Source organism: Miscanthus floridulus, chromosome 4, assembly GCF_019320115.1.
Source record: "Miscanthus floridulus cultivar M001 chromosome 4, ASM1932011v1, whole genome shotgun sequence".
Taxonomy (NCBI): Eukaryota; Viridiplantae; Streptophyta; class Magnoliopsida; order Poales; family Poaceae; genus Miscanthus; species Miscanthus floridulus.
This window is the reverse complement of record NC_089583.1, coordinates 73,843,181-73,904,128: the sequence shown is the minus strand read 5'-3', so window position 1 is coordinate 73,904,128 and position 60,948 is coordinate 73,843,181. Positions and strand designations below refer to the sequence as shown.

General features: G+C 43.1%; 2 protein-coding genes and 2 long non-coding RNA genes across 7 annotated transcripts; all 4 read right to left on the bottom strand.

Moving 5' to 3' along the window:
• Positions 1–23,377: 23,377 nt before the first annotated feature.
• On the bottom strand, positions 23,378–28,786 carry LOC136549810 (uncharacterized). Its single transcript, XM_066541215.1, has 7 exons — positions 28,358–28,786; positions 27,251–27,391; positions 26,791–27,156; positions 25,324–25,566; positions 25,140–25,232; positions 24,062–24,262; positions 23,378–23,949 (listed from the first exon to the last, which is right to left on the bottom strand). Exons 1-7 carry the CDS (start codon positions 28,712–28,714, stop codon positions 23,737–23,739), a joined length of 1,614 nt encoding a protein of 537 aa, XP_066397312.1. The 5' UTR covers positions 28,715–28,786; the 3' UTR covers positions 23,378–23,736.
• A 695-nt stretch (positions 28,787–29,481) lies between these two features.
• Positions 29,482–31,986, bottom strand: LOC136551737 (uncharacterized). 4 transcript variants are annotated; one of them, XR_010782663.1, is made up of 4 exons: positions 31,583–31,986; positions 31,390–31,479; positions 30,089–30,320; positions 29,482–29,826 (listed from the first exon to the last, which is right to left on the bottom strand). It is a non-coding gene; the product is annotated as an uncharacterized lncRNA (long non-coding RNA). The 4 variants fall into 4 exon arrangements; XR_010782664.1 differs by having other exon boundaries at positions 29,482–29,780; XR_010782662.1 differs by lacking the exon at positions 29,482–29,826 and having other exon boundaries at positions 29,883–30,572.
• Positions 31,987–32,108: 122 nt separating this feature from the next.
• Positions 32,109–33,301, bottom strand: LOC136551793 (uncharacterized). The gene is made up of 3 exons (XR_010782672.1): positions 33,185–33,301; positions 32,959–33,115; positions 32,109–32,186 (listed from the first exon to the last, which is right to left on the bottom strand). It is a non-coding gene; the product is annotated as an uncharacterized lncRNA (long non-coding RNA).
• Positions 33,302–42,518: 9,217 nt separating this feature from the next.
• Positions 42,519–44,008, bottom strand: LOC136551736 (protein ELF4-LIKE 3-like). The gene is made up of 2 exons (XM_066543279.1): positions 43,629–44,008; positions 42,519–43,449 (listed from the first exon to the last, which is right to left on the bottom strand). Exon 2 carries the CDS (start codon positions 43,400–43,402, stop codon positions 42,953–42,955), a length of 450 nt encoding a protein of 149 aa, XP_066399376.1. The 5' UTR covers positions 43,403–43,449; positions 43,629–44,008; the 3' UTR covers positions 42,519–42,952.
• Between the last annotated feature and the right edge of the window lie 16,940 nt (positions 44,009–60,948).

Sequence of the window (60,948 nt, the reverse complement as noted above, 5' to 3'; positions counted from 1 at the left end):
AATGCTCCAAGTACCAGGTGTGTAACAAACAAGCAAGTAGGGTGGATAGCAAGGTGACAGGTGTGTGAAAAACAAGTATGGTGGATGGAAACAGCAACACAAACAAGGAATCAGATAGCACACACTAACATAACTCACTTTGGTCTTCTCTATGTGCTCCTCTAGATATTGTTCCTCTTTTGCCCCTCTTTTTTCTATTTTTTTGGGCTATCGTTGTTTTTTGGGAAATTTTGAATTTTTTATTTTTTTCATATTTTTTCTTCACTTAGGAGCACAAAAGAAGTAACCACAAAAAATATGAGCTTAAACAAGTGAAAGACGTGGCCTGTGGAATTTTCAGAAAACTTGCTCAAAATCGACAAAAACCTTGTGACCATGAAAAGAGGATCTTGTGACCACTTTTTGACCAATTTAAAATTTTCCAACCCCGACAACATGGGGATGGATGGATCAAAAAAAATTCTAATTGATTTTGATATATGGAACGTCAAAATCAGAGTTCGTATGCGAAAACTAGACCAGTTTTAAGAATTGGCTCCGAATTAGAGGACAAAATGGGAACACTGTGTGCAAAACTAGTCACAACAGCAAAGATTTGATGGAAATGATGGGGGAAACACAGGAACTAGACTCTAACATAACCTAACCAGCAACAAGACCTTGACTAGGACACAAACTCAACACAACAGACTCTAAAACTGAAATATGCAAAGGCTATGGCGCGGAAGGTTCTAGGACAGGAAAAACGAGTATGGCACTGGACTATGGGATGAATGCAAAACACTTAAACTAGGGAATAAATATGAACCTAATGGTATACCTTAGCTCTGATTACCACTTAATGGAAATGGGGATCCCAGTCTTCCGTCAGGTGGTGGTAACTATCGTTGTGGCAGAGAATGACACACCGATCCGGCTTCAAATTGAAAGATCGAACCCTACAATCTTAGCACCATAGCTCCTCTGGTTATCAATCGAGTCTCGGACCAGGTTGACCTCACCAAGAAGGCTAATCCTTGCCTGCACAATGAAGAACATAAGCAAGAACAAGAAAGAACACAACCAAATTATAGATGAATGATTAATCTCTTAAAGTTGAGGTCTCACAAACCGATGAACGATGAAACTGTTCTTGATAGAATAATCTAAGCAAAACCCAAACCCTAATGGAGGGGCAGCGACTGTTTATGAAGACTCTAGGGTCGTGCAAGACCCCTGGATGCGCCCCTAATGGGCCCAAACATGATACATGGTCCAACGGACCAAAAGACGGTGTCACAGCACCCTGGCAGATTCTGGATGCTAACTTGTGACCACGATTCCCATTGATTCCGAACAGCTTTTGACATGAAACTACTTGAATTAGCTTCCTTATCAAATTAGCTTTCCATCCATATGTGGATAATCAAAAACAGAGTGTGAATGCGTCCTAGGTGACCAATTTATACAGACTGGTCTTAGAGGCCGAGGCAGACTTGAAATCAGGTTGGACCGGGCCTCGAGTTCCTGTTGGACGTCCTTGCTGGTCATCTTTGCCTCCACCATGTAACACCTCTGGTGTTTTGACCTAGCATTAAAACTTGACATGTCATCATATGCATTGCAAAGCATTCATAAAGTAGAAAATTTTGAATGCATTCACTAAATAAGCTTTATTTCATAAGTTATTATTTTATGTGATGTATTGTGATCCAAAACTCCAAATGAAAATCATGACCACGGGGGTCAAATTTCAAGTGATCATGTGAGGCCATGTGTCATTTGACTCAAATAACCCTAATGGGCCATGTAATTGGTCAAAAACCATAATTAAGTAAAAAGGGAAACAAATTAAATGTGAATTCAAATTCAAAATATAAAAGTCCTTTTTGCCCCTTTTGCCTATTTCAAAATCCATTTGGAATTTGGGGTTGTGACAAAAAGCAAAGTTGAAGCTTATTTTATAAGGATCAACTTTGGTATTCAAAGTTTTTAAAGTTTACATATAAAATTTGGAGTAATTTTGAAATGATTCAAATGCTCAAATGCACCCCAAATTCAAATTTTAAAATGGAGGTAGAATTTGAAAATGTTCATTAAAGAAAAGTTGTAGAGTTTGAAAAGTTAAGCAACTTTCATTTTTGTAGATTTTCAACTTCTTTAGAAAATTTGTGAGTAATTCGCAAAATAAACGCAGTGGCATTTTTGTAAATAATTCAAAATTCCAAATGAAGCCGAGCGCCACCTCCCTGCTTGCCACCGGCGCCACGCAGCCGCTTGCCGCCGATCATTTTTCACCGCTTTCTCGCGCGGTGACACGCTGCCGTCTCCGTGGCGACCTCGTACGGGAGCTGTCGAAGCCGGACGCGTCCTTCTCCTCTATAAATAGGAGCACCGCCACCGTCGTTCTTCTTTCCTCCCGTCTGCTCGCCGCCGGTGTCCTTGCTGCACTCGCAAAATTTGTCCTCGCCATAGCACCTCATGCCGATTACGTTTGCCAGCAGCTCCGCCTCGCCCTACCGCTCCTTCCTAGGCCTGCTCGCCTCGCCTCTAGCAGTCCAGCACCAAACCACGGCATCTTCTTCTTCGGAGACGGCCGAAGCACCGCCACCACCGACCTCACCATGGCCACGTCGTTCAAGCCCGTCTCCGCCTTCACCAAGCACACCGTCGTGTTCGTGGTGAGCTCCTAAGCGTGATGCTCGCTCCGCTTTAGCCTCTACTGCATCATAGCCGTAGTTACATCGTGCACCGTCGTGCCCGCGCCGCCATGGCCTGCATAGAGCTCCATTCAGTGCGCCTGCTGCTGTTATGAGGGATGGGATAGGTTCATGAGGTGGTGTAGATTGTGCTGGTGCAGTCCGCCTCGTCAGAACCTCGCCGCCGGCATGTTTTGGCCGACCAAAGCTGGCAGCGCCGCCGTGTGCCTTGTTCTGTGTCGCTGACAGTGGGGTCTGGCTGTCAGTGAGAGAAGGGAGAGAACAGTGAGATTTTGTATTTTCTGGATTTTGAATAGTATGGTAACTTTGGAAATTTATAGGAAAATAATTATAGCTCCAAAAATTCTAAAAATTTGTGTGTAGCTTCTGTACATGTTCTATTATGGTTTAAAAATATGAAACTTGAAATTTGAATAAATTTTTAATGTTCAAAAATTCAGTCAATTAATTGATAAATGTGATTTCCATGATTTTTGTAGGCCACTGTATAACATCAAAAAATTATGAAATTTGTTTGGGTACACTAATTTGTCATGAGGAAGCTTACATAAAATTTTGAGGTCATTTGGAACAAGTTTATTTTTGGGCTTATTTCCAAATTAATTCAAAAATGTATTAAAGCAAACCCTAAGTGTTAGGTTAGAGTTTGATCTTGTTTTGGTCATGTTTTGTGACTAGTAGGGTTTCAAGATCAATTTAGTCAAGTCACTTGTGTGGTCCTTAATGGTAGAATTGCAAGTTGGTTTTGTTGGCTTACAACTGTACCGTGAAGGAAAGTTGTATTCAAGGTGTTATTATATTTCATGCACCATGAAAACATCATGTTTACATTATCATCATGTTGAAGCATATGTTATTATTTTGTGTAGAATCTGAGAGTGAAACGATTCTAGTTGAGCAAGTTGTGGAAGAATCCCCGGTTGTCACGGGATTCGATAATTGTGGTACTGATCCGGAACCCGAGGTCGTCAACGAAGGCAAGCCTCAGTTTATGCATTAAACCATTACCTTGTTTACTTTGAAAAGTTTATCACCTATGTTACCTATTGCATTAAGTTGATTATTTCAAATGTTACCTACTTGATGCATTGCCTACCTTGTTAATTGTTTACCATCCTTGAAGATGATTTCATTTACAAAGGCGTAGAATGCTTAGTATGCTTTATCGTAGGCTTTCAAAGTAAAAGTTTCGATACAATCAAAGATGGCATACTGGCCAAAGAAAGAAAGAAGGTAGAATGAACTAGAGACTAGTTGGGTGACTTATCTTGAATGTTGGGTAATGTTGCCGACTAGGTCGCTTAAAGGACACTCATTGTGGATCTTCTGAACGAGACACTTTGTAGTACTGGTCACATACTCCGGTAAGCCTACTTTGGCTAATCCAATACTAAGATAAATGCCCACGCACTGGGAGTGGAGAGATGGCGGGAGTAGCGTGTACCCACATGGCTAGAATGTGGCCGGATTTGAGGTGTGCTATGCTCTCGGGTGGCGTGGAGACGACTTAGTATAGGAGGATCCAGTAGTGAGGTTGATATATGCAAGATTAAGTTCTATGTATGTCGTGTGATAAGGAATCCCCAGCTAGGACTTGAATCAATTGGAATTGCCGGTGCTCCGCGGATATGGAGACTCGATTCATTACAGAAGCAATGTAGGACTGGTGAATTACTAAAACTTGAGAAAAGCAATGGAATGAGAAGGAATGGAACATGGGATATGAACACTTAGCTTGAGATAATGAACTAAGAAGACTTAGGGGTAAAACCTGAAAATAGGATCAAGAATAGTAAGCTTTTGGCAAAGAACTTTTGAATCTTGCTACATCCTTACCTTGCCCCAACACCTACATCTCTAAAGTATTTCACCCCTGTTACGTCAGGTCAGTCTTGTTGAGTACTTTTGTACTCTGGGTTTGTTAACCCTTGTTGTAGGTGAGTCGCATGCGCAGGCTTATTTTAGTCCCTGCTGCATATCTATGTTTGAAGTCAATGACGATGAGGAATGATGAATGGCCTTTGGACAAGGCACTAGTTTGTATGATAAATAATGTTAATGTAATATTATGCCGCTACTATGGTTGTATGACACTTATGTTTTTGTAAGTTTGAAACAACTGGTTTGTAAACTATGTTATCTTAAGACTTCCGCTATATTTTACTCTGATGTATATATTTGAATAAACTGTTGTAATCTGCAATGTCTATGATTAGGATCCTGTTCGAAAAAGATTCGTGGATGATTCAGGTTTCCCGAGGACACCCGACAGACCTGTTAAGTTGTTGGGAACTCATGTACGCTATTAGAGGTCTGTTGAGACAATGATAAGTGCACGTGGGCCCGATTTCTTAGGAGGTTCTGCCACAGCTGGTATCAGAGCAGGTCCTATCTAAGCTCATTGTAGGTTACTTTGGAAAACCTTCAAATTGATTTGGATCAAGGAAAGTAAACTTTATATTTTAAAGTTCAAATTTCTTTCTTCTTACTTTTGATCTAGTCTCAATCCTATCTTATTTGAAAGTTCGTGGCGGATAATATGATTAGGTTTGTCCTATGTATTAAAAATCTAGTACTTTTGATTATATAAATCTTTTGTACCTAGATTCGTAAGATCGATTCATGCATCATGCTTGAACACCTTGCATAATAATTCCCCTTAAAAGTGGTTGGGTAAGTAATGTCAATCCCATTCTTGCTAACCTCCTTTATCCTCAAGCTATCCTTATAGTCCTACCCTAACTTCTACAGGCTATGGCAAAGACAAAGATAACCGCACACAAGTCCACTAGACCTCACGGAGTCCCTCGTCACTAGTTGGCACTGCGTAACCATGAGCTTGGTGAAGGAAGTTCCAAGACCCTAGGAGATGAAGGATCTTCAAACAATCCCACCAACATCGAGAACCTTACCAAGGAGCTCAACACTCTTTGTCAAGCTCATGCCAAAGATCAAGAGGAGCTGGCAGAAATGCAAAGGGGCATCACCATGACCATGGAGCTAAGGAATGAAGCCTAGACACGAGAGGATGCGGCCAATGAACGCATCCATGAGTTGGAGTTCTATGTAGAAGACCTGGAAATGGACAATGCCATTCTTCATGAGAATGTCCACATGTTGTACACTCAACTTCATCCTCCTCATGGGGATGGTGAAGTTACAGATGAAGAAATGATTGTAGATCTAGGAAAAGTCGAGAATGAAGAAGAGGAGGAGGATCCTGAGGAGTTAGTGTACTTCTCAGATGAAGATGAGGTTTCATCTAGTATGGACACGGACATCGATGACTGAGAGCTTGGAGTAGTAATAGTTCATTTACTACTTTTCTAGTAAACCAGGGTTGTCTTGTGGGATACAAGTCATGTAATATAAATAAGTAACCCTTTGTAGCATGAAACCTTTTAACTGCTTTCAATAAATAAGAATGTAAATAAATGTGTCTCTCTAACAGATGCCTCGTACTATCACCTGAGCTGGTGCAAGTGGCTCGCATGACAATGATGATATCCCAAATCCTCCACCAAGGCCTCCGACTATGGTAGATGCCATAGCCGCACTCGTCAACGCAACGGCAGAGAATGCTAGGTTGTTAAGGGAATTGGCTCAGAACCAACAGGCACCACACCCTAATCGTGGCCGCCGTAATAATGGAAATGATGAGTCAACCTATGTTGACTTTACTGACACACGTCCACCTATGTTTTCTAAGGTAGAAGAGCCTTTAGAAGCTGACAATTGGCTTAGGACAATAGAGCAAAAGTTTGAGCTAATTCACTGTACCAAGATTCAAAAACCAAGGTTTGTGGCACAACAACTCGAGGAGCTGTTGGTGCCTAGTGGGTAAATTTGGTAGCTGTACAGCCCACTGGTCACCAAATCACCTAGATGGAGTTTAAGGATGCCTTTAGGGCACACTATATTCCAGATGGTGTGATGACCATGAAGTTAGAAGAGTTTTTGGCTCTTAAGCAAGGGGAGCACCCGATGATGCACTATGTTGGGCGCTTCAATCACCTATCACAGTATGCTATAGAATATGTGAATACTGACAGGAAGAAGAAGAATCATTTCCTTAGAGGCCTGAACACAAAACTTTAGACCATGATGGCAACTTGTGGTAACACAACTTATCATGAGACAGTCAACATTGCTATCGCTTCAGAGGAGAATTACCGCCGACACAAGGAGGCGAAGAAAAAGAGAGTATCTGCTTTCGGATCATCGAGTGGAAAGCGTCAAAAGATAGTCTACCATCCTCAGAATCATGGCCGTACGCCATTCTGCCCCCAACAAAGCCAAAGTAGGTAGCAAATCTTTATTCGCCCTGCAATTAAAACGCCTTATCCTCATCAAGCATCGCAACAGCAAAATAATACAAATAATGCAAACCGCACTGCTACTCCCCAGAATCACAATTATCCATGTTATAATTGTGGTAAACCTAGACATTTTTCCCGAGAATGTCTGTATCCCAGGAAGAATAATCCTGATGCACCTAAAGCCCCTATTACTCAAGCTCAGAATCAGTACAAGGGCAATGCTCAGAACAGTCAGAAGGGTCAGGCTGAGAAGAAAACTGGAAGGGTCTTCTATACTTAGGTGGAATCTATTCCAGAAGGAGAACCAGTAATGATGGGTATGTTTCCCATTGCTAAGCATCCTGCAATTACCTTATTTGATTCTGGTGCATCCCATACATTCATCAATCATACATTTATTGTGAAGCATGGGATAACTATTGGGGAAACAAAAGAACCATATCATATACAGTCACCCGGGGGATGAATCTATACAAGGGAGGTAGTTCAGCATGTACCTATTGATTTGGGAGGTTATGAGTTCCCTACCAATATGTTGATATTAAAGGATCAAGATATAGATGTGATCCTTGGTATGAACTGGTTAACTCAACATGGGGCTGTCATAGATGTCATGCGTAGAACCATAAGGATAAATGTACCTAATAGCAAAACCCAACTTCTCATCCAACTTCCCTTTCCTAAGAGTACGGTTGGAACAGTCTATGCAACTACTGTTGAAGAAGCCGAGAAAATTCCTGTGGTATGTGAATTTATGGATGTCTTTCTTGATGATCTGCATGATCTGCCACTAGACCGAGATGTAGAGTTTAGAATTGATCTGAAACCAGGAACGGTACCTGTGTCCAGAAGAGCATATAGGATGCCACCCAAAGAACTAGCAGAATTAAAGATCCAACTACAAGAGTTGTTAGACAAGGGTTTCATTCAACCTAGTTCATCACCTTGGGGATGCCCTGCTATCTTCGTGAAGAAAAAGGACCAAACCTTAAGGTTATGTATTGACTATCGGCCGTTAAATGAAGTCACCATAAAGAACAAATACCCCTTACCCTGAATTGATTTGCTTTTTGATCAACTTGCGGGAGCTAAGGTGTTCTCAAAGATAGACTTGAGATCAGGCTATCACCAGATTAAGATTAGACAAGAAGATGTGCCGAAGACAGCGTTTACTACCCGATATGGTCTATATGAGTATCTAGTCATGTCTTTTGCGCTGACCAATGCCCCGGCTCATTTCATGTACCTGATGAACTCAGTTTTCATGCCCGAGTTGGATAAGTTTGTAGTGGTGTTCATTGATGACATTCTTATCTATTCTAAGAGCAAAGAGGAACATGTGGAACATCTCCGCATTGTACTACAACGATTAAGAGACCACCAATTATATGCCAAATTCAGTAAATGTGCATTTTGGTTGGAGGAAGTACAATTTCTAGGTCATGTGTTATCTGCTGAAGGTATAGCTATTGATCTGAGCAAGGTAGAAGAAGTCCTTAACTGGAGAGCACCTAACACTGTTCATCATGTTCGTAGTTTTCTGGGGTTGGCAGGGTATTATCGTCGGTTCATCCCTAACTTCTCTAGAATTGCGAAGCCAATTACTAGACTGCTGAAAAATTAAACTAAGTTTGTATGGTCAACAGAATGTGAGAAGACCTTTTAGTCATTGAAGAAGTTGCTGACAACTGCACCAGTATTAGCACAACCTGATATCGAGAGGCCGTTTGATATCTATTGTGATGCATCTAGAATTGGTATTGGCTGTGTTCTTATGCAAGAAGGCAGAGTCATAGCGTATGCTTCCAGACAACTCAAGAAGCATGAAGAACATTATCCCACCCATGATCTTGAATTAGTCGCTGTTGTTCATGCACTCAATGTTTGGTGACATTATTTATTGGGCAATATCTGTCATATCTATATGGATCACAAAAGTTTGAAATACATCTTCACTCAGTCAGAGTTGAATATGAAGCAAAGAAGATGGTTAGAACTTATCAAAGATTATGACTTAGAAGTGCATTATCATCCGGGCAAGGCTAATGTGGTTGTCGATGCCCTGAGTCGCAAGAGTCATTGTCATTGTCTGACTGTGAAACCTATGCAACGAACATTGTGTCAAGAGATGGAGCATCTGAATTTACAAATTTTAGAACAAGGATCCCTATCCAATATTGCAGTTGAGTCCACTATCAAAGATCAGATCATTGTTGCTCAATGGAAAAGTAAGGGTATAGCCCATATCAAAGATAAAGTCAGATCTAGAAAACCAACATGTTTCAAGATTGATGAATCTGATGTTGTATGGTTCAAGGATAGATTGGTAGTACCCAAAAATCCAGAGCTGCGAAAGCAGATTCTTGATGAAGCTCATTCTACAAGATACTCCATTCATCCAGGTAGCAACAAAATGTATCATGATCTGAGAAAGAGATATTGGTGGACCAAAATGAAAATAGAAATAGCTCAATATGTGGCCAAATGTGATACTTGTCAGAGAGTCAAAGCGGTTCACATGAAGACTGCAGGTCCATTACATTCATTGCCAGTTCCATCTTGGAAGTGGGAAGATATCTGTATGGACTTCATCATGGGATTGCCTAAGACATCTGCATGCTACAATTCAATATGGGTTATTGTTGATCGCCTAACCAAGATAGCTCATTTCTTACTAGTCAGAGATAAATATCGAGCAGAACAGTATGCAAAGCTTTATCTTGATAGAATCTTTAGTCTGTATGGGGCACCCAAGACCATTGTCTTTGACAGAGGGTCATTGTTTGTATCCAAGTTTTGGAAAAGTCTACATAAGTCTTTGGGAACTAAACTTATCCACAGTTCTGCTTATCATCCACAAATAGATGGACAATCTGAAAGGGTAAATCAAATTCTTGAAGATATGTTGAGAGCATGTGTCCTTTCCTATAGTGCTAAATGGGATGAATGCCTTCCCTTAGCTGAATTCTCATATAATAATAGCTATCAAGAGAGCATTAAAATGGCACCATTCGAAGCATTGTATGGCTGTAGATGTCAGACACCTTTAAATTGGTCAGAAGCTAGAGAACGTTGGTTCTTTGGACCGGATGTGGTCAACGAAGCCGAAGAGAAAGTTAAACTCATACAAGCTAATATGAAGGTAGCTCAATCCTGATAGAAAAGCTATGCTGATAAGAGGAGACGACCGCTAGAATTCAAAGTGGGGGATCATGTCTACCTCAAGGTATCGCCGATGAAAGGAGTTCATCGTTTTGGGATTCGGGGAAAGTTGGTGCCCTATTATGTCGGTCCTTTTCAAATCCAACAACGATGTGGACCAGTCGCCTATCGCGTTAAGCTACCAGATCACATGTCAGTTGTGCATGATATCTTCCATGTATCTCAGTTAAAGAAGTGTCTTCAAGTACCTGACCAAGTGATCAACTTTGGTGATGTAGAACTAGAACCTGATTTGACTTATGCTAAGTACCCCATTAGAGTCTTAGATCAGAAAGATCGAGTCACTCGAAGACGTGCAATCAAGTTCTACAAAGTACAATGGAATCAACACACCGAAGAGGAAGCTACTTGGGAGTCTGAGGATTACTTAGAAGAAAACTTTCCTGACTTCTTTACTTCTATTTAGTTGTAATACCTTGTCTATATTGTAACATGTCTCATTTGTCAACAGAATGGAAAACCCCCTCACTAGCTTTTTGAATAAAGTTATGATGTGTTAGCTTGACACATTTCCTTTTCCATTACTTAATCCTAAGTTTTAAATCTCAGGACTGAGATTTCTTTAAGGGGGAAGGGTTGTAACACCGCTGGTGTTCTGACCTAGCATTAAAACTTGACATGTCATCATATGCATTGCAAAGCATTCATAAAATAGAAAATTTTGAATGCGTTCACTAAATAAGCTTTATTTCATAAGTTGTTATTTTATGTGATGTATTGTGATCCAAAACTCCAAATGAAAATCATGACCACATGGGTCAAATTTCATGTGATCATGTGAGGCCATGTGTCATTTGACTCAAATAACCCTAATGGGCCATGTAATTGGTCAAAAACCATAATTAAGTAAAAAGGGAAACAAATTAAATGTGAATTCAAATTCAAAATATAAAAGTCCTTTTTGCCCCTTTTGTCTATTTCAAAATCCATTTGGAATTTGGGGTTGTGACAAAAAGCAAAGTTGAAGCTTATTTTATAAGGATCAACTTTGGTATTCAAAGTTTTTAAAGTTTACATATAAAATTTGGAGTAATTTTGAAATGATTCAAATGCTCAAATGCACCCTAAATTCAAATTTTAAAATGGAGGCAGAATTTGAAAATGTTCATTAAAGAAAAGTTGTAGAGTTTGAAAAGTTAAGCAACTTTCATTTTTGGAGATTTTCAACTTCTTTAGAAAATTTGTGAGTAATTTGAAAAATAAACGCAGTGGCATTTCTGTAAATAATTCAAAATTCCAAATGAAGCCGAGCGCCACCTCCCTGCTTGCCGCCAGCGCCACGCAGCCGCTTGCCGCCGATCATTTTTCACCACTTTCTCGCGCGGTGACACGCTGTCGTCTCCATGGCGACCTCGTACGGGAGCTGTCGAAGCCGGACGTGTCCTTCTCCTCTATAAATAGGAGCACCACCGCCGTCGTTCTTCTTTCCTCCCGTCTGCTTGCCGCCGATGTCCTTGCTGCGCTCGCAAAATTTGTCCTCGCCGTAGCACCTCGTGCCAATTGTGTTTGCCAGCAGCTCCGCCTCGCCCTGCCGCTCCTTCTAGGTCTGCTCGCCTCGCCTCTAGCAGTCCAGTGCCAAACCATGGCGTCTTCTTCTTCGGAGCCGTCCGAAGCACCGCCACCACCGACCTCACCGTGGCCACGTCGTTCAAGCCCGTCTCCGCCTTCACCAAGCACACCATCGTGTTCGTGGTGAGCTCCTAAGCGTGATGCTCGCTCCGCATTAGCCTCTACTGCATCGTAGCCGTAGTTACGCCGTGCGCCATCATGCCCGCGCCGCCATGGCCGGCGTACAGCTCCATCCGGTGCACCTGCTGCTGTTCTGAGGGCTGGGATAGGTTCGCGGGGTGGTGTAGATTGTGTTGGTGCAGTCCGCCTCGCTGGAACCTCACCGCCGGCGCGTTTTGGATGACCAAAGCTGGCAGCGCCGCCGTGTGCCTTGTTCTGTGTCGCTGACAGTGGGGTCTGGCTGCCAGTGAGAGAAGGGAGAGAATAGTGAGATTTTGTATTTTCTGGATTTTGAATAGTACAGTAACTTTGGAAATTTATAGGAAAATAATTATAGCTCCAAAAATTCTGAACATTTGTGTGTAGCTTCTGTACATGTTCTATTATGGTTTAAAAATATGAAACTTGAAATTTGAATAAATTTTTAATGTTCAAAAATTAAGTCAATTAATTGATAAATGTGATTTCCATGATTTTTGTAGGCCACTGTATAACTTCAAAAAATTATGAAATTTGTTTTGGTACACTAATTTGTCATGAGGAAGCTTATATAAAATTTTGAGGTCATTTGGAACAAGTTCATTTTTGGGCTTATTTCCAAATTAATTCAAAAATGTATTAAAGCAAACCCTAAGTGTTAGGTTAGAGTTTGATCTTGTTTTGGTCATGTTTTGTGACCAGTAGGATTTCAAGATCAATTTAGTCAAGTCACTTGTGTGGTACTTAATGGTAGAATTGCAAGTTGGTTTTGTTGGCTTACAACTGTACCGTGAAGGAAAGTTGTATTCAAGGTGTTATTATATTTCATGCACCATGAAAGCATCATGTTTACATTATCATCATGTTGAAGCATATGTTATTATTTTGTGTAGAATCTGAGAGTGAAATGATTCTAGTTGAGCAAGTTGTGGAAGAATCCCCGGTTGTCACGGGATTCGATAATTGTGGTACTGATCCGGAACCCGAGGTCGTCAACGAAGGCAAGCCCCGGTTTATGCATTAAACCATTACCTTGTTTACTTTGAAAAGTTTATCACCTATGTTACCTATTGCATTAAGTTGATTATTTCAAATGTTACCTACTTGATGCATTGCCTACCTTGTTAATTGTTTACCATCCTTGAAGATGATTTCATTTACAAAGGCGTAGAATGCTTAGTATGCTTTATGGTAGGCTTTCAAAGTAAAAGTTTCGATACAATCAAAGATGGCATACTGGCCAAAGAAAGAAAGAAGGTAGAATGAACTAGAGACTAGTCGGGTGACTTATCTTGAATGTTGGGTAATGTTGCCGACTAGGTCGCTTAAAGGCCACTCATTGTGGATCTTCTGAACGAGACACTTTGTAGTACTGGTCACATACTCCGATAAGCCTACTTTGGCTAATCCGATACTAAGACGAATGCCCATGCACTGGGAGTGGAGAGATGGCGGGAGTAGCGTGTACCCTCGTGGCTAGAATGTGGCCGGATTTGAGGTGTGATGTGCTCTTGGGTGGCGTGGAGATGGCTTAGTATCGGAGGATCCAGTAGCAAGGTTGATATATGCAAGATTAAGTTCTATGTATGTCGTGTGATAAGGAATCCCCAGCTAGGACTTGAATCAATTGGAATTGCCGGTGCTCCGCGGATATGGAGACTCGATTCATTATAGAAGCAATATAGGACTGGTGAATTACTAAAACTTAAGAAAAGGAATGGAATGAGAAGGAATAGAACATGGGATATGAACACTTAGCTTGAGATAATGAACTAAGAAGACTTAGAGGTAAAACTTGAAAATAGGATCAAGAATATTAAGCTTTTGGCAAAGAACTTTTGAATCTTGCTACATCCTTACCTTGCCCCAACACCTACATCTCTAAAGTATTTCACCCCTGTTACGTCGGGTCAGTCTTGTTGAGTACTTTTGTACTCAGGGTTTGTTAACCCTTGTTGTAGGTGAGTCACATGCGCAGGCTTGTTTTGGTCCCTGCTGCATGTCTATGTTTGAAGTCAATGACGATGAGGAATGATGAATGGCCTTTGGACAAGGCACTAGTTTGTATGATAAATAATGTTAATGTAATATTATCCCGCTACTATGGTTGTATGACACTTATGTTTTTATAAGTTTGAAACAACTGGTTTGTAAACTATGTTATCTTAAGACTTCCGCTATATTTTACTCTGATGTATATATTTGAATAAACTGTTGTAATCTGTAATGTCTGTGATTGGGATCCTGTTCGAAAAAGATTTGTGGATGATTCGGGTTTCCCGAGGACACCCGACGGACCTGTTAAGTTGTTGGGAACTCATGTACGATATCAGAGGTCTGTTGAGACAACGATAAGTGCACGTGGGCCCAATTTCTTAGGAGGTTCTGCCACACACCATGTTGTCTAAGTCCTTCATGACCCTCTCCAATGTTCCTAAGCAAGATAATATCATTATGTAGTAGTCTATTCTCAAAAGTATAAAAAGGATCGCTTAAGAACGAGCTCACCTCTAAATTAAGTTGACGCATTCGAGCCCGGGTCATTGTACCTTGCATGACAGTTGGAGGATCAGCGGGTACATTCGAAGGAGTGATGTCCTCATCAATATACATGGGTGTTCTTCCTTCATGACAAGACTGAGGTTGCTTCATGCTTTAAGAAGTTTGCCAAGAGAGCACAAAATGAGTTTGAAGTGAAGCTCAAGAAGATTAGAAGTGATAATGGTAAAAAATTTGATAACACAAACATTGAAGCTTATTGTGATGAAGTTGGAATCAAGCATGAGGTCTCCACAACATACACCTCTCAACAAAATGGTGTAGTAGAGAGAAAAAACCGGGCACTCATTACACTTGCAAGAACATGCTTGATGAATACAACAGACCTGAAGCTCTATGGGCGGAAGCTATCAACACCACATGCTATGCATCCAACCGCCTATTCCTTTAAAAGTTTCTTGGCAAGACACCTTATGAGTTTCTCAATGGGATAAAGCCGGACATCTCATTGTTCCGGGTGTTCGGTTGCAAATGCTACATCTACAAGAAGCGGCAACACCTATGGAAGTTTCAAAGACATTGTGATATTGGCTTTCTTGTTGGTTACTCATCAAAGTCCAAAGCATATAGAGTATTTAATCATGCCACCAGCTTGGTTGAAGAAACATATGATGTAGAATTTGATGAATCTAATGGCTCCCAAGGAGCACATGAGAATCTTAATGATGTAGATGATGAACCATTGAGGGAGGCCATGAAGAATATTCTAGTTGGAGACATCAAGCCCAAAGTTGATGTACAAGTGATTGATCCACCTTCTTCATCAAATGTGCCACAAGATGATGATAAATATGGGAGAGTAGAAAATGAAGATACTCATGTCTCTCATGATCAAATGGTGGCACAAGCAAAAGATGTTGATGCTCCACAACCTCCCCCTCAAGTGGTTGATAGAAGAAATTCACCTCTACTACAAACTCATCCATAAGATCTCATCATAGGGAGTCCATCAAAGGATGTAATGACTCAATCTCAAAAACTTGCCTCTTTTATTGAACATCACTCTTTTGTCTCTTGTGTTGAACCTAAGAATGTAGAAGAAACTCTTCAAGATTCGGATTGGATCAATGCCATGCATGAAGAGTTGAACAACTTTGTCCGTAATGAAGTTTGGACTCTTGAATAGCAACCACAAGGTGCAAGAGTCATTGGAACAAGCAAGATGATCAAGGTGTTGTTTTGAGGAACAAGGCAAGACTAGTTGCAAAGGGGTTCTCTCAAGTTGAAGGGTTGGATTTTGGAGAGACCTTTCAACCGGTTGCAAGACTTAAAGCCATTCGTATCCTCCTTACATATACATCACATCATGAAATGAAATTATATCAAATGGATGTTAAAAGTGCATTTTTAAATAGCTTCATAAATGAACTAGTCTATGTTGATCAACCTTCTAGGTTTAAAGACCCTAGATATCCTAATCATGTTCAAAGGTTGTCCAAGGCGCTATATGGGCTAAAGCAAGCCCCAAGAGCTTGGTGTGAGCATCTTCGGGATTTTCTCATTGAGAAGGGCTTCACCATTGGGAAGGTCGACACCACACTATTCACCAAGAAGCTTGATGGAGAGATCTTCATTTGTCAAGTATATGTTGATGATATCATCTTTGGATCATCAAATGAAGATTCTTGCAAAGAGTTTGGTGAAATTGATATCAAAGGACTTCGAGATGTCTATGATTGGAGAGCTTACATTCTTTCTTGGTTTTCAAGTCAAACAAATGAGAGAAGGGATTTACATCTCTTAAGAGAAGTATACCAAGGATCTTCTCAAGAGGTTCAATATGGATGAATGTAAGCCAATCAAGACACCAATGTCATCTAATGGACATCTCGACCTAGATGAGGGAGGTAAAACGGCTGATCAAACTCTCTACCGCTCTATGATTGGTAGCTTATTATACTTAACCGCATCTAGGCCTGACATCATGTTTAGTATGTGTATGTGTGCTAGATTTCAAGCTAATCCTAAGAAAGCTCATTTGATTACCGTTAAAAGAATCCTTAGGTATCTTAAGCACACACTAAGCATTGGCCTTTGGTATCCAAAAGGAGCTAGATTTGAATTAGTTGGCTATTCTGATTCGGATTATGCCAGTTGTAAAGTTGATAGGAAAAAGCACATCCGGAGGGTGCCATTTGCTTGGTAGATCACTTGTGTCTTGGTCCTCCAAGAAGCAAAATAGTGTGGCTTTGTCCACCGTCGAAGCGGAATACATTGCCACGGGCGCTTGTTGTGCACAAATACTTTACATGAAGCAAACTTTGCTAGACTATAGTGTAGTTCTAGAAAAGGTACCTCTTTTGTGTGACAATGAGAGTGCAGTAAAGCTTGCTAATAATCTAGTTCAATACTCTCGCCTCAAGCACATAGATATCCGCCATCACTTTCTTAGAGATCATGTTGTTAAGAATGATATTTCACTAGAAGGTGTAAGGACCGAGGATCAATTAGCGGATATCTACACTAAACCGCTAGATGAAGCTACATTTTGTCGGTTAAGGAATGAGCTCAATGTGCTTGATTTTAGTAACTTCACTAGAAAATGAGCTTATATTGTCCCTTGCATTACATTGTAATATACAACATGTTTACTTCTTGGTAATGCATTTAGGGCTTGTCTAACATGGTTAAGATAACTGCCGAAAAGCATGTGAAGAAGCTTAACCTTAGATCAAACTTGACAAGCAAATAGAATTACTTTCAAGTCTTGCATTGCATATGCATGTATGTTATTTTGTTATTTCTCTTCAATCACCCTTTTATTGCCTATTTTCTTAAAAAGAATTATAGCCTAAGGCAAAATACTTTGAAAATTTTGAGGGTTTGAGAGAGGTCACTCATATTAGTCCCAATTGATGTTTATTTGGGTCTTATTGAAGTTGGGACTTGATTGGAAATAGGCAGTGCGAAGGAACATTGAAGATTTGATGAAAAAGGACGACCGAATGCTGGACCGGACTCTGCTCCCTATGTTTGGTTAGTTCACAGGAGGTGAACCATTGCTGCGAAGGAGTGATCGAATGCTGAAATAGTATCTTTCCTGCGTCTAATCAGTTGGCATTCTTGCATCCGGTCAAGCAAAGAAGATTTTCACTAGGAGGACCAGACTCTGGATGCGTCTGGTTGGGGTTAACCGGACACATCCGGTCATGATTTGGGAGGTTTTGGACCTCTCTGTTGTCGACCGGACTCTAGGTTGCAGCGTCTAGTCGTTGCCACTGGAGCGTCCGATCAGTAGAAGTCGTGTGGGTTCTGATCTCTGTTCTGTTTCCTTTTCTCATACGTCACGAGGGCCACCATATAACGTCGATGTGCCTTGACCTAATCCTGTACCCCGCGCTAACATTGCCATCACCCATGCCCTAGCCGCCACATCTGTGCCACGCCACCACCATAGCCGTTGTGCCCTCTTCGCGCCGCTCCCAAGCTACCGCACTATGTCACCGCGCCCGCATCGCCTGCAGCTCACCCGTGCCTCCCCTGTCACAACAGCACTGCTGCACCCTTGGCCTAGCTTGCGCCTATGTCTCCCCTGCCGCATCAGCACCACCGCTAGTGCCATTGCCTAACCATGCCCACTACATTGCACGGCTATCATCGGTACCCTAACCCTAATTGCCGACTCTGGTGGTGCCCGTGATCCGTTCCTCTTCTCTTCGATCACCGATTCATTAGGTAGCAAGCGATCGATTCTAATTTTGTATCTAATGCTTGCTTCTTAGGGTTTTGTATCTGTAGATGTATCTTGAAATTATTCATATATCCAATCTATTCTATCATGTAGCGAGTCGGTGTGTTTGAGGTTACTTTAGCAATTAGCAGTCAACTCGGGGCTAAACCCATGAGTACGGATCGAGGCCAAGCCTCAGAAGTGACAGTTGGCAGTTGATTCTTATCAGTGGCAACTGTTCTTTTCAGCTCTAGCAATGGCACATGTCAAGAATGTCAGAGGTGGTCCCGGTGATGAGGATCCGATGCCTCCGCCTCGCCTATCAACTAAGGTGAAAGGCAAGGGGACAAAGAAGACTATATCAAAGAAGTGGAAGTTTGTAGATGCTGATACAGTGAGAGCAGCAGTAGTAGCAGCCGTCATAGAGCGTGTAGAGAGAGGAGGTGCTCGGAGTGGTGTTGTCATTGCAGACCATCTCTCACCAGCATAGAGGGCCGCCGTCGAGGCGGTAGAGCATCGTCATGGTAGTCTAGCTAGGACTATAATGCTTGAGGGACGGTGTTTCATTTAGGAGAGTCAGCCTTAGGGGGAGCCATAGCAGTAGACTCAGCCAATAGAGTAGACAGAGTAGACTTAGGAGGTAGAGCAGACCGAGGAGACAGAGCAGGCACCTTAGCCATAGTTATGTCGCTCTGGACGTACTTGTACCTAGGTGACACTAAGGCCAGAGACACAGAGGAGGGGTTCTCATCCGCCTCTTAGACCACAGGGTCCACCTCTAGTGACTCACCTAGATTTGAGGGCCACCACAGTCAAGCAGGTGCAGCAGCTAAGGTTCGTATAGTTTGAGAACTGGTTCCCACCGAGGAGGGATGAATGTGCTTTAGAGGGATTCTATACACCACTATAGGAGGACTTCTACAATGCTTATCTAAACAGTGATGTGGCTTTTAGATCACAGAGGGTTTCTTCCATTAAGGCCATTGTAGCAGTAGCTGGAGAACAGATCCGCCCTCATCTCTCTTACTTGCTAGGGTTGATAGACTTACTTGGATGAACAGACAGATATGTTCCATCTTGGGTCCAAGAGTTTTACGCTACACTTTGGATTGACCCAGGTCATAGGTTCATACACTTTGTATTCAGAGGCCATGACTATAGGCTGATGAGCTTCAAGGTCAGAGAGATCCTCAGGTTACAGGAGTCACCCATCCGCCTTCACGAGGATTGCTATGGACACACAGAGCCTCCTAGACGCCCTCACAATGGTCTTGTGCCTCCCATAGATCTCATCTGACCTTGCTTCACAGAGCCATTCGGTGAGGGGTTGAGCAGGACACCTAGAGATCTTACTCCTACAGCTAGACTGCTTGATGCTATCATGAGGAGGACCCTGCTATCAAGGATGGGATATCGCGAGGGATTGACTCGCATTCAGTTATGGCTACTGAACTCTCTGATGCAGCAGACAATGTTTGATATATGGGATGCCATTCTTTCTGAGATGGAGGATACACTTGCAGAGGGATTCAGAGGTCACAGGCAGCTATCGTATGCTCATTGGATCACTTTCTGATTCATAGGGCAGTCACAGTGAGGCCTGCTGAGATGTTGGTAGAGTATTCTGTTGCTACTATAGAGTTTCTAGCTTATAACACGACTCAGATGCTCCGTCACAGTAGAGTGAGGACACCTAGCCAGTCGAGCCATCACCCAGAGGTGCCAGAGTCTGTAGCCTAGCAGGATGAGATTATTAGAGGCATTGCAGCGACAAAGGAGGAGGAGCTAGATGCTTAGTAGGAGGGTATGGTCGAGAGCGACCCCAGTGACAGCTCAGATGATGATTATCAGGCTATTTCTCAAATGCCTCCTCGATGACATGACGATGAGACCAGTGGCTCCAGCTCAACTCCACAGGCACCGTAGACAGATCTCGCTCTTCTTGCTATACTTGAGCGGATGAGGCAGGATCAGGCTTGCCAGACCTAGGAGACCGCAGCTGCACTTGCATAGGTTTAGGCCAGACAGGACAAGTTCCAGTGACAGCAGCAGGCTATCCAGCAGCAGCAGCAGTCCATGCAACAGCAGCACTCCTCATTCATCAGTAGTTACTTGGTTTCATGTAGCATGTAGTTACTGCCATTAGGGCTCCACCGCCATAGCTTACACCTCAGCTCGGCCAGTCTGCCACCACTACAGTGACTCCAGGTTTTAAGCCCAGTGGGCTTCAGAGTCAGGGACAACCAGCTACCTTGTTCGCTTCACCTATAGAGCAGGTGTCCTAGTGGTTTGCTTCGCCAGTGTTAGTCTAGGGTCTTTCCTTCACACCTCTACATATGGGCTTCACACCGGCTTAGAGTTCATCTATGCTTGTGATAGACACCCTAGTCTCTAGGAGCCTCGGTACTACATTCAGTGAGTTGATAGGGTAGCCTACACCACCAGAGCTACGTGTCTCTGGACCTTCCACTATTGCTCTAGTTACTGGGACTATAGAGACGCTCCCATCATCAGTTGCATCATCAGAGCCACCTACTACAGTCATACCTGCAGAGTCACAGGTCGCACTAGTTCTAGAGCAGACCTAGACCACTTTAGCGTCACTTCCAGCGATAGAGGGTCAGACAGCTTAGAGCTCTGGATCAGAGGATGATGCTACCCAGTTCCAGATCGCTCATCGCACCTCAGCACCCGACTCATCCGCTGCTGCCCCGCCAACAAACCCTTAGGTTTTGGTGCTTGACGCCAAAGGAGGAGAGGGATCGAGTATGATAGACATAGGAGGAGTGATATATCTAGGGGAGCTTATGTATTATATTTGGCTTTTTATGTGTGATACATTATTATGCATTCATTCATGTTTACTTTCATGCATTGAACTACATACGTGTGATCGTAATATTTATGTGATAGTGATATTTATGTAATATTAATGAGATATGTGACATGTGTGCTCTCTACTTTGATCTTTATATATGTCATATCACTTGATTATGCTCATTTGTTTTGCTTCCATGTTTTACTCTGATGCAAATGAGCTTTATTTCTTGTACTCATGCTTATTTTATATCTATTGAGTACATCATGTTGGCTTGGGTCATATAAGCTTGTCTATCTCTTTTGTTCTTATTGTCAAAAGCTTATATGAACCAAGCATGTTGAAAACCTCATCTCTTTTACATACTCGAGGTTGTATTGTCATCAATCACTAAAAAGGGAGAGATTGAAAGCATCTAGGCCTCTAGTTGGGTTTCGGTGATTAATGACAATACGTGATTACTATGACTAACGTGTGTTTTACAGAGGCAATTAAGTTAGGTCATGGTAATGGTAATTGATTGGGCAATCATGGTTGTCATGCCCCTACGATGGAAATCGTTTTGGTTTTCAAAGGATGGACGACAAGGTTAAGGATGAACTAGTTCTAAGTGTCGTTTGGTGTTGAAGAGACACTTAGAGTAGTTTAGGACTTTATTTTTTCTTTGGCTGTACTATTAAGGGGGGTATGGACTAGTAGCTTGACCTAGGTGAGTCTAGTGGTTTAGGTGTGGTGCATACTTGTCAAATCTAGCACTAGGTAGCTCCTAAGTAGCCCTAAGATCAATTGGAGCAAACTTCATTCACATATGATTTTGAGTTGGAAGTGAATAGAGGGTCAAATGTTGACTGGACGCTAGTTTCGGTGTGATCGAACGCTGGCAGTAGAGTCCGATCAGTTTATTTGATCAAGTGAAGTCGTCTGGTTGTGACTGAATGCTGAGAGAAATATGACCGGACGCTAGTTGCCAGAGTCCGGTCAACTCTAGTAAGGTTCCAGAGAGAGAGAATGCTGATCAGACGCGTCCGGTCAGTGCTGATCGGACGCTGGTCAGGTTTCGGTTACTGACCGAACGCTGAACGGCGAAGCGACCAGACTCTGGGCTCTAGCATCCGATCAACATCAGTAAGGTTCCAGAGGAGTTTTCTCGACAGGACGCGTCTGGTCAGTGCTGACCGGACGCAGGTCAGAGTCTGGTCACAACTTAACGGCTCTGTGGCAGGGAAAACTGACCGGAGCATGCGGTCACCTTGACTGGAGCGTTCGGTCACCCCGCAGAGTACTGACTCAAGCACATAACGGTTCGTTTTGAATGAGGGGTATAAATAGTTCCTCTATTCATTCAAGGGAGTACTATTGCCCATTTCAACAGCTTAGAAACATCCTTGAGAGTGCCAAGGAGAGCAAGAGCCTAGTGAGGTGATTAAGATTTGAGAATCTAAGATTAAGACCTCACTAGTGAAAAGAGAGTAGCAAGTGTGCATCCATCCTTCTCATTAGGCTTATTGTGGTCAAGTGAGAGTTTTTGCTTATTACTCTTGGTGATTGCCATCACCTAGACGGCTTGATGGTGATTGGGAGTTTAGTGATCATCCGGCGGAGCTTGTGGATGACCCAACTCAAGTTGTGAGCGATTATGGGTGATTCATCGCGACGAAGTGTCGAAGAATCAACCTGTAGAGAGCACTTGACCCTTGCACGGATCAAGGGGAGCTACACCCCTGTGCGGGTGCTCTAACAAGGACTAGTGAGGAGTGACGACTCTTTGATACCTCGGTAAAATATCGTCACGTTCCTTCTCCTCTCTTTACTTTAAGCATTTACATTTAAGCAATTCAATTCTTGTCTTTACATTCTTAGAATTGTCATGCTAGAGTAGGATTGAAACTTAGGGTGCTAAACTTTTGTACGGTAGATCAATAGAATCACTTTCTAGGCACAAGAGGTGAAGTGAGTTAAGTGTAGGGTTTATTTATTAAAAGAATTTTAGAATTAGCCTAATTCACTCCCCTCTTGAGCATCTTGATCCTTTCAGTCTTATAATTTAGAATAGGGGGAGTATAATTTTTCGTAGTACTTAGCTTACAACAGTTTTTTCGTACCTCACACAGGTAAGCCAAATATACCCTAAATCTCCGAGGGCAGAGATAGACGAACAATTTGAAACGAAAGCACTAACCTCCGAGAAAAGTATCGACTAGAGCAAAGTCTCGTATAAAATTTATTACTAAAAAAGCAGTTACATGTGATACATTTGATACCACTATTGGTAGAAATATTCGAAGATCAAACATGGAATAATAAAGTCAATATTCGAATTATTGTGGAGCAGAGCTGATCAGTAGTAATCTTTGCTAACCAATTCAACCACAGTAAGGTCATATAGCAGAATCAAATGACGTTGCATTGTAGATTTATTCCTTAACGGAGTTTCACACTTTATAACCAAGAACATTGTCCACAGACAAAGTAACAATGTTGCCTATATATACATATAAGCAACTTTCCGGAGCGGCCAAATCCTAACCTTCATATTGGTCGCCGGCCCCGTGGCTTCAGAACTGATCGACTGAAAACCGTGAACCTGAATACATCGTAGCTACGTTACCGGTAACAACTACCATCTACCAAACACCTATATATACAGTGTCTTTTATTTACAGAACAACTTAGCAACAACACTCAACTGCTACTGTGTAAACGCAGCTGCTGCAGAACCATACATAGAAGACAATCTCATAGTCAGCAGCGTGCGGGTCGTTTGTATGTTGGGGGTAAGGACGGACAGTTCTCGTTCATTTTCGCATAAGGTTCAATCGAGTTGTACTCTGGCAGCTCCATTCTGTACTCTCCGAGAATCTGGCAAAAGGGAAGCTTGTCGGTGCCTGTGTTGCACCAGCTTGGAAGCCTTGCCGGGTTGTCTTCAAAAATCTTGAGCATGTATGCGTCACGAATCTGAGGCAGAAGAAGCAGAGTCCAATGATGCAGGTTAGACTAGACTTAGTAATGCACGTCAATCAACCAGAAGAATGATGAAGAGAGAGGCTAAGCATGAAATGTCACTTACAGTGAACTCGGTGACCTGGATCGACTCTGAAAAAGGGGCGAATATTCCAGCATCCTTGTACATTGCAAGAATGAAGGAAACACAAGTAGTTGATTTACCATCACTGTATACCCATTCGTCTTGCTCGGGTATGGTGAGCAACTGATCAAAAGACATTCCACGTCTTTCAGTCTCCATAATGATCCCCTGAAGGTCCAAACCCTACACAAAAAAGAACACATGCTTATAAATTTGATTACTAAGCATAACTGTAACAACTAAAGCATGAGTGAACAAGATACAAAATATAGTTCTCCATTTTGACAAAACCCATATCAGTTTGAGCAATAATGCTACCAACTTCTCCTGGGTTACACTGGTTAGACCGTTGAAGTCCGGGGGTCAATGAAACCCCTGTCACCAGTCCAAGGTTGGAAGGCTAGTACAAACTTCTTAAGGACAAAATCAGGGGGGCGTCTCTCCCCCTGGTTGAGTCTTTTTTTGAGCATGACACTCAATCTATTGCACACCCAACAAAAGTCAAGTCAATATCTGTTTGCCCATAATAAAAAGGTGTCTCCAACAGTTATAGCTACTTGCTATTGCTAGCTATAATGCCAACGTGTCACTAACATGTCAACTAGAGATAGTTATAGCATAAAATATTACCCTGTAAATAATCTAATTTCAGCACATTTTCATGTTTGCTGTAGGCCCCACATGGTAGCGAGAGGGAATGGGTGTGGGTGGCCAATGAGTCCCTTGGTTTCTGCTCTAGACTAGCGCTTGACGAAGAGCTAGCTTTTCTCACTCCCTGCAAGAACCTGCGATCGATACACTAAAGCTAGCTGATACATCATCATTGAGCTGCCCTAACCATACCATAGGCCAAGCCATTATCAAACCCGGAAGTTGGTTGCAGTAAAGGCATGTAAATTATTCTAACTAAATAGGTACAAAAATATCTGAAAAGAATCCCACTAAAAAAACACAGGTTTAACAGAAATTCAGCATTGTTTTAACCTTAAACTAGCTTGAATCAAAATAATCTTGTGAATATCCAGTACCCAATGAGGGAGATTAACAGTAATCTACAAACCTCAGTGCCAAGTCGTTTGTTTAGGGCTTCATTCCACATGTTTGCAGCATAAACTGGCTGCAATCTAGTCCACATTGACATGACTGCCATTACCTGTAAACATTGTTTGACAAAATTAGGGTGACATAAGATAAATCATGCATAAAGCCTCAATTTAAGTTTCCCAAAGATCGATAAGAATTACCAGGTTAGCATCAAGGGGAGGTGGATAATTATCTCCTATTGTATCAATCCAGCTAAATATCATGTTATGATAGCCATAAGGCTTTCCAACCATGCTCCGGGCATATTCCCATGCAGCACTTTCGTTGAATCTGGCACGTACATCAGAGTGCAAAGGAAGCAGGGCTATCTGAGGATTTGATTCATCCTTGAGGGCCATGGCCCACCACTCATCCCAAGGAACTATAGCAATGATTTCTTCTCCCTATTATTTTGCAATTGATTATTGTCAAGAAATCTCACAACCAAGTGATTTCACCAGAATAAAATGCATAAAATTCTCAGCACAAAATATAACTATTTCAGCTAATGGTGCCTTGCACCCAATGCCTGAGACAATAACTCTAATATTTACAACGGACTGAAAAAAGATACCAAAAAGACAAGAAAATCCCTTAAATAAGAGCAAAGTAGTACGTGTAGTGAAATCAACCCAACAAACACAAGAAGCTACAAAAAGGCATCCTCGACAATAATTTTGAATGTTCAAGTCGGCTCAGGCGGGAGTAAATAGGAAACTAGAGTTATGGCGGCAGACCCGAGTCTAAAGATTTTAGATTGAGTAGAACTAAAACCGAATACATGAGATGCGACTTTGGCGGAGCTGCACAGGAGGAGGGAGATGTGAGTTTGGAAGGTCAAGTAGTGCCTATGAAGGATACCTTTTGGTGACAAGAGGGTACCACAAAAGCTAAAAGGCAAGTTTTATAGAACGGCGATTAGACCGGCTATGTTGTATGGAGCAGAATGTTGGCCTACAAAGATTCGACATGTTCAACAACTGAGTGTTGCAGAAATACGTATGTTGCGATGGATTTGTGGTCACACAAGAATGGACCAAGTTCGGAACGATGATATACGTGATCGCCTAGGCGTAGCACCAATTGAAGAAAAGCTTATCCAACATCGGTTGAGGTGGTTTGGCCATGTCCAAAGGAGACCTCCAAAGGCACCAGTGCATTATGGAATGCTAAGCCAAGCTAATAGTATGAGGAGAGATAGAGGAAGACCGAAATTGATATGAGGAGAGGCAATAAAAAGATATTTGAAAGCTTGGGATATACCTAGAGATCTATGTTTGAATAGGAGTGCTTGGAAAGCAGCTATTGAAGTGCCTGAACCATGACTTGGGGCTCTTGGTGGGTTTCAACTCTAGCCTACCCCAACTTGCTTGGGACTGAAAGGCTATGTTGTTGTTATTGTTGTTCAAGTCGGCTCAGCTCAACTCAAAGGGATGAGTAAAAGGTTCAATTGGGTTACAGCTTAGACCGTGTAATTTAGCAGAATACCAGTGGAACTGATTATATGATTGTTGATCATGATTAAAACAAAGAATAATAATTAAACACATGAAAAAAGTTATATGGTGACATGAATCATGCTGACAAGAGCAAATTTAATTAACCAAGAGATTCAATCTATGAATTACCTTCTCGTTTTCATAGCCTGACTCTGCAACCCAAAGATCACCCTTCTCGTCTTTTAAGCAAACCGAGGTATGCCCAGCAAATGCACCAGTCACCCATTTCTCTAATGTCTCGAACCCACCCCATCGTCCTCGAATCTTTGATAGAGCCAAAAAGTCGCCAGATTGTATATCCTCCTTTCTAATATTAGCAACCCAAGGCTGGGAACGTTTCTCAAATGAGGCTCCCATATGCTTCTCTAAAAAGGCCAAGTTGGAATGTTGGCCCCAGGCAGTGTTTGAAAACAAAGGCAGGACATCAATCAAAGATAGCAAAGTTCCAAGCATTCCAGATGGCATGAGAAAAACAGAAATGCCATGCTCCTTCACCTGATCACAAACTTGAAGTATTAGACTGCTGAGATAAATATGAGGGGATAGCAAACCGTTAAAACAAAAGGGAAATGACAGAAGGAAAACACACATATTCCAATTCCGCTTCTTCCTCCCATGATTTAATCTCCAAAGTGTGATCCCGAGCAGCAAAATAATAGTCCCATGTTATCCTATATGGTGTTGCAAAAACATAGAGATCCATGCATGTCCAACTATGAGCTGAAGCAGTCTGCAAAAACAAAGGAAAAACAACTTCACTTATGTAAATGACCTTGATCATATATAGAACGACCAATCTAAATAAATGGTCCTGTCCATGAGTGCAGATTAAGCAAGGGATTCGGGCTTGATAATGTCACGAGGTGCACCATTAACTATGTTGGCCATTGTTTATCTAACAAGCACGTGCCAGTTTAAACTTCCGAGATGGCAGGAAATGTAGATTGTTGCAGCATTTATGGTATGATAAATGGTTAAATGGTTTCATATGACTGTAACGAAACAACAAAGTCAATCTGATTCCTCAATGTTTGAGGACTGGTCATCAAATGAACTAAATTGGAAGCTCATTAGAAAGCTAAGAATATTTGGGCCTAACAAGAGAAATCTGTCTAAAAAGGAGACAAGAAAGAAAAATGCAGGGTCCATTATCAATATAGCCTTAAGATGAACAAATGAAGCAAGAATTTGCCACAAAAATCATAAATATTCTCTAGCCCAACCAAAAGAGAACTAACGCTTACATTACATGGTACAAGAGCTCAGCAGCTTTACTACCCCAGTACCACTCAATCACATCCACACAACAAAAACTATATCGAGTCTTCAGTTATGATTTATAAAACATCCCCCCCCCCCCCCCCACCCCCCCATAGCTTGACAATTGAGTATCGCCCAACACTCCCGATCTTAACATTATAATGAAGCCATGTTTACGAAGGAACTTGAGCTATTTATCACGGTCCCAACTCCCAACTAAATTGTTCTCAACACAATCAACACGTATGAAGTGATTGCCCGTGTCACCACCTCAAGTCAACAGTTGCCAACAGCCCAACACTACGTACGCTTATACTTCACTAGATCGCAAACAGAATACCCAAAGCAATTAAGCCCAATTCAAACAAATCATGGAAGCCAACGCGGCCCTATTTCCAGAACAAGAAAACAAGGGTCAAGAGGCAGGGAGGGGGACCTTGAGGCGCAGGACGGCGCCGCCGACGTCGGTCCCGTTGCGGTCCCCGGGCGTTAGCTCGATAGCGGCCTCGTTCTCCGCGAAGCACGCGCCGCTCCAGGCCACCGGCGCCGGCGCCCCGGGCGCCACGGCGGCGACGAAGGACGGCAGCAGGTCGACGGCGCTGTGGAGCGTGTTCATGACGGGCCACGCCACCTGCCGCGGCAGGACGGGGAGCACGTCCCCCGGGCTGAAGGGCAGCTTCAGCCCAAGTTCCACCGCCCCGGCGCCCCGCGGCAGCACGGCGGACATCGCGAGAAAGAGGGCGAAGAGGAGGTGCGCAGCAGGGAGGCGCCTCCGCGGCGGGGACGAAGCCATCGCCCTCGCCGTGCGGTGGTAGGTTGCCACCCGGCCGTTCGCGTTGATCTTTCCCCCCCCCCCCCCCCCCCCCCCCCCCCCCCCCGCCCTCTAATAACTCGACGAGGCGGCGAGACGGCAAGGCGACTTGCGCGGTGGTGGTGGTGTGCGGCCGTGCGGGGAGGGGGACGGGTAGGTGCCGTGCGCGGACGGAGTCGCTGCTTGCTTGCGTGGCTTATGGGTTTGGGGGATCTGGTTGGGTTCGAGTTTGGGTCCCACTCTGAAGTTGTCATCTTTTTTTAGGGGTTGCTTTGCAAAATCTGGTCGGACACGGAGGGGAAATTTGAGCAACTCCGAGAGTCTTTTTTTAATATAAGAGTTTTTATGAAAAAGTTCCTGCAACAGATTCTTCAACTAGATCTTAAATATTTTTATTCTTTATTCTTGGCTTCTTAATTTCTCGCTTGGTTTGACCCGGTCCTAGTCTTGAACCTGGTCCAGTCAGCTGTCGATGCTAATTTTAGAAAGTTTGGCCTTTTTCACCTCGGTGATGCTGTGCAGAGCGTCTGGATAGACCTTTCTAGGCTTGAGCACGGCATGCCTTTTTTTTTCGTTTGTAGTTAGCCTGTCCGTGCGTTGCTACAGAATAACTTAATTTTTTACTAAAAATATACGGAATCGCACGATAAGATACCAATACTGTAAAATTAAATACCGGCGTTAAAGTGACATTTAATCATAAAGCAAAGTTCGTGAAATACCCGTGTGTTGCAACGGGGACAAAATAATGGTAGATTTTAATTTGGACATGTGTTGTTTTGTTACCAAAGAAAAAAAAAACTTGCTGCCAGGCTATCTTCTATAAAGGAGTCGGTCTAACAACCATGCCACACAAGAAGCTGCGGCGCAGACATTCTGTCCACGATGATGGACTGGGCACGCGCAGAGGACGCTCGATTGCCCTTGAGCGTTTGATCTCAAGGCCCGGTTCATCCAGCATCGAACTCGCCATGTGGACAAGCGCCTTAATTGACTTTCTTTTCTTCCATCCTTTTAGCTCTTTCTTGCTTTTTTGCATCAACTCAGGCTATCAAACAGAGGTTTCGAAGTTCAAACCACTGCAAGCAGTGTAACTAAAGAAAAAAAAAGCAAGTGTAAAATTATTTCTGTGTTGTATGAAAGTTCGAACACCGAGACCAGGTATGCACAATTATTGCAAATTAGTAGATACAAAGCAATAACATATCAAAGATGTACAATTATTGCAAATTATTAGATACAAAGCAATAACACATTGAAGATGTAAGCATTGGTTATGTCTCCTGAAAGTTTGAATGACTAAGAATTGGCAAGGCAGGGTAGGAAATGATCAAATAATCAATAAAGAGAACTCACTATGAAGCTTTGACAAAAGACTCGAGTTACATATTTGGATTGACCCGTCTCATTACTTTCCACCCATCTCTTAGAGAGGTGCTCTTGAAATCTCCAATGTTCATCCGGGTACAGACGAGCGAAAGCTGGGACGCGTCACACAATCTGGCAAAAGGTGCTCTTGAAATCTCCAATGATCATCCGAGTACAGATGAATGAGAGCCAGGACAGTTATCTGCAAATGGCGATGGCCCTTTTCAGAGCATGGACAACTGTGTGTGAGTTTCAGCACAGACTTAATAATAGACTTGCCAGAGTCAATATCGCCTAGTTTTTTTTATCACATGGGTGTACGGAGTACGGTTGATATTAACAAGGCTAACCATGCTCCCAGGTTTCACCTGAACCAGAGGCTGTTGGATTGTATCACAACCAATAATTGCAGATAACCTTCAGCATACCATTTGGCTAAAACTGGTATAAAAAACTTGAAGCCTTCTGTGCTCTAGCAAAAATACAAGATTGACAAAATTAAAGGAGTGTCCCTCTCCATTTCCGTATTAGAGAAGCACAGACTATCAAAGTGCTTAGTACCTAATCATAAGGATAGTTCAATTGCTTTCTTAATTTACTTAAGTGACATCCTGAGTATTCAGACTGTTTTTGAAATGATTCAATCTATATATATGGTTTATTTATTCAAAAATTACTGCAATATCTGACTTTATGATTTCTGAGTAACTGAAAAATTAATAAATCATCTATCCTCACACGCAGGAGAATTATTAGCCTGCAGCAGTAGGTCAATTTACAAATTTGTGACGAGCGAATGGAATTTATGTATCAGATAGTGGACCAAAGCTCTTTTTAACGGTAGGTAAACCCAAATTGTACCACTAAATCTTCTAGTGTGAAAATAGAAAAATGATGCAAACCAAGATATTTTCATCTCCAAAGAAAAGCAAGTTGCAGGTCTGAGCAGGTATTCATCTTCACAAATAAAAATCATCAATTTGTAATTTGTATATAAAAAAGACTACTTCAATCTCGGGGCGTGGACATGAAAAACTACATAAGTGCTTCTTTTTTTTATCTCTATCTATCATTTGTTTACTGAACCAAACCCTGCAGCTATTAGATGATTTTTCAATGTGTTAGTCCTAGCTGAATCCAAAGCACACGGGATAATACAATCTTAATTCCAAAGCATGTCGCACACATGAATCTCTGCTTATGCTTAGCACGCATCTACAAACCATCCATACAATAATACCATGTAAATGTGCAGGATTTGGAATATAAGTTCTACAAACGAGACTTACAGGTGCCGAACAGAATGATGCTCCTGATCCTAGCAGCATGCTCCCAAGAGCTACTTAAGCCATGGAGGATTGAGCTTAGACGGGGCGATGCTGCATTCATAGAAAATCAAGTTCAGTGCACATTAAGCATGAGGCTGAAAATCAGATTTTAGACACACAAAAAACTCAAGGGGGATTTCATCAAACACGTTACCTGCAGAGACGATGATATCATGGAGACAGACGGATGAACGACGTGCACGAGATGGGCCAGCCCCGATTGGATCTGAGTCCTGCTAGATTTGGCAGGCAGCCCTTGCCACCAACCGCAGCTCCACCTGACCACCTCCCCCAAACTCTTGTAGCTGAGCGGCGACGCCCCGACCTGCTCAAGACGATGAGAAGCGGGCGGCGGTGTCTGGTGTTGGAGGTCAACATCCACGACCGCCGACGATAGGGCGTTCTTGAAGCGCATCGGTGAGGAGTGGGGCAACGTGAATGTTGGGGGACAAGCGGGCGGCGGTTGCTGGTTGTAGGGAGAGTGGGAGACCTGATGGTGGAGGTCGACGTCCCAGCATGCAAGCGAGCGCCAATGGAGGGGGAGGGAGGCCGGGGGCACCCTGCGGGAGGGAGGCGATTTGTGCCGGGGGACGACGCAATCGCTGTCGCGTGATTGGTGGCCCAGTTATCGCGCATGCAGGTGAGGCGATTGACGGCCTTTGCTTTTTCTCGCTCGCTCCTTTCCTTTTTTCTTGCTCATCATGTGTTGGACTGTCGGGCCATGCAGGCGAGGTGAATCAATTCTTTCCATTTTCTCCCTGTGGCATTCAATTAGGTGCTAAAGTTTACATCTATTGCATGGGTGGCATATGATGAGACGTGATCGTGTTGGTCCCGCATGGAGTGCCATTTTTAGGGAAGAAATAACGTCGTGCATTTGGAAACGCGGCATCGCACGGAGGCAGGCCGACGACCCAACATTGGATTGCTCGGTTTCACGTAATCCTTGATATTCTTTCTTCCTTAAAAAAAAAGAATAAAGATCGGTCTATAATCAATCATTCGTATATATAGTCCTCATTTAGCAAATTGTATTGCTATAACTGTGCCTGACTAATTTGGAAGGAAGAATTTTGTTGCAAGGGATGGGTGTAGAAGCGAGGGCTACGGAAACGCAACAGGCAGGACTATGGACCCATGTTGGAATATCGCACCAAAAAGTATCCACACTTTATTCTTTTTAGTTGTATTGTATGTAGGAGAAAACACACTAAAGTGACACTTAATCCAAAAAACAAAGTTTGTGAAATTAACACAGTCACGGAGAGCGCGATGTCGCAAGCTCACAAACTCTACTGTATAGACATTTTCGTGATACGACTAAAATAATGTTTTATATTGACATGAAGAAATCTTCTATATCCATTTCTTTCGTACACCCAATAAATCCACGAATAAGTTCTGTCTTATCTCAAACCATCCTTTACACATGTTCGAGTATATATGTAAATATTAGTGTATGTCACATGAGTAATATCGCGTGTCTTGAAAAATCTCTCACAAAACCTTTAAACAAAGTGTTATACTCACCATATAAATATGTGTGGCTTTAGGTCTATTTCACGCAGACATATATTGTAGAATAAGGTATACACTTGAGTATCTATGGCAAGATTCACCATTAGCAATAAGGTATCCACTTGAGTATCCGTGGCAAGATTCGAACGTGTAGCCATGGCAAAAGAAACTGCAAACATGGTAGCAATTAGAATAATATATAGGAAACAAGTAATAAAAGCAGGAGCAAGTGCCTTACGTATCTGCACCTTGGTAAGTTGTATTCCATATTCTCACATACACCAATTGTAGCAGCCATTTCTTTCGCACTTTATCTTTTATGATATTCTATGCTTTTTGTTAAAACACACATTTTCTGGAAAAGAATGATATCGAGAGTCAGAATTAGTATAACTTGGTCTATTTTGCTTTTTAGCCTTTTTAGTATAACTTGATCTATTTTATATAATTAGAAGAACGACAAATAAGACAATATATAGCACGATAATAATTATAAAACTGTGCTTACACATAAGCTCAGGTCCATGTGATGCTTCATAATACTATTGTATTGTTTCAGTATTCTGTAAATAATCCTTTGATATGCTCATCAGTATAGCTGTGTGAGAAATGAAAAAGAAAACAGTATGCTACAATTAAAGGACATGGATTTCATATTTCCTATGAACCTATAATGAACTGAAATTTTTCACTGCTACCTTTGGTTCAAACCGGTTAACTTCATTGTAAATGGAATGAGGAATGCTATCTCCGGAACACGAGTAATGCTCAACCCTAAAATGGATGGTGTGTACCACGAAAAATGGATGCTGTGTACCATGAAAGAATGAGCACGAGAGCATGTGCTGCAAAAAAATGATTCATGCAAGCAACCCATGGGAATAGGGATATCATCAAGGTACACAACCTCCCCTATGTAAAAAATATGAATATGGTTCATTGCCTGTTTTTCAAGAGTTGAGTTACAGTAACCAATAACGTGAGAGAAAATATCCATGGATGGAGCTTATCAGAAGGTTCGGCACCGACAAAACTATTGTACTAAAAATGAACAAACGGGTCACTATATTTTGACTAATATGCTGAAGGTTACAGACTGAAGCTCAAGCTATCGATCCCAAAGGTATGGCAAGGTTGTACATTGGAAACACACACACGCAGCTCTACCCCGACTTTCTAATGAAGTCCTTGCTTGCTCCGAGAGGTGATATGGTATTTGCGGAAGTTCCTTGTTCCCAATCTTGAACACTACAGTAATCTGTTAGCATATAAATGGAAAACATTCAAACCTGAATTGCATTTATAATTAAGTTACCAATTAACAGGAATATAATATTTTCATATAACTTGATAAAGGTACATGAGCTTAGATTTCCGCTTTTAAATAGCAAGAAAGTCTTAGGAAATAACTCAGGAAAAAGAACCTTTCATATTCATTCACCACCGAGTGTGGAATTCTGCTCTCAGAAAACTTAATTATAAAGGATGTCAGTGTAATGGCACATCCTATTTGTGGCCTCAGAAAAGGGCTGAATTCATCCTGAAGAATGGTGCATTATCTTGAACCAATATGTTGATTAAAGAGATGAAAATATTTGCAAGAGTTGGTATTATTTAGTATAATAAATATGTCCGAGAAAAGGTAACTTTTCAGTTCAACCAAGTGCTTCTACAATAAATGCACAAGCTCCTGTAGTTCTAACCGGTTCATTATAAACCCAGGGCCAAGACTTTTGTCCTCCCAAACAAACAGTAGAAATGCAAATGCCTACAAAAAAACATTCAGCAATACAAGAACAAAGCCCCCAAATCTCCATCTCCACCAAAATCTTATATGCTGTGGCCACTTGCACCAAATCAAACATGAAATAAATCAATCAGTGACTGATACAATTAATAAGAATCATAACTGAAATGGGAGAAGTTCTAAAGACCATCCATGCCAATTGTACCTATCCATAGAAACCTATAGAAATAAAAAAGATGAAACCATGCAAGTACATGGTCTATGATGCCAGATGCCGCCACACTTGCTACGACACACTGAAGCCTACCACATTGATTTCAAGTGTCACCTGCATTCCTCTTGCCTTTTGCACAATATTTTATTCATTTCGTGCAATGCAACTCCCCCTACATGGTAAGCAAACAACTCCCCTATCAGCCAAAATGTTCAGTGGAATGATTCTAGCACATTCTAAAGTTCAAGTTGGCTCAATGCTGATGCAAAATTCAGCATAGCAGACAATAATGAAACCACCTCCTCAAACCTGTAATTTATTACAATGCTAATTATGAGGAACAAATACCGAATTCAGATTACGTGGAAGGTACAAAATGACAGACATATGCATCATGTAGATGAGAAAGAATCGTACACATAATACTGAGATTTAACCATGAAAAACTATGATCAGCTACAGCTAAAAGAAGTGCAACATGTATTTACTTACCAACAGTTTGTCCGTCCCAAAATCACATATATGGCTCCCTGAGTCATATGTTAAGTTACAAAAACCAGTCAAGTCAATTTTGCTACACTGAATGTGAAGAATATGACAGGACAGAGGACAAGCTAAGCATTAGAATCCTTGCTCGGCCGTTAGTTAGAACATTGTAAACCATTTGATCCTGATTAATACAGATTCGCAGGCTATTCCTTTTCCCTCCTACCAAAATGATTGTCCGGCTAATCTCTGCATTTCAGACAGACAATGACATTGATGACAGTCTGCTAGCTAGTGCAAAGAACAAAAAGAAGCATGTTGGCCTCCATTACCCTCTTCTCTGGAATGTCAGTCTCTTGAAATAGGCAACAAAAACAGGATCAACATTGGAACACATTCCAAACATCACCTTTCAAACCAGAAAACAGCTACAGTGCTTCTGAAAGCCATACCGAGTCTCCAATTTCAATGACCACAGGCAGATTGACAGCAGCCTCAACCATGCCATCATCGTATGGAACAATTGTCACATCAATGGCATGTCCATTCATTGCTGCAGCATCACCATTCATCGTAGAATTTCACTGGCTCTTCTTTAGCACCTTCCTCCAACCGACCACAAATTAATCAGGCTCCCACAAAATGAAGCTCCACAAGAGAATGGATAGGGGCAAAAGAGAAGTAAAGGAAAGAGAAGGGGTGGACATACCTGCTAGGTGCCCGACGAAGATCTGACGAAGGAACTAGCGAAGACCCGAGCGCGTGGCGTGCGGCGGCGGAGACCTCAGCGCCTGGCGCTATGGAGCAGGGGGTGGTCCGGTGGCGTCTGCAGGGTGGCGTCATGGCATCCGGCTTCGTCGACGAGCGCTTGGCTGGCGGCGACGGCGGCGACGGAGACATGGGCGTGGGGTAGCGGTGGCAGGATGTGAGCAGCCGCGATGCTGCGGACCAGGGCACGTGCTGTAGGCTATCGCTCGAGGTCATGCTTGTCAAGGAGCAGGCGATGACTGCGATGGCGGCGATAGAGATCTGGGCGACTGCAAGGATGGGATCTCCCACGGTGGCACATCCCGTCTGGCGATGATTGTGGCGTCGAGGACAGGGTCTGCCTTACAGCGGCACCCGATGTCGGATGACCGACGACCTGTACTCTTGGCGGCGTGGGCGAGCCTAGAGAGAGGAGAGGCGCGCGTGCGATGGAGAGTGATTGCGGTGATTTCTCGTTGCCAGTGATTGGGGGTGATTGCGGTGATTTCTTGTTGTAGGGGATGGGCGTTGGAGAGGGCTGCGGGAAAGCAGCAGGCAGGACTCTGATCCGCGTTAAAATGTCGCAAAGAAATATCAAGAAATATTTACGCTGGGTTTTTTTTTAGTTGTAGGAGATTATCGTGTCCGCATGTGTCACTTTCATTGTGCCAACTGAATAAAAATAAGAAAATGTGACCTCCCCTGCTACTTCATCCAACGTCCATGGTATTTCCTTCCATTCCTTCCCCAAAACTCTATTGCTGCCACCTCCACCGCTCAAGCCACCCACGCCCGCCGGACCTCCATCGCCGCTGCTCCTGCCCTACCGCCTGCCCCCGCCTAACGGCGCGGACACCGCCGCATTCCTCGGCCGCCAGCTGGCCATTGAGGCCGTCGCGCGCATGCTCGCGCCCCACAATGCCAACAGGTGCCATCGGCGCAAGGAGAAGCATCAGGCCCTGGTGTGGAAGCTCTTCGGCCTCACACTCCTACGACTGCAGCGCCCCGCTACAAGCCTAGTATTTTTCAATTTGGCCCTTTTTTAAGAAAATTTACGTTTGGCTCCTTGGGTGACGTAAACTAATATTTGGACCCTAGGGTCGGCGCCAGAACATGTGGCTCCGATGTAACACGTCTGGCGCTGAGGTGCCTGGCCGCGCACAGCATGGCAGCCGAGGTGGCGCTGACGTGGCTGGTAGGTCGGAGCCACAGATCTTAGCGCCGAGTTCGGAGCCATAGATATTGGCGCCGACCTCGGAGCCAAGATCTGTGGCGCTAACCTTGGAGACAAGATCTATGGCGCCGACCTAAACCTACACAGGCAGAAGCCCCTCTATCTCTCCCTCTTTCTTGCACTCTTTCTCTCCCTCTCTCCCCACCGCCAACTTGCTCACCGCCGCTGTCAAGCCGCTCGCGCCTCCTTCGCCGGCCGTCGCCCACGCCACCGCAGCAGGCCGCCGCCCGCCGTTCCCCACGCGTCTGTTCGCTCCCTCGCATCCCCGTCCGCTCCCTCGGCCGCCCTCATCGCCCCACCGTCATCCTTAGCGCACACCGGCGGCGAGGGCTACCGTGGAGAAGATGCAACACAATTTGCTATGTGGCCACACTATTAGGACGAACCTATCTTATTCACATGCCATATCTATGTGTGTTGTTGTTTGGTTTAATTACCTAAGGCATGTTAGGTTTAGTCGAAGGAACTATGTACCCTTGTTCGGTACATGTTCTCACATGCCATTCCGTGTGCTTACTGTGTGTGTTGAATTATGCAATGCACTACTTTGTTAGGTTTCATTTGCAGTACGTGAACTCATTTTACTAGCTTCGTAATATTAAACTAAATATTATGACCACAAATAATGAAAACAACAACACAATGAAATGGCCAATAATATGGCATATTAAACAACACATTACCAATAGAAGTACATGCCGACACACTAAATTACGCAGTACATGGCCTAAGTACGTCCATACTTAAAGTGCATTATATGACAACACAATGCAAAGTGCAAGAATTAACAACATTGTTCATGAATAAATCATAGAACTATCAAGTCATACAGACTACTGAGTGCAATAAGGCCACTTTCTCTTACTCAGGGCATCAGGATTCTCCTCTATCGCTGCTTGCACTCTGCGCGCACACTCAAGCTTCTTGTCCCTCTCCTCCCTATACGCAGCAACACGCCTCCTTTCCTCCTCTTCCTTGCGCTCCTTTTCTATAGCATCCTCTCTGTGTCTCTTCTCCATCATCTTCTTATCCTCTGCCTCCCACCGCAATAGTTCCTACATCCACTCCTTGTCTTCCGACTTGATCTTAATGTCGATCCACTGCTCAAAATCACATAGCGGTGGAGGGGTCTGCAATACATGCAATTGTTACACAACAAATAAATCATGCATAATTTCATATGACACAAAATAATTAATACACAACATCAATTTCTCACCATCTTATTAATGCGACGCTGGCGAAGTGTAGACTGAAACGCAAAATTGGTGCACATCCAATACCTCTGCCTATATGTGTCCTCTTCATCGGACTTGGCTACCTTGCAAGGATCACTGCAAAAGCACATGGACACTGGAACACCACTAGGAAGAGGCAATGGGTCGAAGGCATTTCCGGTCATCCAGCCATAACTATAATTGAACCAATTTTGTTCTAAGAACCGAAAGCAATGAACATTAAACCATAAACCTAGGGTTTTCCATTTGTTGCACATATATGAAACCATAATATAACACAATGATAAGAGATTACCTTGGCTTGCTAGCTTTACCACGCCTTGGCATCCTACCGTTACATAATACAAAAAAATAAAAATAACTTCAAACACTAAGTAATAACGTATCTAGGGTTGCAAAATAAACATAATATATGCCAAATCAATGCGTAAAAAATGATGAGGGGAGAGAGAATACCTTGCTCGTGAAGATCAATGTATCAAATCCAAGTTTTTAAGGTCAAATTCGTCGATTTAAGAGTTTGGGTGGGTTGGGAAGAGCAAAAACCCGAGAGGGAGGAGGAACAAATGAAAGCAACCTTGGCTAGGGAAACTTGGCCATGGTTTTTGAATCCATGCTCGAGCCAAGATCCATGGCTCCGAGGTCGGCGCCAAGCTCCACAGCTCTGAGCTCGGAGCCACAGATCTTGGCTCCGAGCTCGGCGCCAAGATCTATGGCTCCGAGGTACCTGCTATATCAGCGCCACCTCAGTTGCCATGCTGTGCACGCCCAGGCACCTCAGCGCCATAGGTAGTGACACCAAGACGTGCTACCTCAGAGCCATGTGTTCTGGCACCGACCCCCAGGGTACAAAGATCAGTTTACGTCACCCAAAGGGCCAAACGTAAATTTTCTTCAAAAAAGGGCTAAATTGAAAAAATTGGGTCGCTACAAGCAGCAGGATACGTCGCACATTGCAAATGTATCTTTCAAATGTTTCAGAGGTATGTTGTAAGTGTTTTATGTGGATGTTGCAAAAGTATATCGAGATGTTGCACATGTTGCAAGGGCAATAGACGTATGTTAACAAGTGTATGTTCCTAATGTTTCATCTGTTTCAAACATATGTTGCAAGTGTTTCATCCGGATGTTGCAAAAGTAGATCTGGATGTTGCATATATATGCAAGTGTTTCGGGTGTTTTTATACTTATGTTGCAAGTGTTTTCATCTGGATTCTGTAATGTTTTGTACTAGCTACACACATGCTTTCAAGTTTTTTCTGGTGTTTTGCAAGTGTTTCAGACGTATGTTACAAGTGTTTCAGCTGTTTCGGAAATATGTTGCAAGTGTTTCGTTTGGATGTTGCAAAAATAGATCGGATATTGCACATATTGAATGGGACCCACCGCCGCAGACGCCAACTAGAGCTGCTGGGGCGCCGCCGAGCGGGCGCCCGCGCGTGGTCGGGCGACGCAGGCCCTGCCTGGGTGCGCAAAATGAGCGAGCGTGGGAAACGAGGTGTAGGGAAACCGACCTGCAAGTGCGGGCGTGCGTCCGGACGTTCATGCGCTAGCATCTCCGTTTCCCCTAGGAGTATCTCCAAGAGTTTTTAAAACACACTCTCAATCTTGATTTTTTGGCAAGATTGATAAAAAACACTCTCAAACAGCTTCTTATCTCAACTTTCAATCTTGCCGCACAAGGTTCCCAATGCAAATATATAAGAGAGAAAGAAAGTATGCAGTAGTTGGGGTGATTTGAAAATAGTCCAGAATTTCCAAATGCAAAATTGCTTTGGAGCAAGAATTTAGAAATGGATGGAGGTACCCAGCAAATATGCTCCCAACTTTTTTGTGGCCACTTAGAAAACATATTAATTTACCAATTGTTTTTTTGAACGATATTGGAGTTGCTCTAATAAAGGCTATGACCTCCCTGGCTCAATCGGTAGCATAGGTTGATCCAAATAATTTTCTGCTATCATTGGCCAGAAACACCGACAACATCTGTCCTTTGTCAACCAAATGTTGTTTGGATATAATTTGGGATTTATTAACAACACGATAGTCACTAGATAAATATGCAAGCCCTCAAGCTTAGCTAATTTCTTGTGTTTTCCATGTTTTTCTACAGCTATGAGCAAGAGCAACAAAAGAGGTGCTGACTCCATTTTCTTTGCACACAACTCTTTTCTCCACATATGATGTATGCTGGTATTTACATGCAAATAGCTAGCTGAGTCAACTTTGTTAGAGATGTCCTAGATGCTAGAAATTTTCGCAACATCAGTGTTGACGAAGTGATCGTGAACTTAACGAGGGCCTACAGTGGCATGGAAAGCTAACAGCTTTCCGTAAGCGCCAACCATGTAGGAGCAATATAAGGTGGTCTCAAAAGCATGTGTGAATGGTATCTAAACATGGTCATAGTTGTCTAAGTGTTTTTAGATGCAAAACAAATGCATATATTTACATATATTTGCGTGCACATACACCTCTATAAGCAATCCTAAGATGGTGCATCGGTATATCATAAGATTGACGAAAGCCACTGAAGCAATCTTGAGGTGGAAATGAACACTCGCCAACTAAAAACAGCACCCCCGTACCGAGTCAAAGATTAAAACCCAAATAGACAAGTTCTACCGCAAGAATACTGACTGACGAGCTAAGCTCTAATTTTTTCCAACATACAGTAGGCAAAGGTTATAAGAATTTTACAGGCATTTTTGACATGAAAGAGTTCAGTTCGAGCTACCAAGAAGAACAAGGAAGTTACATTCAAAAGACTAGCGTGAGACTTATCACTTATGTCCTCTTAGGGTCTTTAAGAAAAATAAGAATAGAATAAAAAAATGAGAATGAGAGCCAAACACTCTAAATTTTAGAATTAGACTCTACAATCCAATTATCTATCTAAATCCTAGTACTCAAAGATTCTCATCATGCAAAGATAATCCACGATCCAAACACTAACTTATTGTTTTTATTTAGAAATCAATATTCCACATCACTATCTATCATCATTATGAGAATGAGATCTAAACAGGCCTTTAAGAGTGTGCAAAACTAGAAGCATAGACTTGACTGAGCCTCATGACCTTTGTGTCCAGAGAGGCCGGGCCATCTATTTCGGACCGCTAAAATACAGAAATTTCATATACCGTAAAGAAAATCACAAAAAATAATTTAGTTTCACGTGCAAAATACAGAAAACAAGAAGATTTCTCCAATTCGAAGGGGGCTGAATCCGAGGTGCAAAATACAGAAAAACAAGAAATTTTCTCCAGTTCGAAGGGGGGCCGAATTTGTGGTGCAAAATACAGAAAACAAGAAAATTTCCCCAATTCGAAGGAAGGGGGGGGGGGGGGGGGGGGGGGGGGGGGGGGGGGCGGCGGTGGGGCGAACCGTGGTGCAAAGGTTAATTTGTTGCATCGACAGAAAGGGAACACCATCGAGACGGCAAGCAACTTCAGATCTGAAGGAAAAGCAAGGAGCCGTCTTTTCCCAAATATTGCTTGCAGGACGGATTTGTGATGCGAATGTACCTGTCGTTTGAAAGATCGCGACGCCGCAGCCTCGCAGTGGCACGCACGAACACATACACACGGCACGGCAGGACTGCAGAGCACAGACAGAACAGTACTGCACGCTATTCAGAATCCAGGACAGAATCCTGATTGTTCCTTCAGTCCTTGGTTCGCCCATCATGGCAGGGCAGTGACCACGGTGCCGTCAGATCCCTGACAAGAGGCTGCCATCAAAGACGCCACGGCACCATGAGACCACCTGATCCACTCATGCCTCGTGGCTGGCTGCCGCAGGTGCTCTGCACCGTCGTCCTCGGCATGCTGCATCAGTAGCCAAGCGCACACACACTCATTGAACCTGAATCAGTTTTACCTGTAGGAGTATCTTTGATTCAGCAATCAGCACTGACTGACAACAACAAGGTGTCCACGCCATGTCCATCTCAATTCTCAACGCCAAACCAGTTAATCCACCAGTACATCATTCATGTCACCATTCACCAGACCAAGAAAAAGAAGAGGTTCCCAAATCTACCACCCCAACCGGCCAACCCCAGAGTTCCCTGACCGCCGCCGTCAGGGGCGGATCCAGAACGGGGCTGCGCCTCGGGCTGAGCTGCTGATTCATGTTCAAAATAGTCTGATCTTGCTTCCTAGGCCTCCTTTTGTCTAATTAAGATCATAGCTTTTTAGGCTAAACACCATATATGTTAAAGGGGCTATATGAACTCGCCCCGGGCTGCAGCCCGGGCAGCCCGGGCCCTGGATCCGCCCCTGGCCGCCGTGAATCACGACGGGGCCTTCTCTAACGGATTCGCGGGGCGAGACGCGCTACTGCTGCTGCTGCCCCCCGGCGCCGGCGGAGCGGGGCCTCTTGGGGCCCACCTTGTCGCCTCCGGCGGCTTTCTTGGCGGCGACAACGCGGGCGAAGGACCCCGACATGTCGCCGTAGAGGTCCACGACGCGGGCGATGTTGGTGTTGAGCTCCCGGATGAGCGCCACGTTGCGGGTGAGGCCGTCCGCGTCGCGGGTCTCCTGGTTCTGGCTGATCTCCTGGATCAGCACGCGGTTGTGCTCCAGGATCCCCTGCACCTCGCCGAAGCTCTTCTGCAGCACCTGCGGCAGCTTCGCGCCGCCGCCCGCGCTGGTCCCTGCTCCCACGCCGCGGTTGCTGCCGGTGCTGTTACCGGCGCCAGTCCCCGCTCCCGCTCCCGCCCCAGCCACGAACGGCTCCCTGCTTCCGCTGCCGCTGCCGCTGCCGGAGCCGCCGTCCTCCTCCATCGATACCGTCTCCGAGCTGCCCGCGATGCTGCTCCCGATGCTATGCCCTGCGCAATCAACATCCACGGATTCAGGAAAAGGTTCCAAAATCCTTCCTCCGTCCAGGAAAAAAAAAGATATAAAGAAAAGAGAGCGAGGCTCGGAAACAAAAAAAAAATCCTGCGGCGGCCATGGTTCAGAGAAAAGATTCGCGGGTCAGAGGACGGTGGGGGAGCACGGAATGTACCTCGGAGGCGTCGAAGAACTGCCGCGGTGGGCACTGTTGTACGGGAGGATCAGAGCCACAGGGTGGAGCTTTATAGGCGAAGCGGTGGGAGGGAGAGAGGGAGGATTGGCCGATTCGGGCGAGAACGGCACCGGGTCGGGGGCTCGGGGCAGCGGCGAGGGAACGGGGGGCGCGTTTCCGACGGCGTGTCGACGAGATCCCTCCTCTCGGCGTTGGGGTTCTTTCCCGAAAAGCGCAGGATTTTTGGGGGAAAGCGTCGGGATCGCTCACGCCTGCCCGTCGGGGCGCCCCCTGTCTCGGCTCCGCGGATGATCTGGCCATCCATGTGGATCCTGCCGTCCACGGAGATTTTTTATTTTTTTTTGCCGTGGGGACCTCCGGCTCTTTTTTTTTACGGTAAAAGGCTGTGTGTGTGGGGTCTCCACAACAAATTTTAGATAAATTTAATAAAAACTTTAGAGTTTACGGTTTACTTACCAGAAATTAACTGAAAGCATCAGGCCAGAAGGAGGACCTAAGATCCTCCTTGAATCTAAAAGACTGAAGAATATATTGACTTTTGAAATTTGACAACCACAATGCCGGTGTAGGATCCCTTCTTTGGAAGACCTTGCCGTTGCGTAGTTTCCATAGCTCCTAAGCTACAATCATGGTTGCATCCGTGAAAAAGGGCAACTGTTGTGTATCTCGTCCTCAAGCAGATCAAGTGATTCATCCCAGTTAATTTGCACCCTGTTCGCTTGTTAGTTTCAGTCAGTCTAAACCAGCCAGTCAACAGTATTTTCCTCTTACAATAAACCAGCACCAGCCAGCCAAAACCAGTCCAGAAACCAACCAGAGAACAGGCCGTTGGATGGCTGCCCAACAATCTTGCGCAAATGGGCAGTCAAAGAAAAGATGATCGATGATCTCTGGCGTACCATTATTGCACATGACACAATTAACATCATCATGGATGTTTATGCGCCTCCGCTGCAACATCTCTTTTGTGTTCAACCGGTCCACCAACACTAATCAGACAAAGAACTTAATTCACGGCGTACATCTTGATTTCCAGATGATCTTGAAAATTGGGTGCGCCTCTATCTGTGAGAAAACATGGGGGGTAAAATCTTCGAGAGGAGTATGAGGATCCCCATGTCGGTGTCCATTGATCTCTGGAACTATCATCATAGTATACATCCTGGAGTTGTTCCTGTAGGTTGTCAAACTCAGCAAATGTCTGCTGAGATAGTGGCATTACGAAGAGTGTCTCTAGATCCTCAGCCTGCATTATTTCAAAGACCGAGATGTTCTCTTGTCTAGCAAACGAGGCCAGCCTTGGATACTACACTGAGGCACCGAACCCATCCACCAGTCATTCCATAAGCTAACCGTAGTACCATCACCAATTGTGCAGTTAGCAATACCTCGGTACAGCGGATTCAATCGAAGTATATCCTTCCACCAGAAAGACCCCATCTCTCTGGCCGCGTGCGGTACTTTTGAGTGATAATATTTGCTCCAAATCAGGTTGATCCATGGGATGCCTATTTTATTGTAGAATTTGTGCAGCTGTTTCAGGAGTAGAGCATCATTTTGTAGCCTGAGATTGAGTATGCCGAGACCACCTTTATCTTTAGGCTGCTGCACCACCGGCCAGGCAACCAAGTTGCCCCCTTTTTTCTCAGTATCACTGCCACGCCAAAGACATTGCTTTCTAGCTCGGTCAATATTCTCTATGACTCCTATTGACAATTTGATTGTACACATGGCATAGGTGGTGATAGGGGTGATGGCTGAGTTAATCATCTCCAATCTGCCCGAGAAGGATAACCAAGTTGAACAGGCCGATAGGCGCCGTTCCACCCTATCCATCATAGGGACAAGATCATCCATCTTAGGTTTTGTCATTCCCATGGGCAAACCTAAGTACGTAAAAGGCATGGTTCCAATCTCACAAACGAAAGTATTTGACAGATGGACCATCTTCTCTTGAGACACATTGATGGGGACCATGCCATGCACGCCCCGGTCTCAGCTTTCTAGTGCTGTTGCTGCTGCTAGTGCCTCGTGATTCAGGCCATGGTGGTGGTGCCGTTGGCGTGCACGGGGGTATCTTGAGTGTCACGTTTCCAGGATGGTGGTGGGCGAAGAGACGAAGAAAAACAAGGTTGACGGGGTTATGGTAGAGCAAGTAGGTAGGTTATGAGATCTTAAGCATAAATTGAGTACATAGATCACCTGCACTGCTTCAGCACTACTTTTCAGCGAACGAACAGTATTTTCCCCTCACACCACATCAGCATAAGCCAAATTTCAGCGACACGAACATGGCCTAGTTCAGAACAAAGCAATATCTTAAATTGCGGGTTGTAGCATTTAGCGGATAGGTCTATTCAGCCGCTAGTACAGCCGTGTTGTAGCGGCAACTATACGGAGCCGCTATAGCCCGCTATTTAAAACAATCGAACAAAGTGACATAGATTTGGTATTTGGAGAAAGAAATTATGATATAAACATTCAAACTTCAAACTATATAGATCGGTAACGTAGATCCAGTGTATCAGGAAACAAATCACAAAATAGAGACTAAAACATAGAGATCGAAATACGGCGACATAGATCCCGTGTCTGGCGTCATGAATCGTGAAATAAACAATCAAAGATCCACGACTACAGATCCACTCTATGGAGAGATGAATCACAAAATAAACAAGGAAAACACCGAGATTAGAATACGGCGGCACAGATCTAGTGTTTGGAGAAACAAATCATCGTGAACTAGCAAAAGTATGGACATCAGAATATGATGATGTGGATCCGAACTCAAAACAAACAACCAAAGCATATAGATCGGAATACGACGACGTAGATCTAGTATTAGGGATAAATTTTTTTTGTGAAATCCGCATCGGGAAATGGAAATAGATAGTACCGTGATTGATTCGGAGCCATCGTGGTTGTACTTGTGCCTCCTCCTTTGCGGCACTAGCGCCCGCCCTCTGCTCTCGGCGATGGGTCTCTAACCCTGACCAGAAAAGGCTAGATCTGCGGCGGTTCTTGCTCACTTGCCATCCTTTGACCGGAGGCGCCATCTGCCACTCAAGACCAGAAGCCCCAGTTGGTGAAGAAAGGAAATGGGACCGCTCGAAGAATAGCAAGGGATGAAGCACTTTATATTCCTTTGTTGTTACTATGATCCTTACTTTGGTGGGCCGATTCAATTTAGTAGATTGCCATAATTGGAGTACCAAATGATGTGGCCCACTATAGGTTTGTCAGCCCAAGTTCTTGAGAATCGAGACACTCATGAAAGTGCATCTAGGGCCCCTAGTGGGTTTTAATGATTGAATGATAAAATAGTTAAAAGACTAATGATTTTTATGAGTTTTGGATACGTATATTGCAAATGATCATACCAAACAATGTTGTATATTGAAATTAAGAAGAGTAAAAAATTTGATAATGTAAAAGGGGAGAAAGGATATTGGATATGATTTGTTGTCGATGATGGCTTGCTTGAATTTATGAGGAGATATTGATAGTTCCTTGACACTGAGATTGATATATAAAAATATGTGATCAAGAGTAATGGGAATTGCAATGATCTTTTTTGTCACACAGATATATTCCTAATAAAAAAGTTGATCAGCGAATTAATAATTCAAGAAAAGACAATATGATAGCTTTGTTGATCACAAGATTGATTTAAAGTAAACATTCAAGTAAGGATCATGTTATTGGAGAAATGGAATTCAATGAATGCATATTGTTGATACAAAGCGACTTGGGGATTGCAAGATAGGGTGATGGTCTAAGCAAGAATTTTGGCTTTGAAGAATTAAGTGAAGGTGAAAGTCAAACGACGGTCTCGCATTGAGGAACCAAGGCTAGGGTGAAGAAGCAAGTATTTGGTTAACATAGAGGAACTCATCATATCATGGGGAGGTATGCAATACCAAGTATCAAAACTTTGTTGGGTCATTAGTTAAAGTGACTTGAAACTATGTATTGAACCCTTATGCGTTGAAATAGTTCATGTCGCAAGCTTGTTCAAGATAAAATATCACATTTTCATACACTCAAATATTGTCAACAGCCTAAGAATAAAACAAAGATAAGCATATCATGAGCATATTTTATCAAACAACAAGTTCCACATGTCCATGGAGTATTTTTTTGCATGACAGTAAAATGGAGAAGATGAGCCAGTGAGCCCACCATATGGGGGTCAGCCGACACCCCTATGGGGCCCATTGCCCTCTCAATCCTCCAATGAACCAAGAAACAAAACTACAAGCCATACCAACCCTTGGATCAAGTTTGGTTTTCTCTCAATGGCTCAAGATCAAAGCACATGGATAAGATGGCACACAAGTCAAGAAACCGACGTGGCAAGGTGGTCCCTGGTTGTCCGACCGCCAGGCGCCAATGTTCACATTCCAACACCGGCAACCTGCAACGGCGGCCCCATGCGCTATCATCAGAACTTGGTGGTCCCACCGGGCAAGCCAGCAGTCTGAAGGCTCTAGTTTGGTTTTAGTTAATTGATGAAACCCTAAGTGCTAACCTAGTTTATCAAAGTGATTATGAGATAGGTAGCACTACTCCAAGTGATGAAGCAATGGCGAAGATCATGACAATGGTGATGGCACGGTAATGATCAAATGCTTAAACTTAGAAAAGAAGAAAGAGAAAAACAAAAGGCTCAAGGCAAAGGTAAAATTATAGGAGTCATTTTGTTTTAGTGATCAAGACACTTAGCGAGTGTGATCACATTTAGGATAGATAGCCGTACTATTAAGAGGGGTGGAACTCGTATCGAAATGCGGTTATCAAAGTGCCACTAGATGCTCTAACTCATTGCATATGCATTTAGGATCTAGTGGATCACTAACACCTTTGAAAATGTTTATGAAAATATGCTAACACATGTGCACAAGGTGATACACTTGGTGGTTAGCATATTTGAGCAAGGGTGAAGAAGATAGAGGAGAAAGGAACTCAGCCTCACTGTTTTCACTGTGATCGGACGCTGGTCTTGGGTGGACCGGCACGTCTGGTCAGGCGTAGTAGTGAAGACGCTAACATTGGTCAAACTGATGAGCCATCTAGGACGCTGGAAGTCTGGGTTCGGTCAAACTGATGGGTCAGCACAGCATCTAGGGTTTTGCACTGGACGCTGAGGTGTGTCCGGTCGAGGTGGACCGGACGTGTCCGATCGAAGAAAACCTAGTTTGGAACCTTACTATAAATGACCGGACGCTAGGGGTCCAGCGTCCGGTCACTTGTGCTGGAGCGTCCGGTCGCTACTTAGCCGTTGCGATTGGGTGGTTCCTGTTGAATGGACAATGACACGTGGCTTACATCGGTTGATCGGACGCTGGGTCTAGAGTCCGGTCAGTCTGACCGGAGCGTCCGGTCAGCCCGCAGTGTGCCTAGTGAAGGGGTACAATGGCTCTATTTCTTGGGGGCTTCTATTTAAGCCCCATGGCCGGTTGAAGCCCACGCTCTTGCACATTTTTCATTGACATAGCAACCTTATGAGCTTAGCCAAAGCCCTCCCACTCATCTCCATCATTGATCCATCATCTTTGTGAGATTAGGAGAGAATTCAAGTGCATTGCTTGAGTGATTGCATCTAGAGGCACTTGGTATTTGTGTTGTGCTGTGGATTTCGCTTGTTACTCTTGGTGGTTGCCACCACCTAGATGGCTCGGTGTAGCGGTGGAGGATCGGCATGAGTTGGTGATTGTTTGTGGCCATCTCTGGTGATTGTGAGGGGAGTTGTACCTTCTCCGGCAGAGTGCCAAAAGGTAACTCTAGTAAATTGCTCATATCATTGAGTTACCTCACTTGTGGGTAGGTTCTTGCGGTGTCCAATCGTGTGGACGAGGTTTGTATAACACCTCTTAGCCGCTGAACCACCAAGTGTTGGTCGACATAACGGGGACTAGCGTGTTAGCAAGCACGTGAACCTCGGGAGAAAAATCGGTTGTCTCTTGCCATTTGATATTCTCCTAGTGATTGGTTTTATATTCATCTTATGATTGGTTCATTCCTCTACACGATGGTATAACCATCCTACTCACTCATTTATATTCTTGCAAACTAGTTGTAGCAAGCTCTTTAGTGTAATTAGATTTGAGAGCTTGCTTTGCTATTTAAGTTTGCTTAGTGGACCTCTTTAGAGTAGAAAGTTTGAGAGCTCTTAGTGAGTAGTATCATAGCAAGTTGTGTGTCTAGCTATCATTGCAACTAGAATTGTTGGATAGGTGGCTTGCAACCCTCATAGAGCTAGAGCAAGTTTGCATTTCACTATTTATCATACTAATCAAATTGCTCTAGTTCATTTGTAGATTTTTAAATAGGCTATTCACCCCCCCTCTAGCCATATTAGGACCTTTCAAGTGATATCGGAGCCGTGGTCACCGTTTGATTAAAGGCTTAACAACCTCGGTGTCAAATTATGGCTCAAGTTGTGTTCAACCATGTTGGGGGGCAAACCACCGTTCTTTGATGGCACATCCTATGGTTATTGGAAGAGAAAGATGAGAATGTATCTTGATTCACTAAATGATCAAGTATGGGAAGTGACTGAGAATGACTATGCTATCATCGATCCCGATGATCCCACCAACCAAGACAAGATCAACAAGCAATGTAACAAATGGCTCTCAACACCATATACAATGCTATTGATTCTAAGGTGTTTGAACAAATCAAAGATTGTGAAAGAGCAAATGAAGTGTGGAGGAGATTAGAGGAAACATATGAGGGCACACCGGCGGTGAAGAGTGCCAAGTTGTACATCCTCAAGGACAAGTTGACAAGTTTCAAGATGAAGGATGATGAGAGCATTCCGGAGATGTTCCATCGATTGCAAGTCATTGTCAACGACTTGAAGGTATTGGGAGAGAAGATCAAGGATGATGATGTCTCTCATCGATTCTTGATGTGCTTACCTCCAAGATTTGAGATGTTGAGATTGCTCATCATAAGAGGAGGATTGAAGGACATTACCCCCAACCAAGTACTAGGTAATGTCATGACACAAGAGACATACCATGTGGAAAAGGAGGGGGATGACAAGGATGACAAGAAGGAAGAAGAAGACAAGAAGAAGAAGAGTATAGCATTCAAGGCTAGCTCATCATCATCCAAGAACAAGGGCAAGTTCAAGAAAGAATCAAGCGATGATGATGATCTTAGTGATATTGATGATGAAGCTATGGCCTTATTTGTCCGCAAGATGGGAAAATTCATGAAGAAGAAGGGCTATGGTGCAAGAAAGAGAAGAGATCACACCAAGAGCAAAGAGTATGTGAGAAGATGCTACAATTGCAAGAGCCCCGATCATGTTGTAGCAAATTGTCCCTACAATAGTGATAATGATGAAGATGAGAAGAAGAAGCACAAGAAAGATAAGAATGAAAAGGAGAAGAAGGAGAAGAGAATGACCTTCCAAAAGAAGAAGAAGGGTGGAGGCTATGTAGTCACTTGGGATAGTGATGGCTCCTTGGATGATGATAGCTCTAGTGATGATGACAAGAAATCTATCAAGAGAGCACTAGCAAGCATCGCCATCAATAAGAAGCTCTCCATCTTCAATACTCCATCGACATGTCTCATGGCAAAGCCTACCAAGGTAAAATATGATGAGAGTGATGATGATGAATGTGAAAGTGACTCTTGTAGGAATGATGATGATGAGGATGAGGAGTACTCCAAGGAGGAGCTCTTGGACATGTGTGAGCAAGTGCACGCTTGCAATGAGATGAAGAGAAAGGAGTGCAAAGAATTGCGCAAGAAAGTAAAATTTCTTGAGCAATCCTTTGATGAGCTCAATGCTACTCATGAGAGGCTAATGGAAGCTCATGAGAAGCTTGGAAAAGCTCACTCTAAGCTTGAAAAGGCTCACTCCTCTCTTATTGAGCAAGTCAAAGTGGAGAAAGCCAAGAAGGAGCAAGTGATCATATCATGTGATGTGGGACTAACATGTGATCTTATTGATGAATCTATTTTTGTTGCTCTCACTAACACTTCTTGTAGCACTACCACTTCCACTTCACCCTTGAGTGATGGTCTCACTTGTGACAACTCACTAAAAGTGGAAAATGAGACCCTCAAGAAGGAGGTGAATGAGCTCACTCGTGCCTTAGGCAATGCCTATGGTGGAGATGCCCGCTTGCTAAAGTGCTTGGATAGCCAAAGGTTTTCTCTCAACAAAGAGGGATTAGGCTATACCCCCAAGAAAGGCAAGGCAGCCTTTGTCACTCCCAAAGCTAGCTTTGTGAAGGGCAATGGTCAGTTTTGCAATAGATGCAAGCAAGTTGGGCATATAAAGCAAAATTGCAAGACTAACAAGAACAAGCTACCTAATGTATCCTCAATCAAATTTGATTCTTGTTACATGCTTTACAAGGGTGCCAACGGTGTGAAGGCTAAGTTCATTGGTACACCAATTGTGGGACCAAAGAAGAAGGCCATTTGGGTACCAAAGACCTTGGTAACTAACCTACAAGGACCCAAGCAAGTTTGGGTACCTAAAAAGAATTGATCTTCTTTTGTAGGTAAATTATAAAGCTGGAGGAAGGCATTGGGTGCTTGATAGTGGGTGCACACAACACATGACCGGTGATCCAAGAATGTTCGATTCAATCAATGAAAGCAAGAGCAATGGGATTGATAGTATCACATTTGGTGACAATGGCAAAGGCAAGGTCAAAGGGCTTGGTAAGATTGCAATATCCAATGACTTGAGCATTTCCAATGTGCTACTAGTAGAGAGCTTGAACTTCAACCTATTATCGGTAGCTCAATTGTATGATCTTAGTTTCAAGTGCATATTTGGTGTGGATGATGTAGAGATCATAAGTGTAGATGGCTCTAACTTGATATTCAAAGGATTTAGATATGAGAATCTATACTTGGTTGATTTCAATGCTAGAGAAGCTCAATTGTCAACATGTTTGATCACTAAGTCTAGCATGGGTTGGTTATGGCATAGAAGGCTTGGTCATGTTGGAATGAAACAATTGAACAAGTTAATCAAGCATGACTTAGTTAGAGGCTTGAAAGATGTCACTTTTGAGAAAGATAAGCTATGTAGTGCATGTCAAGCCGAAAAACAAGTTGGTAACATACATCCTAAGAAGAGCATGATGAGCACATCTAAGGCATTTGAATTGATGCACATGGACTTGTTTGGACCAATAACATACACTAGCATTGGTGGAAATAAATATGGATTTGTGATTGTGGATGATTTCACTAGATACACATGGGTCTTCTTTCTTGGTGACAAGAGTGATGTGTTTGCAATATTCAAATCTTTTGTCAAGGGTGTTCACAATGAGTTTGAAACAACAATCAAGAAAGTTAGAAGTGACAATGGAAGTGAGTTTAAGAACACAAGAATTGATGAGTTGTGTGATGAATTTAGAATTAGACATCAATTCTCGGCCAAGTATACTCCTCAATCAAATGGGTTAGTTGAAAGAAAGAATAGAACCTTAATTGATATGGCAAGATCAATGTTGAGTGAGTACAATGTGAGTCATTCATTTTGGGCCGAAGCAATCAACACGGCTTGCTACTATAGCAACTGACTCTATTGTCACCCCATGATGGAGAAGACACCTTATGAGCTATTGAATGGAAGAAAGCCCAACATAGCATACTTCCGGGGTTTTGGTTGTAAATGCTATATATTGAAGAAAGGCACTAGATTGAGCAAGTTTGAGAAGAAATGTGATGAAGGTTTCTTGCTTGGTTACTCCACTACTAGCAAGGCTTATAGAGTTTGGAATTTGGCTAGTGGTACTCTTGAGGAGGTTCATGATGTGGAATTTGATGAAACAAATGGTTCCCAAGAGAAAGATGAGAATCTAGATGATATAAGAGGCACTCAATTGGTCAATGCAATGAAGAACATGGACATTGGTGATATAAGGCCTAGAGAGGTGATTGATGTTGAAGATGACAAGAACCAAGTGCTCTCTAACTCAAATGTGCAAGCTAGTGGTTCTCATGATCAAATCCAAGCAAGCACTAGTGATGGCAATGTGCAAGATCAACAAATGGCTAGTTCATCATCTCAACCAAGTGATCAATCAAATGCTAGCAATCAAGTGCAAGTGCTTCAACCAACTAATGTTGCAAGAGATCATCCATTGGACACTATCATTGGTGATATTTCAAGAGGCGTGCAAACAAGATCAAGATTGGCTTCATTTTGTGAGCATTTCTCATTTGTGTCATCCATTGAACCTAAGAAGATAGATGAAGCTTTGAGGGATGTTGATTGGATCAATGCTATGCATGAAGAGCTAAACAACTTCACAAGAAACCAAGTATGGGATTTAGTTGAGAGGCCTAAGGATCATAATGTGATTGGAACCAAGTGGGTCTTTCAGAACAAGCAAGATCAAGATGGGATAGTAATAAGGAACAAAGCAAGATTAGTGGCTCAAGATTACACTCAAGTTGAAGGTCTTGACTTTGGAGAAACATATGCCCCAGTTGCAAGATTGGAAGCAATTAGGATCTTGCTAGCTTATGCTTGTGCCCACAACATCAAGTTGTACCAAATGGATGTGAAAAGTGCATTTCTCAATAGGTACATCAATGAGCTTGTGTATGTTGAGCAACCTCCTAGTTTTGAAGATGAAAAGAAACCCAACCATGTTTACAAGTTGAGAAAGGCTTTGTATGGATTGAAGCAAGCACCTAGAGCATGGTATGAGAGATTGAGGGATTTCCTACTCTCTAAGGGATTCAAGATGGGAAAGGTTGACACCACTCTCTTCACCAAGAAGCTTGGAAATGACTTGTTTGTGATGCAAATCTATGTTGATGATATCATCTTTGGATCAACAAATCAAAAAATTTGTGAGAAGTTTGGCAAGATAATGGCAAGTGAGTTTGAGATGTCTATGATTGGAGAGCTTAGTTACTTCCTTGGTCTTCAAATCAAGCAAATGAAGAATGGTACATTTGTGAGTCAAGGCAAGTATATCAAGGACATGCTCAAGAAGTTTGAAATGGATGAGAGTAAAGCTATTAGTACACCAATGGGGACAAGTGGAAGCTTGGATAGTGATGCTAGTGGCAACATAGTGGATCAAAAGATGTATCGGTCTATGATTGGAAGCATACTCTATGTGACCGCATAAAGCCGGATGTGATGTTTAGTGTATGCATGTGTGCTAGATTCCAAGCATCACCAAGAGAAAGTCATTTGAAAGCAACTAAGAGAATATTGAGGTACTTGAAGCATACATAAAATGTTGGATTGTGGTATCCCAAAGGAGCAAGATTTGAGTTGATTGGATATTCAGACTCCGATTATGCGGGATGCAAAGTTGAAAGAAAGAGCACATCGGGCACATGTCAACTATTGGAAAGATCACTTGTGTCTTGGTCATCAAAGAAGCAAATAGTGTAGCACTGTCAACCGCCGAAGCGGAGTATATTTCGGCCGGTAGTTGTTGTGCTCAATTACTTTGGATGAAGGCTACCTTGAGTGACTTTGGAATCAAGTTCAAGCAAGTGCCATTGCTATGTGACAATGAAAGTGCCGTAAAGCTCACTAACAACCCGGTTCAACACTCAAGAACAAAGCATATAGATGTCTGTCATCACTTCATAAGAGATCACCAATAAAAAGGGGACATTTGCATAGAGAGTGTGGGCACCGAAGATCAACTTGCCAACATATTCACCAAGCCACTTGATGAGAAGAGGTTTTGCAAGCTAAGGAATGAATTGAACATACTTGACTTCTCCAATATGTGTTGATGAACCTCCACTATATGACATGCCTCTCCTTCGAGCAAAGCAAGGTAAAATTGATTGACATGTCATCCATCCATTGCTAAGGACTTGTTTAGTGCATCTAGACACATTTCTCATCTAAATAGGCTCATTCATGAAAATCAAATGAATTTGATGCTTGTATGGTACCACTATTGCTTGTATGTTTGAAATGATCTAGTAGTAGCATATGACATGTTTGTGGGCTTGTAAACCTAGTGTTTGATTTAGAAAATGAGCTATAAGTGTTTAACTCAACATGGTACAAGATAACCCTTATTTGGAGGTGTGAAGAAGCTTGTTCTTGGATCAAACCGAGTTAAATATCTTTTGCAAGTAATCTAGATTAAACCAAATTGGGAAAATGATCCTCCTTTCACATGGTTTCACCCCAACCTATCTATAATTTGAGCTCACCTTTTGTGCTAATTGTTGACAAAGGGGGAGAGAAACAAAGATATAAGTGATAGGGGAGTACTTGACATAGGGGGAGAGATATAATAAAGGAAAGGGATCAATTAAAATTTTGATCACACAAGTAGGGGGAGCAAGCTCATAAACTTGTATGATGCATTTGAATGAACATTTCATATATTTGCTTGCATGGTACAAGTTCTTAATTTTATATCCATGCTTATGTGGTGTATGCTAGTTATAGGTTTGAATGATGAAATGAAAAACTAGCATGCATAGGCTAAAGTAACTAGACTTATGTTCATTCTATGGAAACTAGACCCTTGCATGTAATGTTGATCTCACGGGGTACTCTAGTTTTTGTGTATGTCTAGTTACTAATGATGCTAAGGATGGTATATTGGTGCACTCTGATTTGTATCACGCTTCAAAGGTCCATCTCTTCTACCTTAGCATCATTTGGTAGAAATTGACTCCTATATTTCCTATCTAAGCATATGTGCAAGCTACTATCCAAACTCTTAGCACATATGTAGGGGGAGCAATTACTACCATTTGGAGTTCATGAAACTTGTCTATACTCTTTTACACATGGTAGATATGCTTGGGCAAGCAACGTGAATTCAATTAAATCTCAATTCATATCTTTGTAAAAGGGTTGTCATCAATTACCAAAAAGGGGGAGATTGAAGGCTCTAGTTTAGTTTTGGTTAATTAATGAAACCCTAAGTGCTAACCTAGTTTATCAAAGTGATTATGAGATAGGTAGCACTACTCCAAATGATGAAGCAATGGCGAAGATCATGACAATGGTGATGACATGGTAATGATCAAATGCTTAAACTTGGAAAAGAAGAAAGAGAAAAACAAAAGGCTCAAGGCAAAGGTAAAATTGTAGGAGCCATTTTATTTTAGTGATCAAGACACTTAACGAGTGTGATCACATTTAGGATTGATAGCTATACTATTAAGAGGGGTGGAACTCGTATCGAAATACGGTTATCAAAGTGCCACTAGATGCTCTAACTCATTGCATATGCATTTAAGATCTAGTGGATCACTAACACCCTTGAAAAATGTTTATGAAAATATGCTAACACATGTGCACAAGGTGATACACTTGGTGGTTAGCACATTTGAGCAAGGGTGAAGAAGATAGAGGAGAAAGGAACTTAGCCTCACTGTTTTCACTGTGACCGGACGCTGGTCTTGGGTGGACCGGTGCGTCCGGTCAGGCATAGCAGTGAAGACGCCAATGTCGGTCTATTGACCGGATGCTGGGTCTAAATTGACCGGACACTAGAAGTCTAGGTCCGGTCGAACTGACGGGTCAGCACAGCATCCAGGGTTTTGCACCGGATGCTGAGGTGTGTCCGGTCGAGGTGGACCAGACATGTCCAATCGAAGAAAACCAGGTTTGGAACCTTACTGTAAATGACTAGACGCTGGGGGTCCAGCGTCCGGTCACTTGTGCCGGAGCGTTCCGGTCGCTACTTAGCCATTGCGATCGGGTGGTTCCTGTTGAATGGACAATGACACGTGGCTTACATCGGTTGACTGGACGCTGGGTCTAGAGTCCGGTCAGTCTGACCGGAGCATCCAGTTAGCCCACAGTGTGCCCAGTGAAGGGGTACAATGGCTCTATTTCTTGGGGGCTTCTATTTAAGCCCCATGGCCGGTTGAAGCTCACACTCTTACACATTTTTCATTGACATAGCAACCTTGTGAGCTTAGCCAAAGCCTTCCCACTCATCTCCATCATTGATCCATCATCTTTGTGAGATTGGGAGAGAATCCAAGTGCATTGCTTGAGTGATTGCATCTAAAGGCACTTGGTATTCATGTTGCGCTACGGATTTTACTTATTACTCTTGGTGGTTGCCACCACCTAGATGGCTTGGTGCAGCGGTGGAGGATCGGCATGAGTTGGTGATTGTTCGTGGTCGTCTCCAGTGATTGTGAGGGGAGTTGTACCTTCCTCGGCGGAGTGTCAAAAGGTAACTCTAGTAAATTGCTTGTGTCATTGAGTTACCTCACTTGTGGGTAGGTTCTTGCGGTGTCCAATCGTGTGGACGAGGTTTATGCAACACCTCTTAGTCGCCGAACCACCAAGTGTTGGTCGACACAACGGGGACTAGCGTGTTGGCAAGCACGTGAACCTCGGGAGAAAAATCGGTTGTCTCTTGCCATTTGGTATTCTCCCGGTGATTGGTTTCATATTCATCTTGTGATTGGTTCATTCCTCTACATGGCGGTATAACCATCCTACTCACTCATTTATATTCTTGCAAACTAGTTGTAGCAAGCTCTTTAGTGTAATTAGATTTTAGAGCTTGCTTTGCTATTTAAGTTTGCTTAGTGGAGCTCTTTAGAGTAGAAAGTTTGAGGGCTCTTAGTGAGTAGTATCACAGCAAGTTGTGTGTCTAGCTATCATTGCAACTAGAATTGTTGGATAGGTGGCTTGCAACCCTCGTAGAGCTAGAGCAAGTTTGCATTTCGCTATTTGTCATACTAATCAAATTGCTCTAGTTCATTTGTAGATTTTTAAATAGGCTATTCACCCCCCCCCCTCTAGCCATATTAGGACATTTCACAGTCCCACCACTATAGGGTCGAGATGGCGGACTAGAGGGGGTGTGAATAGTCCTTTCTAAAATTAAACACGCCAGCTAACTGAGATAAATATGGAACTAAAACTAATGGTCTAGCCAAGACTACACCCCCTCTATCTAAGTTCTTAAGCACCTTAAGAGATCCTAATTAGGCAACAAAGGTACCAGCTAGAGCTCACCTAATCAATTCTAGAAGCAAGGTCACACAAACCTACGCAACTAGTACTTCAAGCTACGGGGGAGCTACTACTCAAACTAGTATGCAAAAGCACAATGCCTAAGCTCTCTAGCAATGCTCAATAACAATGCTACTCAAGCTAAATTAGAGAGCTCGAATTACTTAGCTACACAAACTAAGCAATATAACTAACAAGGCTATTCAGGACAAATTAGTTACGCAAGGGAGCTACTTCTATGCTACATAAGCAAGGAAGGTAACTAGCAAGCTACACAAGCTAACTAATTACAAGAGCAACTACACAAGCACACTATATGAATAAGTAAATACAAGTTTGTGTAAATGGATTGCAAACCATTGGGATGAACAAAGTTGACACGATGATTTTTATCCTGAGGTTCAAGGGGCAAGCTCTCTCCATGGCTAACCCTACGTTTTTTACTTCGGGTCAAGCCGCTCTTTGATTCACCCCCAAACCCTTGCGCCATAGGAAGTGATTTCGACATGAAACCTGTGACTACTTTTTGTGAAGGAAATGAACTGAAAGTTGCTAGCCACTTTTGGTGTCCCAGCCACAAGTTGCTTCACATCATGTCTTTGCCAACATCTACTCTAGCTAATCTCTGAGATATGATTCAAACAAGCAACTTCCATTGATCTACTTTCGAACTTCCTTGTCTGACCGAACATGAAGGGGTAAGAAACTGGCATAGGGTAGTGTTTTCGGAAGAAGTAAGCAAGCAAGCAAGTAGGGAATGGAAACAAAGCTCTCTCTCTTGAGATTGTTCTGCTCCTGTGCTGCTAGCACTACTACTCCTAGTGATAGGAATAACATACTATTTTTCATGCAAGAAAAACAATCTACTTCTTTCTACATTCCCCCTTTGCTACAGGAACGAATGAATAGTTAGCTCTATTTGGATAGCAGGAACGATCATCATCTGGCTGGGTCTTGCCGGTATCAATAACAAGAAAGAAGAACCAAATGGAAACAACAACTAACTATGGCTCTTGGCCTAGGCCAGAAAGGAGGCCTTTTTCTGACGCGTAAACTACCGCAATGAAGGAAAAGGCCTCAGGATTCTCTAGTTGTGGTGGTATAGTGCTGCTTCTAGTGATTTGGAGGCCCGTGGGCATGCCTGCTACGCTGATTAAGCAGGTAGGCATCTGGATAACTTACAAGATAAGTTTATTGCTTGCATTTCCCTCAGTGAATGATCCAACTTCACAAAGACACCATATGTTGGTGCGTTCTAGCTTTTGAAGGCCCTAGGAGGGAAATACATTTAGAACCTTCCCTCAATTGGTTAGGGAGCTAGTTAGGATAAACCCCTCTGAGTTTGTGAGTCGCCTCGTCTTGATCAGTTTATTCCCTGGTTACTTTGTAGGTACACATCTAAGGCGTAGTTCGCCTTTTTGAATGCAAAAGTGTTTTTGGCTTTGGCAATACCAGCTAGCTAGCTAATTGGTTTGATCAAAAACTTGAGCTAAGGGGTATGTGCCACTTTGGTAGTAATGGAATGGTAGGAAGTTGGACTAATTTGGAAACATTGGGCAATTTACTTTATACCTACTATTCCATCTGGTTTTTTGTTTTAGTTTGATTTTATTAGTAGCTATGATTGGGGCTATAGTACTGACTATGCATAGGACTACAAAGGTGAAAAGACAGGATGTATTCCGACAAAATGCCTTGGATGTGATCAGCAAGAGAAACCCTCTTTTTGTAATCTCTGTAGCTTCCCAGAGGCTTTTTTTGTATTGAACATTAATATTGTAATCAGTTTAGTGTTAGTTTACCAGAGCTTTTGCTTTCCCCTACGGCTTGAGCATAAGATTTGCCTTTTCCCAATTTTTTCTTTTAGCAATCCTGACATTAGAAGTAGCACATTTCATGATTAAATCATGAATTACAAATAGCACTATATGAATAAGTAAATACAAGTTTGTGTAAGTGGATTGCAAACCATCGGGATGAACAAAGTTGACACGATGATTTTTATCCTAAGGTTCGCTTGTTTGCCAACAAGCTGTCCCCGTTGTGTCGGTCGGTTCACTTGGGAGTTGGCGCACTTATAGGCACCACACCTAGCCTATCAATCGGGTGCCGCAAGAACCTCCATAAGATGAGGGCACTCAATGACACGCTCTACTAGAGTTGCTCTTCGTGGCTCTCATGGGGTGAGCACAATACCCCTCACAATCACTTCTCCGGAGCACAGCACAATCTTCTCATGGGCTTCACGATAGAGAACTCACCACCTATCTGTCTAGGAGGTGGTAACCTCCAAGAGTAACAAACACCACCGGCTTTTAA

What these genes read in the sequence shown, in the direction of transcription:
- LOC136549810 (XM_066541215.1), bottom strand. Translation starts at nt 28,714, where the DNA reads ATGGCTTCGTCCCCGCCGCGGAGGCGCCTCCCTGCTGCGCACCTCCTC. An exon ending in GCGCCGTCCTGCGCCTCAAG is followed by an intron (nt 27,392 to 28,357) that starts GTCCCCCTCCCT and finishes TTGTTTTTGCAG; the next exon opens with ACTGCTTCAGCTCATAGTTG. An exon ending in CTCCCCTTGATGCTAACCTG is followed by an intron (nt 25,233 to 25,323) that starts GTAATTCTTATC and finishes CAATGTTTACAG; the next exon opens with GTAATGGCAGTCATGTCAAT.
- LOC136551736 (XM_066543279.1), bottom strand. Translation starts at nt 43,402, where the DNA reads ATGGAGGAGGACGGCGGCTCCGGCAGCGGCAGCGGCAGCGGAAGCAGG.